Raw genomic sequence first — 60,948 nt, 5'->3', positions numbered from 1 at the left:
TCCCGGAGGTGGGGCTGGGAGGTGGGATGGGGCTGTGCTCGCTTGGGCTACACAGGGACAATCGGTGTATCTTCTACAAGAAGGGTTTTTTCTCATTTCTTCCCTTTTTTTTTGGCTTGGAAAGAAAGTCACGTGCGGACCAAGGAGGTGTCAGAGGTGCCAAAAGGCGACGGCAGACCCTAAAAACCCAACCATGGGCGACCTGCTCCAAAACACAGCATTTTCTCAAAACGAGATGGTTGAGGTCTCGCTTCATTTACTCCCTTATCTTAAAACTTTCCTTTGCAACCACACAATCTTCTAGCTTCAGGGCACCAAGACTGCAAATAAAGCACTAATCCCCTCCAAAACGGGTGTGAAAATGCCGGGATGGGGGGCACGGCAGGTCCCACGGGGCTGTGGGCAGGACAGGAGCGGAGCAGAGATGGGGCAGTGTTTGCAGCCTCACTGGTGTCACTGGGTGTCCTGCTGAGGACCACAAGTTCAGGTCTGGAGCCTTTTAGGGGGTATTTTAAGAAATTACTCACTTTTTTTTTCCTGCAGGTGACTGTCAAATGGAAAAGCCTCTCGCTTCCCAAAGTGCAAGCTCTTTCTCTCCTTTTTTTTTTTTTTATTTTTTGGGTATTTCATTTCTCCCGCGCAGCTGGAGGAAGAGGCTCTTGCACCGCTCGCCAAAGGGTTTTGAGCCAAGGGCAAGGAGTTGCCCATCCAGCTCCGTGCTGCTCAGACACAGGAGATGCTCCTTTTGCAGCAACACCTGGTGCAAGCAAATGCTGTGTGCGCAGCATCGCCCCGGCACCATTTCCCCCACCGTGGTCTGGATGATCCAGCAGATAACAGCAGCTGTTGAGGAGCAAAAGCGTAGCCATATGTTGCTGCTAACAAGCATTTACTGAAGCTGGTTTCTTTCTGTGATTCCCCTGTGTCTGATTAGCGCACAGCTCCTCCGAGCAATTTTCAGATTTTTCACCCTCCCCTTGCAAATCTTTTTTTTTTTGGCATCATTAGCAAACCAGAATATGAGCATAAAATGGGGTTAAAAGCCACAAGATTTAAAAAAAAAAAATGTCTTTAAAGAGCTAAAAAGTAATTCACTTAATTTTCATTTTGTATTTTTTTGTGCTCAGAAACACACTGTTTATGTGCTGACCCTGCCGTGGTCCTGCAGGCTCTGAGCACAGACAAGACGCTCAACGACCGACCGCCTGCCCTGGGAGGGGGATTGATATTTCCACCTTCTCAAGCCACGTTTTTGCACTGTGCCCGCAGGTCCAGACCCCTGCCCGAGCACCTGGTGCTGCGCAGTGCTTCCCGGGAGGGTGAGGGAAGGAAAATAACCGGTGGCTGTGAGAGCTCGGGGTGTTTTGCTGGGGTTGCAGTGGGGTGTACAACCAGCGAGCCCGAGTCCCTGGTTCCCCAGGCTTGGGAGGATGGACTTGGACCCTTATTTCCCATTGCATTCCCAGTGAAAACAGACTGGGAAGAAGTCAAGCCGACTGAGCTGGGAACGGTCCCTGGGCTGTGCCAGCATCCCATTCTCCTGGGAAAGGTTTTGCCAGGGACTGCCCCATCAGCTGAGCAGAGAGGAGGGAGCTGCGGTGATGGGAACATCCCTCCCCGTGGTTAACTTTATCTCACTGTAGCTATGGGAAAGGAAAGCAGTTTAGACCAAGCTAGTTTTTCCAAACCACGCTGGTAGGTAGTAGATAGACAGGTGCCGTCGAAGGTGATTCATCCCACCCTTGGGAGGTCCAGCGTAGGTGGGGTGAATCACCCTCCAGCAGTACCTGCCTCCCTCCAGAGCCAGGACGGCTTCAGAGGAAGGCTGGAAATCACGTTGCAGGTTAGGACACCCAAAATTAAAGTGTCAACATGTAGGTGTCTCAATGTGCACAGGGTGTCTGTTACTTCACTTCCAAATGGTTGAACGATGTGGGATGAGTCCCACCATTCATACCTGGGACCTATTTTCCAGGGTTTTGCACCTCTTTCACAAATAACAAGGAAATTCTGCAACTCCGTCGCGGTAACATGAATTGCAGGGCTCACGTTCACGTCAGCTGTGTTCATAGAATCATAGAATCACAGAATTGGATTTGAAGGGACCTTTGGGTTGGAAGGGACCTCTAAAGGCCATCTAGTCCAACCCCCCCTGCCGTGGGCAGGGACATCTTCAACTAGATCAGGTCGCTCAGAGCCCCGTCCAACCTGACCTGGAATGTTTCCAGGGATGGGGCATCCACCCCCTCTCTGGGCAACCTGGGCCAGTGTTTCACCACCCTCAGCGTAAAACATTTCTTCCTTCTATCTAGTCTGAATCTCCCCTCTTTTAGTTTAAAGCCATTCCCCCTTGTCCTGTCGCTACAGACCCTGCTAAAAAGTCTGTCCCCGTCTTTCTTATAAGCCCCCTTTAAGTACTGAAAGGCCACAATAAGGTCTCCCCGGAGCCTTCTCTTCTCCAGGCTGGACAACCCCAACTCTCTCAACCTGTCCTCATAGCAGAGGTGTTCCATCCCCCTGATCATTTTCATGACCCTCCTCTGGACCCACTCCAACAGGTCCGTGTCTTTCTTATGCTGAGGGCTCCAGAGCTGGAGGCAGCGCTCCAGGGGGGTCTCACCAGAGCAGAGCAGAGGGGCGGAATCCCCTCCCTCGACCTGCTGGCCACGCTGCTTTGGATGCAGCCCAGTGCTCATCGGTACCTGCTGCAGCTGGGCCCTAGGAGCTGTGGTGAGAAGGTGAACAAGAAGCCACCGCACTGTGAGCTGGGAGAGAGCCCTGCGTCCTTCCAGCCCGAGGCTCGGTGCTCATCACACCCGTCCCAGCTGGGGAAGGGGAGCAGAGCCCTGGGAGGGCACCTCCACACTTAGCCGGGCTCGCACGTGGATACCTGTGGCCTGGAGGCACTGCACAACATTGAAATGGGAAGAAATGGGAAGAAATAGGGTTTTCTATTTCCCTCCCCACCCCAAAACGTGATCGCCACCAGCACCCGGCTCCATCCAACCCAACCCAACCCAGCGCAACGCGGGAAAATCAACCTTAACTTGTTAATCATCATCAGCATCGCAACGCCAACGGCTGCCTCGGGCCAGAGCCCGTACCAGCTAGATGCTTAATGAATGTGTGATTATTTTGGCTTTCCAAAAGGTGCCTCTGGAAAGCACCAAATTTGTGTGTCCAGCAAACATCTGTAGACCTGAGGCCACGGGGATGGCCATGCCGGCCCGAGGAGGGAGGCAGCTCAGCATCTGCAGTGGCTTAGCCATCTCAGCGTGGCCACAGGCAAGAGAACCAAGTCCTGCTAATAATTTAAGAGCATCAATTAATACAGTTTAATAAATACGTAAAAGGATCTAGTCTCTTTTTTTTCCATCCACTTTCTAGCGTCAATGAAAGTTAAGGGTGATTGTCCCGTGAGTAACTAAGGCAAATTTGTTTGTCTGTGTGTGTGTTTCTCTCCTTTTTTGTTTTCATTTTTTTTTTTCCATTGTTTTGTACATAAAGGAATCACATAAAAATAGTTATAAATAGAAAAATTGCAAAGGTTTTTCCCCCCTAGACAAATAGGAAAAACAACCCAACCAACCCAACAAACAAATCGAGACAGAAAAACCACCTTGCTTCAAGTCCTTGTAGATTATACAGTACTCGGCATCTTTGGATACTTTACAATGACTCCAAATCGTAGACAAAAAAACACCTGAAGTAACCAGTCATCTGCAAAACGTCGCTTGTGTAAGAAGTTGATATGGATTTAAAAAAAAAAAAAAAAGTTTGATGCAGTTTTAAGAAGTTTTCTTTTTTTTTTTCCTTCTTTTTTTTTTTTTCCCCCCCTCCATTGACTTGTTGCCCGCGGAGTCTTTGTGGATTTCTTTTTGGAGGAGGAAGCGAGCGTTGGGCAGTTCCTTGGGATCGTTCTGCTATGGATGGTCTCAGAGCAGAAGTCCTTCATGCCCTCGTGGTGGGCTGTGGATCCTGGACCCCTTGTGTCCCCTCCATGCTCCGGTGGGGAGACCCTCATCCAGCTACCGCTTCGGAGCGGCACCATCGATGGGCAAACCAAAAAATAAATGAACCCGCGGTCCTCTCGTTCCCTTTGATTCTGCTGACGTTGAAAGGTAACAGTAAAAAGAGAAAGAAAAAGCCCTAATTTGTAACATTTACATTTTTGAGAGCTGGTTTCATGTAAAACCAGCTTCCCAGGGCACCCACCGCAAGCCATCTCAGCCGGTGGTGAAACTGGGGTCCCACCACATCCAAGAGGAGCCGTCGGAGGCAGGTGGCCATCAAAAGCCTTTATTCTCGAGAGCAGCTCATGTTTTCAGGGGCTGAAGGAGGCTGACGAGGCGATTCCAGCCAATTTGCCAATTTTTTCGCCTCAAAAGAAATATTAGATAGGGGTGGCCAGGCCAGGGTCTGCAGGGGTGCTGGGGAGGACCCCAGACCTGGTGGCCACCGTGGGCAACCTTCAGCGTGGAGCACCCCATCATATGTTACCGCCTCATCTTTTGAACCAACAAATGGTGAAAAAATAGTATTTCTACTTGCTTGCAAGTAGACAATCTCATCTTTAGTGGACTTCTTTTCCACAAAGATCCCTTGAGACAAGCAGCAGGGATATTGGCACACCCAGTTTTTTCCCATCGACATTGCAGATTCGGGGACACTCAAGTGTTTTGTAAATTTTTGTCATCAAAATATATATAGGAATTAGGGGGAATTAAAGACGCAAAACCAGACATTTCAGAATGGTCAGCGGTGGTGAATTCTGACTCTTTGGTTTGAAATGAATTTTTCATTTCAAAATTCCCACATGGTTTATTTTTGCAAAGCAAAGGTTTAATAAAAGCTCAAGATCGAAACATTTCTGATCCTTCCAAAAAATTTCCTTCACCTTTTCAAGCAACTGAAGTTAAAATACTCCAAAGAGGCTTTGGTTCTCCTTCTGAAATTTTGGAATGGCCAAAGAACCAAAATAAGTAAAAACCCCCTTTTCCACCCAGGTTTGCTCCTGGGTGATTTTCTATCTCTTTTTTTTTGGATGTTTTTAGGGTCCCAACTCATCCTGCACAGCAGGGCTTTCACCAGCCCTGCAAATCTGATATACCGCTGAGAAAGACAACGGCCGGGATCCTCTTCCTCCCAGTGTGGCTGCTTGACCCTCCCCTTTATCCCTTGTAGAATAAATTTTGTTGCCAGACGTGGGAATTAATTAAAAAAAAAAAAAAAAAAAGTCCTGCTGACCAAAAGGGCCAAGGAATGTAAAATATCAAAACCAAGTCTGGACGGCTTGTTGGTGTCCAGCAGGCCTCGCGGGTGGAAAGTAGGGAACATCTCCCCCAGAAGAGCCATCTCATGGTGATGGCCATGCCCTGGACTAAGGCAAGTGACATTTTTGGGAGCGTTGAAGAGAGCAGCAGTCCTGGCCTGGCCTTCCCGGACGGAGCCACGAGCGGTGGGCGGCTGGATGGGGCAGCGAGTGCCCCACGGCCCCAAAGCCAAGTGCATCGCAGAGTCTAAAGTGCCGGTGGCCATGGGGCGCAGCACCTGCCCACCCACCCGCTCGCCCTGGGGATGGCCCCGTGCCCCAAGCCCTGCGGCAGGCCATGGCGGCGAGGGGACGAAGAGCTTCTTGGGAGCCAGACAATGCGAAAGGGCAGGCGGGGACCCCGAGGGAGCCAGTCGCCCTGTTGGGAAGGGAGCGGACCCATGGTGGGACCGGGCACGGGTTTAGTTGCTCGCCTCCGAGATGGGAGCCACATGGCCGAGCCCTGCCAAGCCGCTGAAGCCCGTGCTCCAAGGATCGGGAAGGGGGAAGAAGGGCTGGGCAGCAAGGTTTTCGTTATGGCCCAGGGCGAAGGCGAAGATGCCCGCATTCCTCTCCATGTCCAGCTGGGCTCGCCTGAAGAGCTTCATCTGGGTTTCTTCAAACTGGCTCTCCAGCTCCTGCAGGCTGAAGGCGGTCTTGGCCCCGCTCAAAAAGTGCTTGGGGCTGGGGCCGGGAAGGCACATGGCCGCGCCGCCAAGGTGGCCGCTCATCTCCTCCAACGTCGGTGGCATCACGAAGCTCTTCTCCACCGGCGGGCCACCGGGAGCGAAGAGCAAGCCGGCCGCCCTCCACGCCGCCGGTTTGCGTCCTCGCCGGGGTCGCGCGATCCGGCAGCTCTGGCGTTTGATGTGGCGATGGAGGTGGTCGGAGCGGGTGAAGCTCTTGTAGCAGAACTCGCATTGGTAGGGCCGGACGCCCGTATGGATGCGCATGTGATTCTTCAGGTCGTAGTTGTGCACGAATTTGGCGTTGCAGTGGATGCACAGGTACGGCCGCTCCCCCGTGTGCTTCCGCATGTGGATTTTGAGCTTGTCCTGCCTGCAAAAGAAAAGGCACTCGGTCAGGCAGCGTGAGCTGGAAGGGATGCGGTTGGGATTGCCCCTTGGGTCAGGAGAGGGAAAGGTGACGGGAAGGTGGGGAGCTCATCCCGGGGCTTCCAGCCGTGGCACCACCCCAACGTGTGGATGCTTTTGTAGGCTGGCGTTTGCATCCACCTTCTCCTTCCCGGGGCGACAGCGCCTAAACACCGCACAGACGCAGCCCTCCATGTCAGGAGTTTGCAACCCATCCCAGAGAGTTCAAACCAGCCTAAATTGGAGGAAAAAAAAAAAACAAACCCTGGAATAAACCCAAAAACCATATGGGAATATCTAAATAAGTACAGCTATATTCCTGCCTGCAGATAAGGAAATTAGCTGAGCTTGTGGGTCAATGCTGCTTAAACAAATTCCCTCTTGGAGCTGATTTTTCCTTTCCTTTTATCCTTGCACTGACCGCTTGGTGTCTCAGGAGCTTTCGTTTGAAGCGGGAGCATGGCACAGGGTGAGGCAGGCAGAGGTGCAGGCAGCCCCCCGGGGCGCTCTGCACCCGCTGTCCTTCCCGGCCATCTTCTCCAAGGCCAAGACACGCACATCCAGCCTCACACACGTTTTGGAGAAGGTTTTTAAATACAGCCATGGGACAGCACAATACCCATCCCAATAGCAGTTATGTACAAATATAGGTTTGTTTTTTTTTAAGGGGAATATCTAAAAGCTGCAAGAATATTTTCCCAAACTGGCAGTCCAATCACTATTTTTTTTTCCCAATAAATAAGAAGCGTTTCCTTCTGCAGTCTACAAAAATCACAGCTAAGGCATACGATTATAAAAAGCGAAGCTGATTGTAGCTGAACCGAGCCAAGCGCGCTGCCTAGGTTGCACCAGCGGAGTTCAACTAAATAAACAGCAAGGTGGGAGAATTCATATTGTTTTCCAAAATGCTTTCCGTATGACCCCTCCAAGACGTTAGCAATGTGACTACGGATATGCAGAATACATGGAGTCATGTCATCATTATATATAAAATATGTGAGCGTGAAAAAAAAGCAAAAACCACCCCGAAAATCAGCTTATGCTGGCAGGTCAAGCCCTCAAAACTTGCAAGGTGCTGCCTTTGCACTAATTTCTGCCACCCTGCCCACGTGAAGTAGTTTTCAGCGACGTGACTGGCAGCACGCCCGTGTCGGCCACGCCGCGGGGAGCGCAGCCCTGGGATGGGCATCCCTGCAAACCAGTCCCTCAGGATCAAGGATGCAGAGAAGTATCCCTAGCAGGAGAGTCACTTCTTCACCAGACGATGCTTTATTGCCTTCGGGCAACCGGTCCCAGCCTGGTCCTGCATCGACAGCGCAGGCAGTGGAAAAGCTCCCTGCCTGTACGCAGGTTGCAACGAGCTCACGTGAGGTTTACAACTCAGGCAGATTTTGAGGGAGACAGGAAAAAAAAGCATCTCTCGGCCCGCATGCCAAGCCCAGGGCCAGATCCCAACTTCCCATTCTGAAATTGTCAAAGATGCTGTTATCCCAAGACTTTAACAAGGGCGCATTTCCCCCGAAAGGGCTGAAATCTCAGCTCTCAGCAGCAGACAAAGCAGCGTGGAAAATTTCATCCCAAACGGATAATGCGCGGCGAAGTCGTAAGCAGACGAACGCAGGGGCTCGTAATGCGAAGTGTTGGGAAATGTTAATAAAAAGCAGAGCTACCAGCCCCACCTATAATATAATTTAAACCTGTACATGTAATGTTTAACCTAGCAGGATCGCTTTGCCTAATAAACATGCAGCGTGCCAGGACTGTATAATGTAAATACAGGCAAAGCTTTTTTCAGGCTATTACCAATCCCCGGCAGCAGACGGGGAGAAACTCAATCCTCCCTGCCCCGGCAGCATCTCCGTGGGATGGAAGAGAGGTTTTATGGTTCTACCTGGAGAAGTTCAGAGGCTGGGGGGGGGGGGGGGACGACGGGGGGCGAGATGCTCCGGCTACGGTGAAGCACCCAGGGGAGGAAACACAGGTTTTGCGAGATGGGAGCTCAGCTCGCAGGCTCTCCGAAGGAGAACCGCGCTCCGTGTGTGTGAATAACCTTAATGCAATTGCATTAGGAGAGCGATTAGGGCTCTGCGAGCTGTCACAACACAAATAATAGGAACAAATAATGTTAACCTTTCTGGCTGGAACAGTTTCTCCTTGAGCACTCCGGGGTTGTCTTGGTGGAAAAGCTGAAATATTTGCAGTTTTCTCCAGTGTTTTAGCAGGGTAATACAGCAGACTAGAAGCTGAGCAGCCTTTGTTTAAGGAAAAAATTAATGAGCTATTAAATGAAGTCCTGCTTCCTGCGATCAGATGTCCCTGGGAGTCGGCAGTGGCAGATCCAGGTGCATGCGGGGTCCCTGCCCTGGGATGCGAAGGGGAAGGGATCTGATGGGGAGGTTGGGGGACTCCCCACCAGGAAAATATATTTTTTCCATTTCCCCCAGTAAATTTACTCCTCCACCGTTCCTTCAGCGCAGAAATAACGCAAAGGACTGACTCATTCAGAAATCCCATTTGGGAACCTCTGCTTCCCTGCACCCTCACTCCCAGGGGAGCCCAAGGGGGACTGTCTGGGCTTGCATCTCCGTGGCGAAGGCACCGCTCACTGCCGTGGGTGCAAGTCCGATGCTTTTGGGAAGCATGAGATTCCCCCCCCTGAGAGCAAAACACGTAACGCAAGTGGCAGCGTTCAGGAAATCCCGGCAGAAATCTCTTTCTACATCTCAACCACTCCACTTTGCTTAAATACACTTTCCCCTAAAGGAGAGCTCTCACATTAGGGTAATGCTGAAAATGGCTAAAAAAACCCCCAAACAAAAACAAACGGCTGCGTGCTATCCAAAATACTTCCAAATACATTTAAAAATCAACCCATGTTTTGAAATTTCCACTTTGCTCAGGGTGCTAAAGAGGGAAAAATCCCTCCAGCCTTCAGCTCTGCGTGGGGTGACCCAAACGAACGGCTTCGTTTTCGTGAGTGCTGATGGGAGACTGCACCGTTGGGTTCGTCCCAATTCTCTCTGTGATTATTTTCCTGGGCTAAAGTCCTCCCACCCCTCTGCTTTGTATTTAGAAGCTGTTGAGCTCTGGGGGGATGTAGAAGCTGTCGGGTTCAACCCTGCGTTAGTAACGGGCCACACTAGACCATCTCTGCTTGGAGCTTTTAACCTCCAAGATGCTGATTTCACCTGTCTGGATTAGGGGTGAGGATACCTGAATTCCCACCTGAACCCTCCTACCAACCTTCGCAGTGACTGCGAGTCGATGCCAACATCTCTCCGTGCCTCAGTTTCCCCAAGCGAAGCCGACGATGCTGCCCGTGCTTGCAAAGGACTTTGGGAGCCCTCTGGGAGGGCTCAGCTCTATTATTCCCGTCACGGGGAAGGTGTCGGTGATGGGTCAAGCCAAGCTATTTCCTTGTCAGCAATTAGCACCCGCAGCATCACACCCAGGAGAGCGACGGGGACCGCAGGATGGGGCTGGCCAGGTGGTGCCTCCAGCCCGGGACGCAGCCACACTCACCGGGCTGAACCCATCCCGCTCCTCCCAGCAGAGCCCCCCTGTCCGGAGGTGACGACCCAGCGCTAACCTGAGGATGCAGCACCAGCGGGAGCCGGATCCAAATTCCTGCAGGCAAATTCCTGCAGGCAGGAATTAGCACCAGGCAGTGGCCTTTCCCCTGCAAATACCAGGGTGAGCCGGCTCACGTTGCGTACGCCCGCCCGAGGCACGATGCTCCCCGCATTATAATACGGTGTCTGCTGCGTTAATGGAGCGGAGCATGGAAATTTATTTTCAGGTCAAATCCTCATCATCTGCATAACTTCCACTCGAATATTATCACAGGGACGGGAGAAGAAAAGACAGGCTGAATGCGGGAGCACCCCAGGTGTCCGGCCATTGTCAGGAGCTCGCCTTTGCCTACTGTGCATATTATTTTCCTCTGGTGTGCTCACCCCAGCCTAATAGGGCTCGCTCTCTCACACGCAGCCAGGAGCTGAAATACCATGCTCTTGTCAGAAAGCTTTATTATTATGGTAAAGATTGTACTCATTAGATATTAATTATACCCAGCAAGAGCAGGTCCAGGAATCTATTTGTCTCTGCTCACCGACTAAATTTGCCCAGCTTTTCAGAGCAGGATTGCAAGCTGTAGCATTAGATTTGTGTAGCCTGCTCCGATGGGGTCCACTGAGGTGAAGAGAGGTGCAAAGGCTGGGAATTGGTACCAGGGATGGACCTGGCCGGTCACGCCTGCCTTGGAGCAGCCCGTGTTGGGGCTGGTCTGACCTAACTTGAGATACCTAAAAGTTAGGTGCCCCAATCTAAGCCCCGCAGGTTGTCTTTGTGGTCAGGGATGACCCCTGCTCATCCCCTTTCCTCATCTACCTCTCTGAGGGTGCTGATCACTTTCCACTGACCATGGAGGGAGTCGAGGTGCCAGGCTCTTGGACGGCCAACGTTCGGGGTGATAAGTCATAGAATCACAGAATCATTTAGGTTGGAAAAGACCTTTAAGATCACCGAGTCCAACCATTAACCTAACACTACCAAGTCCACCACTACGCCGTGTCCCTAAGCGCCACGTCTACACGTCTTTTAAACACCTCCAGGGATGGTGACTCAACCACTTCCCTGGGCAGCCTGGTCCAATGCCTGACAACCCTTTTGGTGAAGAAGTTTTTCCTCATGTCCAATCTAAACCTCCCCTGGCACAACGTGAGGCTGTTTCCTCCCGTCCTATCGCTCGTTACTTGGGAAAAGAGACCGACACCCACCTGCCTGCTAACGTATAATAATTAGGACGGCTCCAGCCTCAGAAAACCCAGACACTGTCATGTCTAAACATGTGCAACTTGGTTGTGGTCTACACTGATGCCAAAATGTGCAAACCCAAACTAATTACATCCCGCAGCTAAATGACCCTCCCAACTCAACGCATCTCCCAGCACATTAGAGATGAAGCCTCCTTGGCTGTTTCACCATCTGTTTTCCAGCTCCCTCTGGTCTAACTGTGGTGAACTATGGTGGGGTTGAAAATATCCTGTTACTTATTTAAGCTTTTGTCCAGCGAGCAGATGGATCCAGTGAGCTGTGGATGTGATCCACAACCCACCAAAATCAGTAGGTTCATTTTCTTCCTCCACCCTCCCTCCCTTCCTTTTTTTTCTGAAGGGATAGAGATCATGCCCTGCTTGCTTTGCTACTTTTTTGGGGGAAAAAGAGATGCGTAGCTTAGGAATCAGCCACGGGTCATGACGTGGCCCCTTCAACCACCACCACCCCCCCCCGCGCACGGCTACGCACGGCGGCGGTAACCAACGCACACCTGGTAAAGCGGACTTCACAGATATTGCACATATACGGCTTCTCTCCCGTGTGGGTCCTCATGTGCCTGGGCAGCTTCCCGGCCCCCATGATGACTTTGTTACAGATGGGACATTGCTGGGACGCCTTGGGCTTTATCTTCCTCTCTTCCTCCAGGGGCCACGGGGGAAAAACTCCTCCGAACTGGGTAGCGCTTAGGAAATTGAGATAAGCGCTATAGTCAGTCTCTGCCTTAATATGCCCTAAGGGAGCTGCTGGGGTGTTGGTAAACATGTCCTTGAAGAAGTCATTAGGGAAAGGAGGCGGAGGCAGGTCTTCCTTCTCCTCCTCTTCCTTGATCTTCCTCTTTTTGATCACCAGATCCAAGGGGCCATTGTCGACTTGTGGCTCCTCGAGCTGGGAGAAGGAGCTAAAATCACCGTTCCATAGATGGGGGAAGAAGCTAGGGGCGAAAGGAGAGAGAGCTGGCCTCCTTTCTGGGATGTTCGCCTTAGGGTACAAGTTTTCCCTTAGCAAGGACTCGATGGAGAAGTCTCGTATCACGCCCAAGTGTCCAGAGGAGTTATTGGCTGGGTAGTGATTTGGAAAGTCTTTAGGTGCTTCTGTATATGCTTCTTCGGTAAGATCAGACTTAGAAGGGCTTTGGTGACAGCTTACTTCTTGGACATCGGTTAGGTTCTCCTGATTGACAAAATCTTCCACTTCCTCCTCCTCCTCCTCTTCCTCATCTTCATCTTCATCTTCATCATCGTCTTCGTCCTCTTTGTCATCTTCCTCTTCTGCCTCTCTGTCGGGCTCCATGATTTCAAGGCATACATTGATAATGCACTGGATCTCCAGCATCTTGGCAGCGCTGAGGATGTGCTTGACATTTGAGGTGGTGATGGTGAGGGTTGAGGTGTAGGCAAACTCGAGGATGGCAGAAAGTGCTTCAGGCTTGACAAAGTCAATCTCGTAAACATAGGGCTGGTCTGTTAAAGTGCCGGTAGTGAAGAGTTTTTTGAAGTATTTGCTGCAGGCAGCAAGGACGGACCGATGGGTCCGGTACTCCTGGTCCTGTACAATGAGGATGACATCGCAGAGGAGGCCGTCATGCCGCTGCTCATTTAAACCACATAAGACTTCACTGCTGTGGTTCGGGAATGGGATCCCGATAAGATCTTCAATGCCATTGGCCATATTCTCATTTAGTGCCCTAGGACAAAACACAGACGGTAGAGCATTAGCAGGGGATTCCCAACCAATAATGCCAAAACGACCCTGCCTTCTCTCAGTGTCTTCCTCTCCCTTGCCTCACTCGGACCTCTGTAATCACCTCCTGCTTGCACTGCCCCAGTGCATCTCCATGTCACCTTTAGCTCCTTCCAGGTCCTCTGTGATTTAACCTCTGCTTCCCTCTACAGCTCTTCATCTCCTTCTTTGTCTCCATCCTTCTCTTCTTGGTTCCCACCCTCTTCACCTTTTCATAACCACCACAAGCTCGCTCTTCTCTTTCACATCCCGCCCCCAGGAACCTTGTGCAATGACTCCCTCCCCATCACGTTTCTTCCACATCCTCCCCGAGCCAACATCTTTCCAGGCACATGTTGGCTTTGCCCTGCCAGGAGCTATCTGGGGAAAAGGTGATGCTGTATTGCTTCACACTGCCAAGTGCCAGCACCTACACCGCTTAAACAAGCTGGAGCGCCCAGCTCATCTACGCAATTGTTTTTGGGACTGGTACAACTGGACGTCCCAAGTAGGAGGGACTGCTGGTCATGGCTGTTTGCTGCAGCAGGAGAGCAGTCCTTACGGGGCAGCAGGTCTCCAGTTCTGTGTCCTCCTGCTACTTCATGCCTGGAAGCTATCCCATGTCACCTCAGCGTGTGGACAACCCGCAGAGGGATGTCTTCCCAAGGGATCTGGGAATGGGGGAGGCAAGCAAGGAGTTGTGTGTCACAGTGTACCTAAATGCTCCGAGAAAGACAACCAGGGAGCAAGGGCCTGGCCAGAGGCAGATGGCTGTCTGCTATCTTCACCCATGAGCTGAGCTTGCTCCATTCCCGATCCTGTTTGGACTTGTTAGCATGGTATCAAATGCCCTGTGCATCTGGCAGACACCTTCCCCTGCTAGAGCAGCTCCAGCTTCAAAGGGAAATTTGGAAGCAAAAAGCCCACACCCAAAAGGAAAACCTGATTTTTTTGCCATTTTTTAATCTGTAAGATGTTTCCTCTTTCACATGGCTCCAGCAGCCCTTCCACATGAGAAATCCCAGGAAAGGAGAGCGACTTCCTCCAGCAGGCGACGCATACATTAATCCCATCACACACAAAATACATCAAACAGCCAGAATAACTTTGAATACACTAACTCTTTGGAAACCCCCAGGACACAGAGCATGTGTTCACGCAGTATCAACTCTATGAGCCCTGCCTCGTGGCCCCGCTGCAGGTAGACAGTTCACAGCCGAGCGGTTTATCTCCGAGAGAGCCCAGGGTACACGTAAGCAAAACTACAGCCCCACTCCGGCCCCTTTCACAAGGCTGAGACCACCAGGCAGGTTCCCAATCCCACCCTCTGCATCTCTGGCAGGTTCCCAATCCCACCCCGTGCCCTCTCCGCATCTCTCCTGGGATCCATCGCCACGTCCTGGGTGTCCTTCCCTGCTCGGTTTCTGGCCGCTCTGACTCCAAACCTCCTTCCCACCAGCTATGGGGACCTGGTCTACCCCATGGTGTGGGGCTGGCTCCCACCCTACCACCTGCCTCCAGCCCTCAGGGCTGCAAAGAGCCTGGTCTGATGGAGGTAGTCCAGGGAAACCCTTGCTTCACCTTGGTCGGCAAGCCAGTGACCCTTGGGGGAGGCTGGGGAGCTGTAGAGGGGATCAGACTCGGCAGCAAACATTCCCGTGGGAAGAGGAACGCCATCTCCCTTCTCCTCCCTCCGTAGGGTCAATCTCCAGCCGAGACCTTGCAGCTATCTCCCCCACACCTAATCAGCGCTGCCGAACACTCGCCGTGTGGGAGCCGGCGAGCGAAGGCCTTGGGAAGACGGTGCGACCTAGACGGAGCACACCCCGGGGGGAGGGTTGCGGGTCACCAGCCTGGTGGGAGCAACGCCGGGATGGGGGACAAGCTGTCCCTGAGCTAGTGAGGCCTCACGGGGCGGGGGCTGGAGGGCAGCCCCCACCATGGGAAGCCCTCTCCAGCCACCTCCCCGTGCCCAGAGATGGAGAGAGGAACCGGGAATTACACCCCTCCGAGCCGCCCTCAGCTCCAGCCACCGACATTTTCGGCTGAGGGAGGATGCTCCAGTCCCTCATCCCCTGGTGTGCCCATTAGCTCCACGCTAATTACATCTGTTGTCTGAAACAAATTGATTCATTACAGTGTGCTGTGCTTAACCATGTTAACTAGCTACGCTCTCTACCAGCCCGACCCGCTCCGTATCAAATCTTCCTTGAAAATCGCCGACAAATGAAAGTAAATCCAATGTGTTATTCAAGTGGAGTGTAAGATAATAAATAACCCCTGAGCCGGGGAGGAAAAGACAACTTCCTTTTTAGGGCTTTGGATCCTTAATAATAAGCATGAGCAATTAAATTTCTATTGCTGTATTTATCTTCTACTCATTTATTTTTGTTTGGAAGGAGCATTCGTGTTAAAGGAGCTCCTTACGTGAAGGAACGTGTCTTCCTACGAATCTATTTTGATCTTTTATTGCCAGATCACCCTAAGGGCAAAAGATGAGAAAAGCAGAATATTAGACTACCCTGACAATTGTTTTTACAGAGGTTTTTTCCCGACACTAAACTCTATCCTCCCTAATTTGTGGAGGATAAGCAAGAAAGCAAGAAAAAATGGAATTAGAAGATCAGGGGGTATGTGATTATAAACTAAAATGATGTGCAGCTCCCTTCGGTGGGAATGGACTCCTTTTCCTTTCTTTTCCCCTCCTGGTCCTCTTCGAGATGCGGTTCTGTTAACCGAAGCACTTAGGCAAGCCGGTAACTTTACAGGATGCTGGCAAAATTGAAGGTGATTCATGTCATTTAAATGGGGGGGGGGGGGGAGAGGAAGAGAAGCAGCCCGTTCATTTGCATACATTTGCATTTTTTTAACTCGCAGGGTGGTTTGACAGCTCCGGAGCTCAGCCAGCCTGAGAAATGACCTTATGGTTCCCATGCCCCCAGGGAGGTTGATGGCCACAGGCTGGAAGTGTGCTGAGGCTGATGTTTTCCTTCCTCCCCTCCCTTCTCTCCCTCCTCCTGCGCTCCCCCCTTCCCCTTCCCAAGCCAAGGGTGGGGTCCTCAATAACAGGCCTAAAAATAGCATCTGATGGTGACAAATGTCACCAGTGCATGCACACAGACATGCAAATGCTGAACGGACTACATGGAGTTAAACAGAAAAATCCCATTTTATAATAGAAAAGCACAGCATTGTTAAAATAAACCGGGGCGGGGGGAGGAGGGAAGGGCGGAGGGCACCTAAAATAAATGTACTCTGCAGATGACGTCTCGAAAGATTGCATTTATGGGCATGCTCAAAACTCATTCATTACTTTCTTGCCATGAAAAGCCCCATTTATAAAAGGATGAGCCTGGGAGATGCTATTCGGGCACAGGACCGCTTCCCCCCGCGCTGCCCGCGGGCGCGTGGCGAGCTCTGCCAGCGTGTTTAGGCACCTGAGGCTGCCACAGGGGAAAAGGGGGATTGTGGGGAGCTGAGCTTTGTCCCCTTTTTGGGCAAAAACCCTTCCTTTTTTGGGCAGGATGGTGCTTTGCCGGCTCAGGCCGGCGACCGCCGCACCAGCGCGATGGAGATACGTAGGCAGATGTAGGCAGATGCAGGCAGGAGTCTCAGCTGTGATGCCGAGGTCTAACCTCACTGCCTGCCCGAACGTGGGTGATACAACCCAGACACAAGCCAGGGACCGCAGCAATATTATAAACCGTCTGCTATGCGCGCTCCCTGGGTGACCCAAAGCTCATCCAGGGCACTCTGCTCCTCGAAAGCCCCTTCGATTTTTTATTTTTATTTTTTTGGTTGCTTTATTCTCACGTCTGCTTTTAACTTCAAGCCTCCTTCCGCATAATACAGCCTCTGAAAACCAATAATATCCCAGCATAAAACTGAAATACCAGAGAGGGAGAGGCAAAATGCTCATTTAGCATTGTGATACGTAAAAAAAAGACGTATACTCAACAGATTAGAGAGCTATATCTATAGAAAATAAATAAAGTAAACTAATATTGCCTCTATTCATTTGTATGAGTGGAAACGGAGGACGGCCACAGCTTGGAGGAGCCCTGGGAAAGATGTGCCAGCCACGCGGTGGGACAGGATCCTGCCCCCGGGTCTCAGTATTGCTCAAAGCCAGGCACAGGAGACCTGTGAGGGCTGCTCATCAGCACTTCCCTCTCCCACCTCCTTCCTCATCTCCCGCGACAACGCCCTGCGAAGCCGGGCCCTTGGAGGAGATAAAGGCTGCCAGGAAGAGCCCAGGCTTGCGCAACGCGTGGCTCCTGGTTCAGGGCTACGGCAGGGCTGGGGATGTCCCCTTCCCATCTGCTCCGTCCGTGGGGGCAACGCTTCACAACCCGAGTCTTAGCTGGGAGATGGCAATTTTGGCCTTTAATTGTATGCTGGCATGTAGCATCATTACTATAACATGCAACATTTTAATATTTGTATATTTCTATATATTTATATTTTTACATATTTATGTATTAATATTTTTATATTTTTATATTTGTATAGAGATTCTCGGAGCATTTCATCTTAAAATGTGCATTGCTTGGCCTTCTCTTTGCTATGATTTTCCCCAGGGAAGGAGCTGGCTCCTGACCACATTTCTTTTTGGTGTGCAAAGCGCTGGGCTCTCCCTGGGAGTGCCACCCTGAAGATATGGGAGTGCCCCGGGGAAAGCCGGGGAGCGCAAGGCGGCTGCCCCCCCATGTCGTGCTCATTCTGCATTCAGTGCAACGGAGGAAGAAGCCTGAGGCTCTGGCTGATCTCTGCCTGCTACCGGCGTCAAAATGACATTTTTCCAGGCAAAACAAATGCTGTCTCCAATTCTTCCCTTCACCCACCCTGCGCACGGAGCAGGGTTTGGGGTGCAAGCCCAGGGGTGAGGCTTGGGGTTGAGCATCCCGACCACCACTCCCCCCACCCTGGCCGGATCCTGCCACCCCAACACAACATCCCTCATGCTCGGTCCCTGCGGGCACAAAACCCCAGGAGGGATTTGAGCTCTACATCTGAATCATGAGACCATCCAGCAAAGCATCCCTGTGGTGGCTGGACCTGGATTTGGGGCGCTGAGCATCCCTGGCCACTCCAGCCTGCTGCCCACGGGAGGTGAGGGAGTCATAGAATCACAGAATGGTTTGGGTCGGAAGGGACCTCTAAAGGCCATCTAGTCCAACCCCCCTGCAACGAGCAGGGACATCTTCAACTAGATCAGGTCGCTCAGAGCCCCGTCCAACCTGACCTGGAATGTTTCCAGGGACGGGGCATCCACCCCCTCTCTGGGCAACCTGGGCCAGTGCTTCACCACCCTCAGCGTAACAAATTTCTTCCTTCTATCTAGTCTGAATCTCCCCTCTTTTAGTTTAAAGCCATTCCCCCTTGTCCTGTCGCTACAGGCCCTGCTAAAAAGTCTGTCCCCATCTTTCTTATAAGCCCCCTTCAAATACTGAAAGGCCAGTATTGAATCAGCAGGAGGTCTCAACGGCTTTCCCCATCCCGATTTATTTTCTACCACCAACTCCTTCCCTCCCCTGCCCAGGGCACTCAGCACCCCGAGGGACAGACGCTTTGGCTCTGCTGCTTTGCTACCTGCTCCTCTTTCCCAATCCCCGCTCCAGGCTGCGGGAGCAGAGGCAGCACCCAGGGTGAGCTGGCTGCTCTCCCTCTGCATCTACCCGTGGTCCCATGCCACACGGCCACTATGTAGACCTGCCTGCTACATCCATCAGCCCATAAATATATGTTGGGTTTTTTTTTTCCAGGTTTATTTGTGCCTCGTCGTAATGAGGCAATTAAGATGTGCATGTGAGATTACCCTAATCTGTCAAAATATTACAGCTGCTTTCTATGGGATACGCTGACCGGTGATTGATAGCTCCTGCTCCTTAGCTGTGTTGTTATTTTGGGGGTATAGGGATGCTGGGGCTCTGTTCCCGCATCCACCGATTGCTCCGTGACCTTGAGCAAGTCCCTTGTGCAAGTGTCCCTGAGCGGAGCCGCCCACGTTGACACCCCACCCGAAGCCAGCCCCATGGGGATGACACCGTTGCCTTGGCCAAGCGCTTGACTCCGATTTGGAAGACGCCTCTTCTTTCCTACCAAGAAGGAGCTGGGATCCCTAAAAGCCTATTTGAAAGGCAGGCAGAGAGGTGGGTTTTGTTTTTTTTTCTTTTATTAAAAAAAAAAAAGGTGCAAACCCCAAAAAAGGCGAATATTTCCTTAAGCACAGTTCCCCTCTGAACATCTTGTCTCCAGAAGAACATGTTATTAAACCACCCACCCCAGTACCTAGCGTTTCTCCCCTCCGGCGGGAAGGTGGGGCAGAGCGCGCTCCTCGCCTTTCAATCACTTCCCTGAGAGATGCCTGAAACCGATGAGGAAAACGCGGTGACACCAACCACTGCCTCCCTCGCAAGGAAATCATTGGGTTTTTAAAGGAGATGAGCCACTTTGCAGACCCACAGATGATGCTGTGGGAGGGAACCGGCTCGCTAGCAATAGCACCGGGGGTTTACTGCCTGCCCCAGCCTCTAATAACTGAGACCAGCCTTCCCCTTGGGACCAGTCTTGCCTGGGGAGTGTGGGGTTGAGCCGGGAAAGGTGGGGGTGTTTGGTTTTTAAGTGGTACGTAATAAGCTCATCCACCCAAAACCGAGGATCCCTCCTCAAAAAAATCATGGATTTTTGCTTAGATCTGGACAAAGTAGGCAAGGGCAGAGATGCCCTGTCAAGGAAGGATGCAAAGAGGGTCACATTGGCCATGGAAGATGCTCGCTTGCAGCATGGATGGGGAGAAAGCCCTGTAGGTGGCTGCAGAGGTGACATCACCCCACGTTGCTGCTGGCAAGGGAGTAGCTCCATAAACGGAGCAGGTCAGTACAATTTAAGAAGATGCTCCATAGGACGCCGGTGCCAAGGCTGCCTACAGCGGCCAGCCAGAGCCCCAGCGACGTTGACGCAGATGGAGACCTCCCACTGATGCTGGGAGGAGAGGGACGGCCAAGAAGTCCCGGGGGGACAGCCCAACCCTTTTTGGCCAGCCTCCACAGAGCCGAGGATGCATGAGACAGCTCCTACCTGAGGGAAGAGCCCCGGAAGCCGAGCATGGTTTGATCGCATAATTAAAGTGGTTACGCTTCAGGGATTGAGATCACACGAGTGACCTTCAGCCTGGTGTTTCTCCATTACCTACTGGACTTTTCAATATTGATACTAATCTCCGAACAAAATCCTTGGGCATACAAGGATTCATCCTTATCAACACCTGGCTGGCAAGTTGAGCCCATGTGAACCATATATATTTACACACACTATATAAAACTGACTTTTTTGGGCTGGAACTGTTAGTTTCCTATAAGCAGGCCATCAGAAAGCCATCTTCACCTGAAGCCCCATCAGGAAATCCAAAATAAAAGGTGTTGGAGAACCACCTCCAGAGTATCCAACAATCCCGACAGCGACATATTTAACCCCGTCTTCATTTTAGTGACAGCCACTCTTCCCAGTTTCCGAAATTCATACAGAAGTTTAGCCGGCCAAGCAGATCTGGGGCACATCAATACTGGAGATCTGCTGTATTCCTCTGGTATGACATCACTTGGGAAGTACCACGAGGACTATTTGCTTAAGAAGATAAATAGTGATTACAGGTGCCACTCATTCGCTCGCTGAGGTGTGGAGGCACAAGCGTCTCCTGTGCCCTTTGTGAATCCATCCTTGGGAATTTTTAAAGGCTAGTTATACATTGCAGAAAATATTATGCATCTCTCAACAAATCTATCCCTGCAGTTAGCTCCAGCTACCGAGAGCCTACACTGGGCACCCTGCACTTCAGCAACTTGTTTATGTACAGATACAACCTGGTGAAATTGCAAATTATGAATCAAACCCTCCCCCAGTGAGCTGAACGGTCGGGTGCTACTGGTTGTAATGGGAATTTGCCGCTGCTCCCTGACCACCAGGACCCAACCCCAGTCCATGGGGTATTTAAGTTAAGGCCATTGTTCCTGGCCTCAGCTCCTCTATGGGCTTGTTGCTTAAGTTGGCCCCTCCATCGGCACGTGATGATGAACAGGTTGAGCTCCTCTCCGCTCTCCCTCGTCACTCATCATGGCAGGCCCCAGGTATCCGAAAAGCCCCAGCATCCCCTTAGATCTACCCCAAGGTCTCCCACCCTGGCCTGACCTGAACATCATTTTATAACGAGCTCCCAGACTCTGGTATGAAGTTTGGTGGATCAACACCTTGCCTCTAATCAACAACTAGTGGAGCTACATCGAAGGCACAGCCTTGCTCCAGGTGGTGTATTGAGGGCTTCATCTACGCACAAAGCAGGGGCAAATTAATTAACCACAGTGTCTAGGCAGGTACCGCAGGAGGGGGCTTTATGGGGCGGTCACATCTGACCCACCCAAGCAGCTCCTCGGAGGTCTGGAGCTCAAGTGGCTGGTGCTCTGGGCATCAGGTCCCTTCTGCTCCTCTCTGCTGTGGTTTCTGCAAGGCTGGAGGTGCTCAATATCCAGTTAGTTATGGAGCTTTTTCTTGGAAACCCTCAGAGGTCCCTCTCTGCAGGACTCTGCGTTAGCCTTGATGCTCTCCTGGCCATGCTCCAGCGTTTAGGGACTTCTAAATGCAGTGTCATTGGTACAGCAAACGATCCTGGCTGAATATCTCCCCTCCCTATGTATCTATACGCACACACGTACGTATACATTATACATGTGTGTTTGTGTGCGCGTAGAAATCCCGTGGGAGGGGGAATATGTCAAGCGAAACAGAAGAGTTTCCAGTCATCCTGTGCAACCACCCCACTCTCATGGAAACTCACTCACACTTCAAGCGAGGCGTCCCACCTCCCACGCCGTGTTCTGCAAAAAAAAAAAACCAAAAAAACCAAACCCAAAAAAACAAAAAGAGGAAAAAAAGAGAGCTAGAGGAAAATCCCCACCAGAGATGCGCCCACGCTGGAGCTGGCCTGGCTGAACATCAGGTTGCCGGTCCCTCCAGCATCTCTGACATGACCTGGATGAGGCTCCACGCGGTACGTGACATTGTTGGTGGCGTTTCTGTCCATGTGTTTGCAGCCGCTCTCCTCCAACACCACCTTCCCCCTTGTGCAAGCTGCCCAGCCACTGCTATAGGGGGCTATATAGGAGATATATACGTATAGGATACATCCCTACGGGTGCACAACATTACAACCCCGTGAGCCCGGCGGCGGCGGGTACCTCCTTCCAGCGCAGCCTTAAAAATAGCAAAAAAAGTTATTTCCTCCCATTCTGAGCTCTCCTGGGAAAACAGGCAGGCCCCTTCGCTCCCTCTCGTTCTGCTTTTCTCCGGAGCCAGAAAAAGGAAAAGAAATTAAAAAAAGGCTCCTATTGAACAGCGCGCACACACTGGGTGGGTTTGCTTCCTGACAAAAAAAAAAAAAAAAAAAAAAAACCAACAAAACCACGGCGGAAAAATGTGCCCAGCTTAACCATGGAAAACTGGTTTGGCTGGCGTCCCTCCGGAGTGGACAGGATTGTGAGGGACTTGGATGCGGATCCGGGTAAGGCTGTCACCAGCTTGCGCGAAAACACGGCTCCAAAATAAAACAAAACACATTTTTGGGTGCTCCAAAAAAGCAGGGGGCAAAGGATGGGGATCCAGCTCCCCCTTCTGTTCCCTCCCCTCACCCCCAGAGAGAAAGCCACTGAAGGGAGGACTTTGGAAGTAAAAATAAAAGGGTCAGAGCGCTAGCACGTTAAATCAGAAGCAGATGTGTGCCTGCTCGCCAGCCTGAGTCACCGTGGGAGGGTGGGGAAGGGGGGGGGTTATCGCTATTTTGGTGCTGGGTGTGGGGTACAGAAAACAATGCGAGGAGAAGGCGGTGCAGTGTTTGAGCAGGCTTAATATCGGCTTGGGAGCAGGTACAGGCAGGCTCCAGAAGCGGTGGGGTAGGAGGCTCAGCTCGGCGGCGGTGGCATTGGCAGCAGCCGCGCTCCACCCCCCTGCCCGGGCAGGGCTGCTCCTCCGGACCCTCCCCGGGCTCCCCCGCAGCATCGCTGGGCATCCCCAGTCACGCGCATCCCTGTTTGGGGGAGTTTCTTGCTGGTCCCCGTCACGTCTCCCAGGATCGTCCCTCCAGGAGGAGCCCCTATCCCCATGCGTTGGCCAAGACGGGCCCGCCGCCGGACCCACCACATGGCCAAGGCATCTGCAGCCTTGCACCAAGGCAGTGGCAGAAGCCTCGCCCTACCTCTCACAAGGACAACCTCAGGAGCTAGCACGTCTCTAAAACCCATCTTGCTTTGGGCCAAGCCCCATAACGCCAGCTCAGCCTCACCTTTCACCTCCCACCATGCCCTCCGCCGCTTACACCGCATTGGCATTCGTTAGGCTCGCAGTCCCATGGGTATTTACGAGAGCGGTACCTCAGATTGGTCTATTTTCCTCCGGCATAGCCCAAAATATTATTTTTCTGCTTGGCTCTCGTGAAAGCCTTTGCAGCCTCATTCATTTTTAATTGCCATTTAAGTCCTGGAGCTCTAAGCACATGAGCTCCCCTGCTACAGCTGGGCCAGAATAGCTCCCACATGGACATAAAGAGGCTTTTGGAGAGACGTGTTCATGGAAGGTGCCTCTGCAGAGCATCTTGCCCTGTGACGGCGACCCAGCCTGCAAAGACACGGCCCCTCCAGCACCACCACTCCATCATCTGTACCATGGGCTGAAGTCTAGCCCTGGGCTTGGACCGTGCTGCCGCAGTCAACCCCAACACAGGATGAAAATTCAAGTCCCTGCCTTCAGAGAGGGGACCCAATACACCCAGTTTTTACCCATGTGAGCATCTCCTCAGAGTCAGGTACAGCCCCAGCTCCATCGCAGAGGGGTGAATATTGCACCTCCTCATCCTTCACTGACCCGAGAAGGAGCATCATGGATGCTCCACCCCTGGAAACATTCCAGGTCAGGTTGGACGGGGCTCTGAGCGACCTGATCTAGTTGAAGATGTCCCTGCCCACGGCAGGGGGGTTGGACTAGATGGCCTTCAAAGGTCCCTGCCAACCCAAACCTGTGATTCTATGATCATTTTCCTGCAAGCCAACACTCCTCTGAATCACACGTCCCCACCATGCTGAAACCCCAGCGAGGTGCATCACGTCTCTAACCCTTGAGCTGGGTGTTTCTAGAGGAAATACTGCTGGGCTTCAGCAGAGGACACAGGGAAAGGGGATGAGACTTTCATCCAGACTTCTTGTATGTAAACCAACCAACTAATGAGCTCTCTGAAGACCACAGGTAAAATATGAGCATAACCTTACAGTGCGGCCCAAGCACCGAATATCCAGAGGCAACTCCCTATCTTCAGGGGACGATTTAATCCAGCTCTCAAGGTTACAGAGCAATTTAACTGAAGATCAGGGGTCAGATTCAGACCTCATTTGTATCTCAGCTCCTTCTGTGTGCGAAGCCCCCGGTTTCTCTGCCAACCTACTAGAAAGCTAAACAGCAGCTGAGTCGTCAGCTCAGCCCTGATCCTGCAAAGCCTCACCCGCCTGAGCAATCTCTGCGATTCGGTGGGGTCCACCCATGCCCAGCTTGGTAAATATAGTAAAAGCTGGTGAGGATCAACAGAAAAAAACCCCATCTGAACTCTCCCCAGGATGCAACCTGGAAGAAGAAAAAGAAAAATATCTACTGCTTAGATGTTTCAGCTCAAATGCATGGAAAAAAAAATTGGAAATCCAGAGGATTAATTTTTCAACCGATGCTTCTGCAAGCAAGGAGGGGGTTTGTGGGGTCGGGCCCCCGAGCAAGGCAAGTCCTACGTCCCAGCTGACTACGCACGCACGCCAACTCACAGTCTGATTCGATTTAAAACAGCTGAGTTGTAAATGAGGCTTATAATGGAATTGGCAAATGACCCTTCAATACAGTATTGCAAACCGACAGCGTTCAAAAATAACCGGGGCTTGAGTCAGGATTCAGCTCTCGGCTGGGTGTGAGCGCAGGACCAGGGGTGCATCATGCCATCACCTACAAAAACAGCCCAAGCAAGCAGGGAAAAAAACCCCAGCCTCTCCCCTCTTAGGGATTTTAGAGGGGTGACCCTTCAAAAAGAAAAAAAATAGGAAAAAGGAAGAGAAAATGCAGCCCTGCCATGTAAAGAGAGACAGTCTCGCCTGTTTGTTTTGGCCTATCCTGAACTCCAGGCAGTCTCCAACTGGAACCCAGAAATGCTGATGGTGTTTGGAGTCTGTCTGCATCTCTCCCATGACGTGAAGAGGCATTCAGGATGATGGGCTGGGATATTTTTTTTTTTTTTTCCCTAACAACTATATTTACTGTAACATTTTGAACTCCCCATGCTGTCATTACAATGTCAGATGAAATTACATGTGAGATAACCATAACATCAATGCATGCACAAGTTCACAAAGGCTTTACAAGGAAACATTTTCAAGGGAAGCTGCTCACATGTCTGGACTCAAAGGGGATGCCCAAAGGAGTCTTTGAATTACAGGGCAGTGGCTGCAGCCAGAACTTGGCCTTTCTGGAGCTGAACAGATGGATTTTACACTTTCGTTGAGCTTTGCTAGGTAAAGCATATTCTTATTTATCCTGGTGTAACTATGGATTGACTCCAGGGATTTCAATGATGCTACTCTGGATTTGCACCAGTGCAAAAAGGACGAGGATGTTACAGTGGTCTGCAGAACAGTCTTGCAGATGGATCCAAATTGCACCGTCCTACAGTGAGCTTCTGTGCTGGTGCCACTGTGAAGATGTTGGCATGGGATCTGCAGCTCGTTCGTGACTTACAGAAAGAGCTGCATGGGCACAAGAGCTAGAACAGGGACAGCTATACCATTACAAAAGCATCTTTTGTCACAGTGGCTGATTCCCTTTCACACAAAGGACTACGTATGCCCCTATACAGCACTTGAAGACTGAGGACAGATGCTCTCTCCTGGTCCAAGATGTGCTAGAGGCATAAGAAAGGACCCCCAGCTTCTCATCCACTATCAGGCCAGAGGTAACTACTCCTCACAGCTCTGCCTTTGAGGCTGTTCGTATGAAAATCCCCATTTCTGCTAGGAAAAAGCAGCAACCAGGTTTCTTCCAACTGCTGTGGGCAGCTGGGTGAAGGGAACTTGGCTGGTGCTCCTGGAGGACGGTTCCAGCAGCACAGTGATAGAGGCAGGAACCTCCAGGAGAGAGGCGTCATCTCCCATTGGCACAGCCTCCCATAAGGCAACATCTGCACAGCTCTGATTGCATCTGCTTAGGGGGAAACGGTACGAGTGTAACTAGGCCAGCCTAGTTAAAAGTGCTACAGCTTCCAGGCAGACCTATGGGATGTTACAGATCAACCTCGTGGTGCAGTGCGACGTATCCGTACCTACGGAGGTTTTGGCTCGCAGCTCCTAGACAGAGGGTATCTTACGGAGCAGCTGCTTTGCTATCTTACACAAAAAAAGAAATGCAGGCACCTAACACACCAGCAACCCCAAGCACCTGTGTGTGGGAGAAGGGCGTCGCACGTGCATGGGGAGCACGAGGCCGCCTCTGCGTAGTCTCACCAAGGTGCGGGTTTGATCCACCTCCTGAGCAAAGGACCGGAGGATGCTCTGGGGGGGGGGTGTTTGGGAAACGTCCTGAAGAGCACCAGCAGAAATGTGGAATCACTCACACTGTTTCAGGACATACCTTTTGTCCTGGGTGGGAAAACATCAGCATTTTACCCCCCTTTCCCCATCATTTCACTGTCTGTATTTTGCATCTCCTTTCACAGAACAGATACGTCAGTCTCTGGTTGAATGTATTATGGTGAATTTTATCTAGTAGAGGAAAAATTAAGCTAAGGGATGATTTAAGTTAAAATAAAAAGTTAAGGGGCCACAATAAAAGCAGACATTTGGAAACATCTACCTCTCCGTCCACCTACCTCACCTCCCACCTCCGGCATTTCTAATCCACATTATGTTGTTTCACATATGCATCACATTAGCAAAATACCCCTTGGAGCATTTTAATTTCTTCTCCCCGTTTGACCGTGAAGACACTCACCAAAAAGCAGCCTAAACGCTGTGTCTTGCGTTTTACGTGCTTTTTTATATACATATATATCTCTCCATTCAGCCCTTCCCAGGAATGGGCAGGAACCCAGCAGCTTGCCAACGCTGCACTTCAAAGCCGCGCACCAGCGCTCGATGAAACACCAGCGCCGCAGCACGCCGGGGACTTTCCTTATCCAAGCTGGTACTTCAAAATATTTATAAATGCACTTAAGCCCCATTTTGACCACTGCCTCTATTTGCAAACCCTACCCTGAGATTCATGTCAGGTCGAGGGGAGTTACGCTCGCATTGTTGGCATACCTGAGGATAGGCAGAGGGACTCGCTCCCTGCACACAGAACAAAGCCCTGAGTTATTGCAGAGCTTTGCCCTCCGCCGAGCGCAATTATGGTTAGAGAAAACCCTTGTTTATAGCAGAATCCTTGCAGTTGGGGAAAAAGGGATTTAATTATAAGGTAATGGTGCTGTGGGTGTGTGTGTGAGCAGGGCGCAGATGTGGGTGCGGGAGGCTACGCTGCTCCCCTTGCCCAGGTGGATGCTGGTGGCTCCAGCCTTTGTGGATGGTGAAAGTGGGGATTTAAGTCTCCCTCCACGGCTCTTGAAGGCTGAGCACTGAATTGGGCGCTTGCATAGGGAATGCAAAGCATGGAGCAGAAAAAGCCGGGAGGGATGGCTGCCTAGGAGCAACAGGAGGGGTTTTAAGGGGAGATAGATGGCCAAAACGCCCACACCTTTCCCCTTTCCCTTCCTCTGAGTCATGGCCTCAGAGACAGGCTCACTCAGGTAGGTCATGAGCTAGGTTTGGTTTCCACTCCCTCTTCCAAATGGTATTGCAGAGTCAGAGCTCAATGCGAGCTGCTGGCATTTCACACGTAGAGATGGGCTATAGGGTTTCATAAGCCCAAGAGCTCGACCAGGCCTTATAAAAAGCACCTTACAGAGGAAAAGATATGATGCAGTTAAACATCCAGAGCTCCTCAATGCTGCGTATGCCAAGGTACATGCTCACGAAGTACGTGCATCAGAGAATATTTTTCTAGCCCTGTCTTTTCTTCCATTTATTTTAAGGAACAGAGTGTGGTTTCCTCTCCTGCGTTTCTCATATTTTGCTTAAAAATAAAATTTGAACCTCTATCAAACCAAACAGCTTCTTGCCCAAGGTGGTAAAAAAACAACAACCCTCTTCTATGGTGAACCCATCAGGAAAGGGGAATATAAGTCCCCCTGTGGCTGTATTCCCCCAGCACCATTTTGCAGTGGATCCTTTCTACCATCGCGCGTGACTTCTTGGAAATGCATAAGGCATCTAAGAGAGCACGGTCTGATTTATACTTAGAGCAGGGCAACTTTAAGGGCAGCAGGAGTGCGGGTGTAAATCTCCAGGCACAGAAAAAGCAGCCACATAGCCCTGATCCTCTGAATTGGCTCTGCTTTGAATGCCATTGCATGAGAATGAGGCGTTATGGTAAAAAAGAGGGACACGTCCTTCTGCCGGATAGGAGGGATTTCTAAGGGCACAGTACTATAAATAATCATTCAAGCCATTTTGCACATGCCTCACGTAACCCGTGATAAGCCACAGAACAGGTATTGAGAAGACAACAAAAATGATCAGGGGGATGGAACACCTCTCCTGTGAGGACAGGCTGAGAGAGTTGGGGTTGTCCAGCCTGGAGAAGAGAAGGCTTCGGGGAGACCTTATTGCAGCCTGTCAGTACTTAAAGAGGGGGCTTAGAAGAAAGATGGGGACAGACATTTTAGCAGGGCCTGTTGCGACAGGACAAGGGGGAATGGCTTTAAACTAAAGGGGGGTAGATTTAGACTAGATAGAAGGAAGAAATGTTTTACGCTGAGGGTGGTGAAACCCTGGCCCAGGTTGCCCAGAGAGGGGGTGGATGCCCCATCCCTGGAAACATTCCAGGTCAGGTTGGACGGGGCTCTGAGCGACCTGATCTAGTTGAAGATGTCCCTGCCCACGGCAGGGGGGTTGGACTAGATGGCCTTTAGAGGTCCCTTCCAGCCCAAAGCATTCTGTGATTCTACGAAGACCCAGTGGGTTGAACTGGGAGCAGTGGAGGCTGTCGTACACTCCCATTCATCACTGCTTTCCAAAAGATGTAAGCCTTCCCCGTTCACATGCACAACCAGAGTCAGCACAGGTCCCCCTGGATGTATACACTCCCATCTTGCCATCTGACCCTACACACCGAGGGACGATGCACGCAAATGCATCCTCCTTGCCATGCCCTTCGCACGGGTGAGTCGTGGGGACAGTTGCTGTATGGCAGGGGACGATGCCACGCTTACTCCTGCACCATGCAGACAACCCATTCCTAAGATCTCATGCCCATCTGGAATCCAGACCAACACCAAATAAATACAAATACCCTTGGAGGCAAGCAGGGATGGATGGCAGTGAAGCACATGGGTGCCTCCACAATCCAGTTTACTAATTTCTCATTATTGCCAACTCTTGCTGTTCAGACAGTGTCTGTCCTGTCCGCAGAGCAGAAATCCATGCATCCCTGCTGAGGTCCTAAATGACCTTCATCTCTCTTTGACCTTCATCAAGGGCAGGTTGCACCTCTGCTCTTTAGGAGCATTTGAGTTTGAAGGCATTGGAGAAAGCCCTGTGTGAGAATAAAGAGGAGGCTGCTTGTGAAAATGCACGCTGAAATGAGAAAATGAAATGAGTGGCTAGTCCTAAAAGAGAAAATTCCTGCCATAAAGCAGATTTTGAGGGAAAAAAAAAAAGGAACAGTCGTGCACTACCCTGCTTTGCTAAACAGGCAGATGGGATCTGTATTTCTCTTCTGAAACTTTAATGGGAAGAATATGATTCTGCTGCAAGCGTATTTTATATGCCTGGTGATTAAAGAGGAAGGGAAGGGCATAATTTATAGAATTGTGAAACACAGAGGATAGCTTTCTGGCTGCAATGTTTCTTTATTTTCTTGTTATTCCTTTTATTCTTCCTTTTGCTTCTAGGCTTGTGAAAGGTGATGGATGGGCAGCGGTGGAGGCAGAAATCTTCCTTTTATATTCACAGGGCAGGTACCGCATCAGCAACTGCAGCGGCTACACAAGCTGCACCTCCTCTGAACAAGAGCAATCCTGAGACCAAAAGAAAGTGCTTCAGTGTATCCTCAGGCTTTCTACAGCGCTTTCCTGCTCCTACAGCCATCTCACCTCTCAGTCGTTAACAGGCTTCGTGCTTTCAAACAGGAAGGCTGAGCCAAGTCTTGCTGTAGCCAGCAGCACACAACATGGCCAAGCTCATACCCCGTCTGATCCTCCAGACCCTGCATCTCCAGGGACAGTCTGCTCCTCGCCCTTTGAGCTCTGCCAAGCCCCTGGCACTTCCCATCCATGCCACCTCGGTAGGAAGCAAGCACCACCTCTGTTTGGCTAGAAAGCCACCTTGTAGAAAAAGACCTGCTGGTCCTGGTGGCCAACAAGGTGCCCAGGAGTCAGCAGCATGTCCTTGCAGTGAAGATGGCCAGACGCATCCTGAGTTGCATTAGCAAACATGTTGCCTGGAGGTCAAGGGAATGATCCTTCCCCTCTACTCGGGAGTTGCGAGACCACAGCTGAAGCGCTGTGTCCAATTTGGGCTCTCCACATAGACGTTGTCACTGTGGAGGTACACCAAGGTGATTAGGGGGCTGGGGCACGCAAGGTAAGAAGAGAGGTTTGTTCAGCCCAGAGAAGAGGGGGTGAAGGGGGAATCTCATTTTTTCATATACCTACCTAATGCGTAACTATAGAGAAGATGGAGTCAGACTCTTCTCAGAGCACAAGAAGCAGCTATGGACAGAAGTTGCAGCAAAAGAAGTTTAGATCAGATGTAAGAAAAACATTTTTTAGTAAGAGGCTGGTCAAGCCTTGAACCACGACACCAGAGAGATGTTGGGATTTGTATCTTTGGAGATACTCAAAACTCGCCCACACAAAGGCATGAGCCTGCCCTAGAGTGGGAATTTGAATCAGGAGCCTCCAAAGGTCCCTGCCACCAAAACCATTCTCTGACTCCATGCTCCGGTTTTGCAGATAGGGAGCCGAGGCACAAAGGAGATGAAATAATACAACCACAGGCATGCAGGGGACCTGCACCTGAGGCCACATCTCCAGAGAGCAACCTAAAGCCTTCCCCTCATTGCTTTTGGGTAAATTAAACACGTCACCATAGTCGTATGTGTGCGCGCCAGGCTTTCTGGGGTCATCTGCTCTTCTTGCTTCCCTGGTAGAAGGTAGCGCTTCTCTAGCTGCAAAATTCTTCGGATAGGTTTTTTTTTTTTTTCTCGTCATCAGGGCCAATTCAGCAACTCATCTTTCTGCTAAGACTGTCAGCAAAAGCGTCAACTGTACGGCTGGTTTCTGTGATGTGGAATCATGCCCACCAAGACTTGGACCAAGACCATGCAGCCCATTTCACATAAGCCACCAACCAGCCCACACTTGGCAAAAACTGAAGACCGTATCAGCCATGCCTGCATGACTTCTGGCTTTGGGCCATTTTTCTCCAACCCTCTGAGCAGCCACGATATAAATCTTGCTCTTCTTTCACTAGTCTTTGCCATGACAACACAATCACTTGGCTCCCCATGCCACGCTCTCGTTGGGTGTTTGTCAGAGATGTGTCAGTGGAAAAATGAACTCTGTACCCTGGCAAGAAAGGAGAGCAGTTCTTCATAAAACCAACCACTGCTGCTCTTTCTCAGCTCACACATTTGCTGCAGGAGGAATTCAAGTCCTCGTGAAATCACTATGAATATTTACTTGCACCAGGAGCAAATCCATATTCCTCCCTACTGGGGAATAAGCAAGAAAACCTTGCACAGATAAAAGCAGGGCGAGAGTTTTGCTTCCCTTCCAATTCCAGCACTCTCATGCTTAAATATGAAACATGCGTGTGCATGTGTACGCATCCTTTATTCAGAGCGAAATTTACTCTTTAGAAAGAAGACTGCTTGTCCCATTGAAGTCAGAAAGAAGGAAGAAATGTTTTATGCTGAGGGTGGTGAAGCACTGACACAGGTTGCCCAGAGAGGTGGTGGATGCCCCATCCCTGGAGACATTCCAGGTCAGGTTGGACGGGGCTCTGAGCGACCTGATTTAGTTGAAGATGTCCCTGCTCATTGCAGAGGGGTTGGACTAGATGGCCTTTAGAGGTCCCTTCCAACCCAAACCATTCTGTGATTCTGTAAGTCAGCTGAGTCCTCCGATTCACCCCAGCGAAGCTACGACTCCCGGTAAACAGAGAAAACCATTCCCTGAATTGGTAAAATTGAAGCTCTGTAGCAATTTTTATATACTACCTAAATGATCTTTTTCACCGGCTGAAACCTCTTTTGTTGAATTATTCCAAACTCTGACTTTAGAGCATTGTTAGAGCCTGCTGATGGGATGCTGGGACCCCACTGCGTGCTGGATGGTGTAGGAACGTACATCCCCAACGACCACCCACGGGGAGACCATGAGGCCAACAGAGAAGACAGTGGGGTTGGACATGATGTGGATTCAGCTCAAGAAGGTCACACAGTTATTACACTATTAGCACGGGAGGGTGGAGTCCTACTTCTGTCTGGAGAGAGGGAAGAGAGCCCATCCCCTGCTGAAAGCTGTGGGTGGACGTATTGCACTTGGCCAGCCAGAAGATTAAGGCAGGTCCCCTAATTTAACATTTCCCAATGGAAGGGAGGAAAAAAGCAATTCAGGGGGTGGAAAGAGCCCAGGTAAAACGCCAGCAGGAGAAAACAGGGTGGGTAGGAGAGGCTTCTAGCGGAGAGGAGCTGGGAGGAAGGCTTGTGGGGGGAGAGGAGGCTGCTGGCTGCACGAGCCACCGAGCGCTTCAAACACGGGGCAGAGATAAGTGGAGTCGCGGAGCAGGGTGGGAGGAGATGAAGGAAGCAGGCAGGAGAGAAGATTACAGGAGTGCAAGGAACAACAAAGAGGAGGAGAGAGGAGAAGGAAAAATTATGCAGGGCCTCGAAGGTCAAAAGAGTCAACTTCAAAAGGATTCCTTAAAAGACATAAAGCCAATGCCTTCATGTTCAATTATTTAGTTTTCACACAATTCTAAGTAATATATGGGGGCGGGGAGCGGGGGGGGGGAGGTTGCCTCCCAACACTCAATTTGGCACAAAGGGACGATGAGAGAAGTCTGGGACTCTCCGCTTTCCTAATGGACCTGGACGGGGCCGGAGTCGGCGCTCCCCCCTTGCAAAGGATGCGGAGCAAAGGAGAGGAGGCTTTTCTGGTTCACGGGAGTGGGAGGGTGAGAGTGAGCAGGGCTTCTCCTTTGTGGAACTGAAAAACGTTAAAAAATTACGTGCTCAGCCCGAAATACGTTTCCCCTAAATTCTGGGCATCTGTTTAATTAAAAACACAGGAAATGTTGAGGCAAACAAATCACGCTGCCTGTGAAAGTCAGGACTTTCGCTTTGAAGATGCTGAAATGAAATGCTTCCATTCTTCACAATTCCTCTATTAATCTGACAAAACTGACCCACACGCAGGGTAGGCTTTTTGTCATCAAAAACTTCACTTTGTACTAAAACATATTTGGCTGAATTATCTCTCCCAACTGTACTTAAGGAAGCTAAAGCTAAGTACAAAGCTGAAAGAGCCGGCTCCTGTATCCTGGGGCGTTCAACCCATCAGCACAGTTAAAATCACTGACAAGCTATGGCAGGCTAATGCCAGTAAAATGGTACCCAACAGGAGGTTTGAAGCCAGCACAGTGAGCTCTACAATAAGTTCCAGTCCATTAAACACCAGGCTTAAGTAAAATATTACAGCGGGTCACGTTTTAAAGTGGACAGAATAGGTTAGGGAATCACTGAGGACCCATGAGGATGCTCTTGGAGGAGAATGGAAATTCTGCCGTACCCTTTTTCAGCTCCCTGCCCTAAACACCATCGTTTTCCTCCTGACTGTAGACGCTTCCTTCCACTCAACACAATTTTTTTCCACGTGCCTCTGCAGCAGCGGCGAGGGGGCTTGTGCCACCGAGACAAAGCCACGGTGATGTTACATCAAGCGTCTGCAGGGCTACCACGGTGCCCACCCGAGGAGGTGACCAGCCACATCGGAAAGAAACCAGAAACAAAGCGACTTGGTGAAGGCCACGTAACGGGTCAGTAGCGGAGCAAAGAGCAGAAACCGTGTCCTCCAGTTTCTGCCCACTCAGATCCCAAGCGTTTCGTACTTTTCTCTGTTCAGCTTTGACCTTACGAGTTCCCTTAACCTTCTCCTGGCAGCTTCCTAATGGGCAAATAAATCTCTGGAGAGTATCTTAAATTCTTTTTTATCACAGACTGTATCAGTGTGATAATAAGATCAGCCTTCAGACTCCCCATTAAGTCACAGAAGGTGTGGTCATCAGTCATGCTTTTCCCAGCCTTAATTGCCAGACAGACACTTTAAGAGGAAAGTCCATCTAATGAGCCCAATCATTAAAACATCCCTGGTTCCTATTTGAGATGGAAAATTATATTACTCTAATAAGGGGGTTGCATCTTTGCCCCCCTATTCAATCATGTGGCATGGGGAAAGGTGAGACTTCTCTGCGAGTTTGCCTTGGATGTGTTTCATTTAAATACAGCCCTCTACTTCAGGCAAGAAAAACCCTTCACAGAAGGAGAAGTGGGTGGCTGGAGAAGATGGCGGCGACGCAGAGGTGAGCAAAGGGGTCACCATGGATGGGGGGGTCACCACTGACACCACAGATGCTCCTGAGGGCTGGCCAGGTGGAGATGGTGGAAGAGCCACCATCGTGGCCGTGCCAGGATGGAGAAGATGTGACATCTGGTGTGCTAAGGGCAAAGGCCATTATGGGAGGTATGAAGTGGGCTCTTCAATGGGACATCTCTTTCCTAAACAGTTTGCAAGAAAAGGCTTCATTTGGAGAAAGAATTGGCTATATTGGCCACCATCAGGAGCCTGCACCACTGGAAGAAGCAGTTGGGTAGTTGTCATGATCCTCGTCCCACAGAGAGGTGGGAAACTGAGGCGGGACAGCACACAAATTCAAAAGCCCTTGCATGGGTCAAGTCCAACTGAAGTCCCTAAAACAGGGCTCAGGCTAGAAGTCCTCTGCAGAGGGGTAATTCTCTCCTGCCTTGTCCAGTCCCAACAGAAATACCCACATTTCCCACTTCTCCATCTCCTACCGCTACTCATCATGGAAAGCTCCATCTAAGTTAAGCTCTGTCTAGGAGCTCAGCCTAGGTAAGATCAGCCCAAGTCCCTGGTGGTCTCCAACCATGATGGATGCCTTTGGCTACATGCCTACGTGCCCATCACTCCCGTAGGGAGGAGATGCCCCAATTGACCTGCTCCCACCACAAAGCATCAGCGGTGAGAGCTCCTCCGCAGGGAATCCCAGCGGGAAGCCCAGGCAAGCCTGAGTTACGAGCTCCACATCCAACGGCGGCTTTGCCAGGTGCTTGGAGCGCTGGTTCAGAGCGATCCCTAATAAAAACAACGAAGCACGGAAGGGTGTGTTACTTTTGGGTAATAATACATCTGAAAACTGCACGGTGAGGCAAAGACAACGCCACACCCTAAGCCACCCGAAGGGTGTGGGCATTATACAATGATTCGCCCACACCCAGAGCCTCCGACGACTATTAACATCCAGCCCCACGTAGGAATCGGTAAATACCATATCTCAAACCAGGAAACATTGACATTTTCCGTGCGCACGAAAAAAAAAACCCTGAAGATGTGTCTTAACATGAACGTCATTCTGGGCAGACCTGCACCATCGCAGCGCACGGTGATTGTTTTCTGCTGTTCTTCTGGAAGAAGCCAGGGCAAAGGCAATAGCAGTTATATTCTGAGTTTTATTAAGCATGGAGTTCTTAGTTTTCATCATTTCCCTCTTAAAAAAAAAAACCCAAACAAAAAACAAACAGAGATGGTGGAAAAATCTAAATGTATAATTACATTTTGATAACTACAAAGTGATGCACGGTTCTTTATAGATAATAAAACGACAAGATCTCATCACACCCAGGTTTATTTTCGCAGCCGTAAATCTACTTCTGGTAAAGTCGCCGGGAAAAGATTTTACTATTGAGTAATAATGGAAACAACACTTATTAAAGGGAAATGGCAGCAAGAACTCATCCGATGTTGAAAGACAACACAGAAAATCAGTTTGTTATTACCAAATAGCAGAAATAACTCTTTTTTGCCAGCCCGAGATACCGGCAGCGAGACCAGTTGGTTATTAACAGAGATCCCACTTTTTTTTCCTAAACCACAGTGCAGTTGCCATGATGCTCATGAAAACAGCAATTAAAGATGCAGGTCTGGGGTTGCGCCTCCAGCCGCCAGCGTATCTCAGAGGAAAAACAAAAAAGCACCAAAATAATCATTTCTGAAGCCAGGAAATTCAAGTTGCTTTTCCAACCTAAATTCACCGGTTCATTAAAAAAAAAACAGATGAAGACTATGATAAATCTACCTTCCGGGTGATCCCAGGAAAAAGGCAGAGCTGATGCTACCGGCTTTGTGTCTGCGTGAAGGATGGAGCTAGTAGAGTTGCCATATACCTGCCTAAAACAGGGAGGCTGAAAGCCTTCCCGAGGGACAGGCGGTGCTACCGAGGAGGAATGCTTGTTGCAATATTAACGAGGGAGGAGACAGGACCGCCAGGGAGAAATGAAATATATCTTCCTGGCTGACACAGCGGGGACAGTTTGGATAGCTCAAGAACAAGGGGGTGACGCTGGACGTTGCTATTTGCCTTCAGGGCAGTCAATTGGGGCAGAACAGATGTTTGTGTGGATAAGAAAGTCCTGCTTGAATCCTGATTGTAGGCAGGAGAAAAGATGGATTTTAATTCTCCAGCTGTAGATCCAAGTAACAGGAGCAAAGCACAGCCCTACCAGCATACGTACAGGCAAGGAAATAAAAATACCCACTACTGTTTGCTGATGTTAGCTCGGAGCATCTTCAAATGAGACTAAGTTTCTACTGTGCAAGGTGCAGGGTTTATTATTATTTTTATTATTATTATTATTACTACTATTACTAATTGCAGTGACCATTCATACTGCACCCGTGTCTTATAGCTACAAGTGGGATGCTCATCCCCTTATAGGCACTGTATAAGCAAGACCAAAGAAGGAGCAATCCATCCCTAGATGCCTGTGCTCCAAATAAACAGCGGGAGAAAAAAAAAGATTACCTCGTTTGTACAGATGAGGAACAGATACTCGGTGATGTGCCGAAGGCCATGGAGGAAGCCCACGGTAGAGCCAAAATTTGGAGTTAGCTCTTCCAAATCCCAACTCACCACCTTATCTAGACGATCAGCTGGCTCCCACTAAGGCTCGGGTTTATCCTAAGACTAGAGGCAGCCTAAAGCTCGGAGGGGCTCCAGGTCGGGGCCACCACGTGGGCTTCCCATGCCAGGTGGTTGCCATGTGCTGAACCTCCTGCCCACATCCCGCGGTCGGTGGCACCAGCCCGGCAGCCGGCTGGCTCAGCCCATTGCCGGCAGCGTTTTGGCAGCTGGCAAAGCCAGAGGATTTTGGTTTGCACCGGGACAGCGTAAATCATCCAAAGGAGCTGGGATGGCAGGGTTTGGGCCGGTGGCATTGCTGGGAGCTCGGCATTCCCACAGCTCACCGGGGATTTTCACTGAACAAAAGCAAAATGATTCGGGCACGAAGGAAAAGTGGGTTTCCAGGGAGGGCTGGAGGAGAGCTCCCAAGGGAAAAACAGGGATAGTCAGAGAAACTGGGAATGACAGCTCGTTGCATCCAATACCCAGCCTGGCAGGGCGCTGGGAGAAGGAGAGGGCAGGGAGGGCTTTGCAGGCAACCAGGGCTGCTCAAAAAAGGTACCATCAGCAGCAAAGCAGGGCTTTTCAAAACATAAACAGTTTTGGGGAAGAAATGAGAACGGCGCGCGAGCTAAAAATAAGCAGCAGCAAGTGAAAAAAAGGATTAAAGGAGCCCGAAAGAAATAGCGAACAGCAAATTGCAGGGAATTGTTCAGCAAACAATAAAAGGCTCCTCGCCATCTCCCTGCAACAGGCAGGTGGCACTGGGAGAAAGCAACCCACGACAAATGATAGCTGCAAAAGGGGAGATGGAGTTTGGGGGGGGGGGGGGAGGCGGGAGAAAATTCAGACCTGGCAGATTTGTTAAGTGGTTATTTTCCTTCTGTCTTTGCAGAAGACAAAGGGGAGGTAAAGCTCCCCAAGACAGGGATTGTATTTCACTCCGCCGTCGAGAAGGCTTTCGAGTGTCTGCAGATAGCGGCAAGAAATGGTCCTAAAAAGATTAGAGCTCTTAAGGTAGGGCAAAATACTATATTCAGACAACACACTCGAGTTTTAATGACAGTGGGGAGAGAATTGAGTGAAGCATTGTCTGCTGCCTTTAGGAAACCGAAAACTTAATTTGAAACAGCACAGACTAGAGCTGGGCTTTTCTCACAAGAAAATCTTTATTCCTGCCCTTTAAGCATCACTTTTTATCCTTGACATATATTTTCCATTCACTGCTTTCCCACAACCAACGCAGGTTTAGGAAGGGTCTTCCATGGTTTTAGAGTGATTTGGGTAGCTTGGCTTTGAGCATCTCCCTGGCTGTAATGTATTTCTTCTCACTGCATCCCTCTGTCAGGCTATTATCCGTGTTTACGGATACCCGGCTGAGGGATAAAGAAGCAAAGTGGCTTCCCACAGACGCACAGGGAATGTGCTGGAAAAGAAACTCACCCTGCGTTCCCCAAATCTCAATCCCCAGACCACCCCCTGCACCTCCTGCCTCCGTGATTCCCACCTTGGCTTGCTAAGCTGGGTGGGCCAATTCCCAGTGGAGGCAAACCAGCAGAGCTTCCATACAACCCATTTTATACTGGGACCGAGACCAAGCATCACGTCCAGTCTTAAATCATAGAATCACAGAATCATTTAGGTTGGAAAAGACCCTTAAGATCATCGAGTCCAGCCCTAAACCTAACACTGCCAAGTCCACCACTAAACCATGTCTTGACTGGATCGGGGATTTTGTGCCCCCCAAAAATGAGGCTGATTGCTATGGACCCCACAGTGCCCGATGTGCCCCATGGGGGTCACCAGGACCCCCCTGCGCCACTTGGCTTGAGACAAGGACAAAACAGGGCACTGCCTTGCTGCCAGCCTCGTGGCTGCATCCTCCGGGGCTGGGGGAACATCGCTCCGATGTTGCCCCCGCCCGATCCCTCCACCGGCAGGTGACACTGAGGTGGCTCCGCCATCCCCACCTCAGCTCCCGCGTCCCCCAGGAGGGGACTTTCGGCTGCAGGGACCCCCCTGACCTTGCCCAGGGCTCTGTTACTAAGAATAAAACGCAGAGGGCTGCGCTGCACCGGCGCGCAGTGGGATAATTGCAGGGAAGCGGCTGCTGTAGCCCAGCGACCGCTGTAATTGGGCACGGGCCATCCTGTAGCCAGGTTTCCCGTGCTATTATCCCCTTATTAATAGAAACCAAATCTACCTTTGCGGAGACAGCACTGCGAGCCTGGAAATTATGTGGTGCAAGGCTGCAGGGAGGCATCTGCGGCATCTTTGCAATAGCCTCAGCCCTTCGCCACCCAAGGGCCAGATCCTGGTGGGGTCCGCGGGATGCTCCTGCCCAAGTCGTGACAAAATCCCAGCAGTCCCGACCCAAAGTCCCCTGTGGTCATTGGAAAGGCGAATGTTAAGACTCAGCCACACGGCGATCGCCCTCACGGAGGCAGGCGAGCGAGATTTGGTCTATTAACTAACTCATCCCAGCAGCATCCCTGCAAGGTACGGCAGGGAGTATTAATTTCATCTCCCAAGGAGGAAAACTGAAGGTCAAAAAGTCTTGAATTTCCCCTCGCCCACACGGATGGGGTAAGGCGGGGGCCACGAGCTGAGCATCCGTGGATTTAGGGCTGGGAAATAATGTGGAGCATCTTGGCTGGGACGCTCCTGCCTGGGCACCGCGGGGTGTCAAATATAAAAGATGAAGGTAAAAGCGACAGCATCATTTTAGGGGGAATCAACCCACGACTCCAGGGCTCTCCTTGCTGGAAGGTGTGAAAGCAAAGTGCTGGTTTCTGAGAAACACAAGGACAAGGTGAAAGTCTCCGTGGGGTCTTCCAGGACAGGACTTCTCGGTCAACACGGAAGCGTGGCTTTCCATGGCCAGGACTAGTATGAGTCCCTCTCCCCATCCCTGTCTTGTTCCAGGCTAACTTCCCCTCTGAAGCTCAACTTGGAAACAGTCCCGGATAAAATGTGCCCCTGACCATGACTTTTTTTGTTGGGTAAGCAGAGATGAAGGCACAAGGTGTGAGCCAGTATTGAAGCTGGAAGGAAGATTAGGTACCTCCATCCAAAATGCAGTCAACAATGCAGAGAATAAGATCTGGTTTGGTACATTTATTTTTTAATGCAGATAAGAAATGCAGGTTTATGACGGTCTTCAGGACCATCTGAATCTCATCTCAAATTTGGGATTTGGTCTGAAACCTCCCCAGCGATGTTCACTTCCACCTCCCCTCCCAATTCATGCTAGGCAAAGCCTAGCAGATGGCCTCCTACAGTAACTATTTTAACCATCAACGTTGTTAATACTCTCAAGAGCGATGGAAAGAATTATCAGCCCATCGTATTTCCAAGCTTCCCCGTTTTTCTTCACCTCTTCTTCGCCCAGCTTTTAACGCTTCCCATTTCAACGGCAATTAATACCAGCCTTTCTGAAGATGAATCCTACAGGCTTGCAACCAAGTCCTCGCAGCCAAATCAGCACAGATGTGCTAGAGAGCGATGCAGATGGTTTCTCCTTCCCCTGAAACTCGAGACTTTGCTTCTGCTCTACGCTGCGGTGTTTTGCAGGCTGGGGATGTCAGGAGCACGTCCCTCCCCATATGGCAAGCGAGAAGTCTTCCCAGGAAGATTAAAGCAGAGAGAGGAGACCTGGGTTGCCTCCCGCATTTTTCAGCCCTTCTCCATCACTTTGTGCAAGCCTGGTGCTGTTAAGCAACTACGTAAGAGATGAAAAGCGTCGGGGAAAATAAATAATACATAAATGCTGAAGTGTGTTGCCAAGGCCACCTCCAGGATGGATCTGTACCCAGGCATGCTCCCCTCCAGACAGCTGCCTGCTCCTGCCCTGGAGAGATGTCACTGGGAGTGAAATGGAGCTCCTGGGCAAGACGTTGTTTCAGAGTGATGCATCGGAGAGCCTTGCAGGTGACAGAAACTGTAATTGCTGTGATTAAACTTCACCGGCCCATTTCACCCCCGTGAAACCCAGCTTTGCTGCTGATTTCAGCAGAAGCAGGATCGATGTCCCTACCAGAGAAGAGGTCGGGAGTGCTAGGGAGACCTCTCCCCAAAGCATGAGCAAAGCCCCACTGCCTGAGCAGAGGGTCTTGTACCCCTGGGGCCTCATGGATGCTCTGGCTTCCATGAGGACCTGAACGATGTTCTCCATCATCCCCAAAAGCAGTCCAGACCAGGTGCAGGGAGCCAGCAGCCTGACAAAAAGGGGTCTGAGACCCAGTGTGAGATGCTACAGATCACTTCTTGGGGTTCAGGGCGGCAGTGTCTTGTGCCCAGAGGCTGCAGAGACCCTGAGGGAGCTACGCTGCACCCCACCAGCTCCATCCCCACGTCCTTATTTCAGCAGCAGCTTGGCCACATCTGCCTCTATTTTTCTCAGCAAACCCCTGAGAGCTCGACGGCTCCGTAGCAGTAAGAGAGAACGTATTGGTCACTTCAAATACATGACAGGAATGTGAAATAAAAGGTACCCAGTGTGGCTGGATGCAGCCACGACCGTGATGGGAGCTGCCCAGTCTCGTGGCGTGGAGAGCCAGCTGTGCCAGCAGCCCACTGGAAGCGGTCCTCTCCCCGCTTTGTCCTTTCCATGGATTAGGAGATGAGGCATCACCCCTGGAGCGGGATGCCTGTCCTCCGGCGATGATACAGGAGCATCCAACCCTGATGCACAAGGACACCGGGAGGTGCCCGGGGTGCTGGGAGGTGATGGTGAAGAGCGTGGTCCTTGGGGTGGCTGCTTCCAACCTTGCTGTGACGGACAAGTCACGACACCCCCCCTGCCTCACTGCCCTTGCCTGGAAAACAGCCGAAACATCCCCCGCAAAGCACTTTGCAACCCACTAACCCCCCTCTCCTCTCCTGTGCCTGCTGCAGAGGGCAGCTGGAGGGGCTCAGGAGACACAGCACACAGCAGAGCACACAGGGATGCTGCAGGGACTCCTAAAATGAAATGCACCCAGATAGTCTAACGCCTCTGCAAAAAACCCCGCGTCTGCTAGGATCAGAACCGGCTACAAAGCTTGAAGATTTTGCTTGAGAAATATTAGTTATAGCTGTGTACATGTATTTGCCTTATTAGTTTTCTCTAGTGGGAGATTACAAAGCGACCGGGAAAAGAGGGGAAAAATACTCTCCTCATTTAGCGCAAAAATATAGGTAACAATTATTAGGCAATAATTGATTCGTCCGATACTTTATTAACTGGAGTTTGGGTGTGCAAGTGACAGGCTCTGCAGCGAGCCTTTCATGTGACACGTTATTAAAGGGTCTTTTTCTGGCTCCGAAAGGCAGTGGCTGGCAGATCAAAGGTCAGACATTTCAAGGAGTAAATTGGTTTAATGTGGCTGCAGATAGCCTCACGAAAACCTAATAAATATGCAGTGAAATGTAAGGAGAGAAAATTGTGGACAAGAGAGACAATTACTTTGAAACCAGGATAAGAGCAGCGCGGGCTCAAATTAATCAGTGTAGGGGCTCCTTCTCTCTGCCTCAGGATTTAGTATTCAGAGCAGGAGCTCGGCTGCTGGTGGGATGTGCTGGGGGGTGGGCACTGGTACCCGACGCCAAAACCTGCCGGGGGAAGATGCTCAACCCAGAGCCGCAGCCGGGATGGTGGTGTGAACCACCACAGCTTTCCAGGTACACCGGGAAGCCACCCGTGACCCACAGCAAAGGATGTTCATGAGCACCACGGGATTTTGTGGTGGCTGGTGAAGAGATTATCCCTCCACGGCTGAATCCCGCGGGGAGCCCTTGGTGTGACCGAGCGGGCTCACGGCGGCACTGTGACACCAGCAGACAGCGACTCACGGCCCAAACCCCATGAACAGAGAGGGGTTTAATTGTAAGAATTGATGCTTTTAGCTCATCTCCTTCTTTTTCACTTGATTTCGTGACTTTTTTTAGAAGCGTACCTCACTTGTTTTTAAACTCCAGGCAACGATGTCTGGATACTTTCGGGGTTTTGTTTGCATTTCTTGAAATGCATTAACTCAAACGACCTCCAAACGCTTGCAAGGCAGGATTTCTTTGCTAAAAAGTCACAGCTTCACTCCTTTTAATTAAAGGTGAGAAAACACCCACTCCAGTTCTGTAATCTGGAAAGGGACTTCCTGCACGAAAACAAAGCGCGATATTCCCAGTATGGCTGGAAACGGGAGCGGAGGAAACAAAACTATAAAACAAAACAGCCGGTCCCACTTGGAGAAGCAGATAAGGCCACAACCTCTTTGTATTCCCTTTGCAGGTCACTTTTCCCAGCTGAGTCACCGTGCTCCGGCGCGATTTATCATGGCCCCACCAGATAGCCCGAGAAGGATCAGGCGGCACAATCTGCCTGCGATTCAGCCAAGCCAAGCCTTGCTGCTCACCCACATGGGGACTTTCTGCAAACATGAAAAAGTTGGGACCCAAGGGCTAAACTGCTCCATCAGCCGTGTTGTCCCATAGGCTGGACCACCAGGGATGAATGAGATCCCTCTGCCCACCATGTCCCCGTTGGTGGCTTGTCGCCGGCTGTGTCCCTCTGCCCATGATGGAGTTGCAGCATCATGGAGCACTGCCACCTCCCTGGCGAGGAAACCTCGGGAGAAGCTTTGGGGATGGGGCAGAGGGGGACAGCTGGTGCCACCCGTGCCCTGCTGGCCACGGGACACTTCAAGGAGAACCCACGCTTCAAGGAGAACCACACACTTCATGGGTCACCCACAAGGAGAACTGATGGGGCATGGACCTCCGCACTGGCAAACCCACGCAGGCAGCTCTTGCCCTGAGTTATTTGTGCATATATTGTTCTGCCATAAATCAGGAGCCCTGACAGTGTAATTTGTATCTGGGGAACTTGGAGCAATTACAAAATCAGCCCAAACGCTATTTGTTTCACAAGATTTTGCCCTTAGTTAGCACTGTCGTTCTGCTTTAATTACACTGTAATTAATTGCAGCAAAACTGTTTGGAAAGTGCATGCGCACGGTGGAAAGGCTGGGATATTGCAACCTGCTTACTCCTCTGCAGCCACCGCTGTAAAATCTCTGACTCTCTTTTGCTGTAACACTTGGCATTCATTTTTCCACCCTATATCCAGAGCATCTCCAAGTCCTCTCAAAAAAAGACCAAGGCCCATGGAAGGTGACTACTGACTTATTTTACATCAGGGAAATTAAGGCGCAGAGGAGCCAGTCTCTTTAATTTCTCTTCAGACAGGACTAAGAGGGCAGAAGTTGCCAGAAGTGAACCAAGCTTGGGCCTGGATGTAAATCACCACCTTTTTCTCTGCCCTGGGCTGCTCAGATGTTCTCACGTTCCCTTGCAGCTCCCAAAGCCACCTAGCACCTTGAAGGGGCTGGGACCTGTCCATGGAGAAGGCTGTCTCATCCAACACCTCCCTAAAGACAGAGGCAGCGAGACCTGCCCACGGCACAGGGACCTGATGATAAAGGAAAGCAAATCTGACCCATTTCTTTTGCAATCTGTCCCCTTCTAGTATTTCCAGCGTCTAGCCGTGGCACGGAGGCATTAATCCCGGCTGAGGTGGACTTGCAGAGTCCCCTTTCAGCTGGCGTTCAGTCTCTCGGCGCAGGCTATAAAAGCAGCCGTAACGCAATCGCTGGGCAGCCGCTAGGAAACGAGAAGCCGCCAAATGCATCTGAGGCTGCCTCGAGTTTCATCCCCTTGACCGATTATTCCTATGCAAGAAAGGCAGCTGCACCAGAAGTCTGCAGCCCTGCAAGGCCGGGGAGAAGGTCTGGAGGGGACACGGCAGTCAGGAGACAGGGATTAGCTGGTGTGACTCATCTCCTCTCGCACACCACCAGCAAGCAGCCAGGGCAACGACTTGCTGGTAGGGCAGGAGAGGAAATTTCCCATTTCGAAATTGCTCAACATTGATAATAAATATGTTCCCAGCTAAATACCTTGCAGAAAAAATATGCTGCTTACTTTTCTTTCCTCTTTGCTGTTTTCTTTTTTCACCCTCTCCTCTCCTCTCCTCTCCTCTCCTCTCCTCTCCTCTCCTCTCCTCTCCTCTCCTCTCCTCTCCTCTCCTCTCCTCTCCTCTCCTCTCCTCTCCCTCTCCCTCTCCTCTCCCTCTCCCTCTCCTCTCCCTCTCCCTCTCCTCTCCCTCTCCTCTCCCTCTCCTCTCCTCTCCCTCTCCTCTCTTCTCCCTCTCCTCTCCCCTCTCCTCTCCCCTCCCCTCTCCTCTCCCCTCCCCTCCTCTCCCTCTCCCTCTCCCTCTCCTCCAATTTCCTCCTGGGAGGCCATCAAACCTTCTCACCTCCATTTTGCTGGTAGCAGACGGAACAACTTGCCCCAAACCACAGGAGAACAGTGATAGAGAACAGGAACAGTGAGGAGAACACGACAGATCACCGGCTGGTCACCCAATGATGCGCCCAGACCCCATATGTTCCTGGAGGCACCACCAGCCGCTGGATCACTCCCCAGCAGCGCAGAGCCACAGCCACGGGGGGGAGAAGGACCCAAATTCTGCATCAAGGCAGCAGTCCCAGCACAGGGGGCTGTGAAGCCACCTCTCCGGCTGCCCGCCTGACACCGTGGTGCGACACGGCGTAAGGAAAGCCCATGGCAGAGGTGAGGATGCATCTGCTTTGAGGAGCTCATGAGCTCATGGAAGACAGAAGCCAGCCAGGGATGGGGCAGGCAGCGGCGGGGGGGGGGGGTCCAAAGGCAGCAGCAAAACGATTGGGATTATCCCAGCAGCAGTAACCCCGGAAGATCCAGCTGATCTAAGAGACCTCCCAGACACATGCCTAGAGAGCCAGGGGTTTGGCAGAGGATCTGCTCCATCAGCTTCAACTCACCTTGGCAAAAGGTGCCCAGATACCATGGTGACGGGCTCAGCGGGGATAAACACCGAACATGGGTGTGGGTTGTTTGCATACTTAGGAAGCTGGCTGGTCTCCATCCCTCCACCCTGCCTCCTCCCAGCGGTGCCAGGATCTCTCTCCAAAGTGGTCTCCTACCTCCTCCTGGGCTGGCTCATCCGCGGGCAACACGGAGGCACTTCCCAAACTGGTTCCCTGTTAGGCAGGGCAGGGTGGGGGACGGCGACGCCGGGGTTGCTGCCTCTCCCCGCACCCTGGGAGGTGGAAGTCATTTGACGGTCCCAACATCCACGTGCCTGCCCGGACCCACACGGAGACGGCGCAGAGCCTTCATGGTGTGGGACATCCCCTCTTCCTCCTCCTCTTCTGCAGCTGCCAAGCACATCGAGCCCCTCGCAAAACCACCGTCACGGATGTGGCATCCTTCCCCCTCCCCCCAAAAAGTACTCACGACCACCACGCACCCATTCCTTAGGGGCAAGGACATCTTTCTGAGGGACAAGGAACAAAGCGATCCAACAGCAGCGAGAAATAAATCTATAATTAAGGCAAGCTGCTCACATGAGCGATACTTGAAAATTATGCAGACCTGTGAGCAACGTTGCCATCGGGCGCGCGGCTTCTCTCAGGCTTCCAGTAAGGAATAAAAAAGCTCTGACTAATATAAAGAGGCCTCCAAATCATTCTTGGCAGAAGCATCCCAGCCCCGGATCCCCTCCCTCTATTCATTGCTAAAGCTCTCAGCCAAAGGAAAATAAACCGTGCAGCTACCTCGCTGACCCGACCCGCAGCGTGGTGTTGCTGGGTGCCAAAGCGCACAGCTGCCCCTTCTGCACCATTATATACTAATACAATAGCGTATAATATATATACATTATACATTATAGAAATTTATATACTATACCCGGCGTGATGCTGCCTTCCATCCCCATCCTGCCGGGAGGGCAGGGGCATGAGCAGCGGCAGGGATGAGCCCTCCCATCGCTGCCCCCTTTGCTAGGATCATCCGCACACACCTGGTAATACCGCGTTTTGGTGCGGTCTGAGATCCTTCACCTTTCCTAATTGCTTCCAAATTTATAAAACCATTCCACCGGTGACAATTAATGGGAATCTGACCAGGACTACGAACTGGGGAGGGAAGACTTCAGTGTTTTGAAACTATTTTAATAGCTTGCTATTTAATTAAAAGCAATAGCTCTGAAATTATGTCAGTGAAACTTGCCACTTACTTATTAATTAGAGGAGGAATTTCAAAGGAGGCTAAGGGAGTTAGGGGCCGGACAGCCCCAGGCTCGCCGGAAAATCCCAGGTTCGTACGGCTAATGCTTGCTCAGCGCTCAAACATGCCGGGTCTGACTCCGTATTGCCTGGCACCTGAAGTAAACAGCGTCAAGCACAAGTGTAAAGTGGGTGTTAAATCCTGCCTGCTCCAGAGCATGGGTTTGAAATGTCCTTTTTGCGGTGGTGGGAGTGATGGAAGGCATTGGAAGACCGGGGAAAGACGGCAAAGCATCTCATCCACCTTTCCAAGAGTTATTTGCTGGGCTGTCCCGGGGTGGATACACCAGGATACACGTTGAGAAGCCCGCAAAAGGTTTGCTCTCCAGTGTGGGGTGTTGGAGGCATTGAAGGCAGCAAGGGCTGGCCGTGCCCACGGCATCCGCTCCCTGCGACCGGGATACGGATAGACCCAGCTGCCTTTGCTGCTCCCAACCTCCAGTTCATCCCAGGAGGAGAAACCTCTATCCGATCCCACTTCCACCAAGCAGAAAGGAGGGCAAAGTCCCACTCGGTCTCATTCCTCCAAATATTGTACCTGGGTGAACCGGAAGATGGCTGCCACATCCCCTTTTCAAGGGCAGAACAAGCTGCAGGTCCCCGCATGACCGTGCCAAGTCTTTCCATCCACCCGACACGCTCCGGAAAGCAACGCCGGGATGGCCAAGCTCCGGTTCCTCCTCTGCTGAGCACATTCCTCCCCTCCTGTTTTCATTCAGCCCAACCTTAAACAAAACCATGGCTGTTGTTTTTATCGGCGACGCAGCTCTGGGAATTACCTGCGCAGGATCAGGGGAGCTGGAGAGGGGGTTTGTGCTGCTGAAATAGCACTGAATCTCAAGGAGCTGTTAAAAATATTAAAGCTTAACTGCGTATAACACACCGTCCTGCTGCGTCCCATTTGCTAGTAAAGAAGCAAAAAGTTCCAGAGAGAGACTGAGATTTAAACCCAAACTCCCGGTAGGGGGTCTCCAGATAAAGCACCTCCGTTTTCCCCGTGCGATCCCCGCTTACGGCACGGGCAGTGCCGAGCAGGTCGGCTTGAGCCGGGCTTAACCCTGCACCGAGCAGCAGCCTCATCCCAACCACGCTTCCCAGCCTGTCTTTAATCGCGATTTCTCTGCCAGCATTAAATCTGCTGAGCCGCTTTAACTATTTAAGAGGAGAGCGGGGTTTTTTCCACAAGTTTTCTGCAAAGAACAACCGAAACAAAAATTACTTTAAAACAAATATTAGTAAGTATTAAAAATACAGAACGGAGCATATATTTTATTCTACTCTATTATATTATAAATATGAATCATCTGCCTCATCAGAGCCCTTCTGCCTACCCAGCAGGAGATGTTACCAGGTGTGTTTTTGCACTGATATTTCCTATCTCAAACAAACAAGCAAACAACTAAGCCGGACTTACAGAAAAACCCCAGCAACTTGAGAAGTTGTATCGTACAGGTGTTGATACACAGCCAAAATCTCCGGGCTTGGTAAAGATTCAAGATACCAAGCAAGGAAATCAGAAAGAGAATCACAGGTTCGAGTTCAACCAGCAATTAAAAACGCATGTAAATAGCAATAGATTAGTACAGAGGATCGCTACGACGCACTGAAGATTTCTAACACGAACACGATTAGCCTCCGAGCATGAAATTCAAGCGCCTTCCCCTCCCCTCAATAAACCGCAAAAGCCCTGAAAGGGGAAAAAAAAATTAAAGATCTCGTATTTTGGAAGTTGAAAGTACAGCATCCGACCCACCTTCCCCGCTCCAGGTGCCGACCCTCGTCCTCCCCTTGCCTGCCTTGGCTGCACGGGGAATCCGGCAGCGTCGCTCCCGGGGTGTCTGCAGCCGAGCGGAGATTGTCATTGATTTGTGTGCGGAAAGTTAAGCCTTTCTAGGAGCGGTTAGGAGATTTCACTCCCACCACTCCCTCTAAACCAAAAGTATTTGGCACGGAGCCCTCCTCGTCCACCTGTACTATTAAGGTCTAAACAACACGCGGGACACGGACCGATTTTACCGGGATCTTTTCATGTTTCCTTTTTAAATAATCACACAAAGTTCTTTGGAAAGAAAAACTTGGGGTTTTGTGGTGGTTTTTTTTTTAAAATCTCTTCTTTTTAAAAGCAGATTTATCGCATCCTTTTTGTTTTCTACTCGGTGGGCCAAACCTTTCCCTGGTGTAACCGGTGACCCCTGACCATGTGCTGATTTGCCCCCGCAGAGGTGACCCTGTGGGTGACTTTCCTACCGATCTGCTCTGCTTCCCCTGCAAACCGTGCACCCGTTTGGCTGAGACAAGGTAAATCTGGGGGGGATGAAAACCTCTTTTGGAAAAGCACTGGATATAATTCAACTAAAAAAAATCAGGTTTTGCGCATGAACGACCCAAGCGAGCAAGAAGATGGAGGCAAGGCATCTTCAAAGGGGGGTTTGCTTACCCAAGTCTCCAGTCGCTGTGTTGTCCAGGTGACAAGACCCCAAATTGGGTACCCGATCCAAGGAACGAGTGACTTTGAAAACCCTTCCCAAGTGCCCAGCGTGGGGGTTCAAAGCCCCCCTGGCACCCAGATTTGAAAGCCACCTCCTGGCCACCTCAGCTGCACCCATGCAGCCAACGACCCCATCCCACGGGGATGTCCCCGGCAGAGGAGTCACCCCGCCGGAGCCCAGCTCAGCAGAGTGTGCCGCCTCCGCGAGCAGCCTAACCTGGCTAAGCCTGGCTCGCTGGCATGCGCGCAACCCCAAAGGGTTGGCCATCGTGTTGAGTGATAAATAACAGGTCCCTCCTCTTCTCCTCGTTGGGTGCCCTAGGGATCAGCTCATTCTTGAGATTCTGCCCCAAATTAAGCAGCCACATCTCGGAGCATTAAGTTAAACACTGCATTTAATAAAATACTAGTTCCTTTCTGGCACAGGTATTATGACAACGAGGAAATACAGATTTTTTTTGTTAATACAATAAATCCGTTGAGAGCAACTAGACACTGAGTTCCATGTTACATGCCTTTCTGCTGGTTTTCCTTTAAAGAAGCAGATTAAAAAAACCCCAAATGACAACCAAAATTGTTTATACAATGGAAATCTTTCTGAAGCACGAGGCAAAATCAAGTGTAAGATAGCCTGGGGCAACCTGGCACTCCCAGACATGGCTTGGAAGAGCTCTGTGCTCAGAGCACGGTTACTTTTGAAACTTTTATTACACGCTTTCTTGGTCTGTAGGGGAAAAAAAAAAAAAAGCTGCTTCCATCCCCACACCCAAACCACTATCTGCAACTCCTCTGACTACTGGGTTTCTAAGGAGTGTCTGGGTAAATCAGTAAATGAAGTCGGTGCGAATAATATGTCTGGCCCCAGATAAGGGTAAAGTAAAACTTGGGCAGCATCCAGCGACTGCCAAGCTGGCGTGGAGAGAAACACCAATTGCCACCCACTGCTTTTCCTGGTAGTCCCACAGCCTGCATCCAACTTGGGATGGGAGCACCCATCCAACCACCCACCCGCACCCTAAGCACAAAGCCAAGCGACTCTTCATTTCCTGCAAAAACTGCTTTGTTTTTCCATCAAAATGCCTTGCTCCCGTCAATCCACCAAAACCAACCTGTGGAAGAAACAATTACTTCCATCCCATGCTAACGAAGTGCATTGTTCGTGGTCTTGTTTCCCAAGATGGTTTTATGGAAAGGTCCCCAGCACCACTGGGGTGCTGGAGCGTGTCCAGAGAAGGGCAACGAAGCTCTAGAGCACAAGTCTCATGAGGAGCGGCTGAGGGAACTGGGGTTGTTTAGCCTGGAGAAAAGGAGGCTGAGGGGAGACCTCATCGCTCTCTACAACTCCCTGAAAGGAGGTTGTAGCGAGGTGGGGGTCGGTCTCTTCTCCCAAGTAACAAGCGATAGGACAAGAAGAGGAAACGGCCTCAGGCTGCTCCAGGGGAGGTTTAGATTGGATATTAGGAAAAATTTCTTCACTGAAAGGGTTGTCAAGCATTGGAACAGGCTGCCCAGGGAAGTGGTGGAGTCACCATCCCTGGAGGTGTTTAAAAGACGTGTAGACGTGGCGCTTAGGGACATGGTTTAGTGGTGGACTTGGCAGTGCTGGGTTAACGGTTGGACTCGATGATCTTAAAGGTCTTTTCCAACCGAAATGATTCTATGATTGAAAATGTCCCCAAATTCCTGCAAGCCAAACCCAACATTTTCATACGGAACAATACTTGGGGGGTGGACAGTGACAACTAAAACATCTCAGCGATGACTCTGAGTCCAAAATAGGACTGCAGACCAACAGGTCCCCACTGAACCCTGGAAATTATTTCCCATTTTCCATGTGAAATTGGTTCCCGGTTTTTGATCACTGTTAACGGAGGGATGAACTGGTGTCCTAGACTATAAAGGAAGAGAGACTAAGCTACTTCTAACAGGGTGTGAAATCAGAATAGCAGGAGAAAGAAGAGAAGAAAGGGTTGTGCTGGACCCCACCTCGGTTCACAAGCACAACGGGAAACACCTAGTAAAAAAAAAAAATAGGAAAGGTTGTAATGATTGCTTATCCCAGGTCAGGAAAGCTCTAATTAAAAGTATATTGAATTGAAAGCTCTCCAGAATAAAAAGTACTTTAAGGATGCCTGTCCAATCAGAAAAATAAATGATCATCAAATTTAAAGATTTTCATGGGCAAAATAAATTTTGACACAGTTTTGCTTTCTACAGTTGTTTGCTGGGGGTTTTTTAACAATAAACTGGGTTTTGTGAACTTTTGCAATTTTTCCTTTTGAACTTGAGTTTTTCAGGCCGGTTTTAAACTTTTGCTAGTTGGAGCACAATAATCAACCTCAGTCAATCCAGCTCTCTGAGAGCCAGAGGAAGATATTTTCCACAATAAGATTTGCTGCACCAGTCACATTTTTCAAAGGAAAATAATTTTCTTCCTCAAACATCCCTATTTCATTGCCAAAACCTGTTGGTAAAAAAAAATGATTATTTTTTTACAGGTTAATTTTGGTAAGAAATAAAATCCAGCAACATATTTCCCCCCAGATCTCACAAGAAACTGCTTGCAAACGGGAAACTTGGAAAAGCCTGGCGAGGTTTTCTCCATGGTGTCTATCCCACACACCCACACGTGTTTCCGTTTGCTATGGTACGTATCCCCATTAACTTTAACACCGCTCTCCAGGCAATAAAGTTAAGCCTTGCCTAAGTGCTTCCAAATGTTGGCCTTATTTTAAAGGTGACAGAGTAAATGGAAGGAAGAGATGTGAGCCCACAACCTTGACGCACACCCTCATCGCTGGGGTACCACCAGGTCAGGAAGGAGGAGGATGGGGAATACGACCCATCTGGTTTAAGAAGGTCTCTGGGCTCATGGCTCAGGTAAGAGCTGCTGGTTTTTTATCTTTAAAAGGTAATTGTGGACATTGGGAAAGGCTGAATGGGTGACTGGTGAAAAGGATTTCCTTGCTAGTAGCCCCACGTTCTGCAGACGAGGAGTGGTTTCCAGCGAGAGGCTGAATTACCAGTTACCCCATGCCACGGACCGGGCAGATTCGCTGGTCCAGGCTATGTGTACATGCAAAGCTGCTGTCACAATATTCCCAGCCAAAAAAACCCCAACTCTAAAGCAAATCAGTGAAAACCAATGTCGATTAAGTGCTTTGCTAAAACAATCTAGCCAGAGTCTCAGTGATTTCGTATTTGAAACCTTAATGGTCATAATCCAGATCGATCCTAAGGGATCTCCAGTGCTTTGCCTAACGTGGATGGTGGAACTCAATGAGGCTCCAGTGCCTTCAATGGAAATAGGGTCATTTATGCTACCCAGAGATTTCCTTGAGAGAGAAATGAATACACAGTTTGATTTCTATGGAGGAACAGGGCTGGATGTAGCCAAGATGATGTTGTATACGTGTACAGGGTGTACGTGTACATATACACACTGTATGTGTAGCTCTATGATGGGATTTTGCTACATCATATAGCTTCACTGGGAAGCTCTCAGAGGAAGAGCTGCACTCTGACCTCCCCTCTTCCCCCAGTATATCTGCTCCAGCAGGGACCGGTACCAGCTCTGGAAACGCAGCCACCTCCGGGTGAAGCTGGCCCCACAGCTCCCAGTCCTTCTTGATCCACAGCTCCCAGTCCTTCTTGATCCACAGCTCCCAGTCCTTCTTGCCCCCCTGCAGCTTCATGGTGCCACAAGGAAACAAGAATGAACCCACGTTAGCAAGAACGTGGCAAAACTTCTACACAAACTTTGAATTAAACCTGTATTTTGCTTGGAAAACATTTACCTTTCCCCACTGGGTCTTATTCTCAGCCTAATGAACAAAGATGAAGCCGGGCAGAGCTGCTGCCTGTGCAATCTCTTGCTTGGTGGGAGAGAAGGATCATCTCCAAGGGCGACAGATTAGGACGCGGAAGGCTTGGTGGCATGGCATCAGAGAGGTGCTGTAAAGCTAAACGCATTAAAGCCTCCGCCATCTCCCAAAATGAAGCCGTAGCCAGCTCATCTGAGACAACGGCCATTCCCAGTGCTGAAGATCACGGGCCGGGAACCTCGCCTCATCCCTGAAGCCAGCAGCGAGGAGGGAATGACACCAGCTCCTGCTCCCCAGGGCACGCGCTGCAAATGGAGTGCACGCACATCCTCCTCCTTGAACCCACACCTATATAAATACTTGATGTATCGCTTGATTACTCGGTTAGATGACACATGCCTGAAGGCAGTTGCCAGGTCACTTTGCTTGGTTTTACTGCTTCAGACCTCCCTTTGTCTTTATCGGGAAAGATTTTCAAGTCCGCTTCAGCTTGTGTTTGTGCAGGGCTGGGACTGGGGGAGGGCCCCTAAAAAAAAATGATGGTAGGATGAATCCTAAACACAAATGGACGTTAATAATAAAAGGCACAATGTGGATCGAAGAGCCACTTTGCACAGCTTGATGGGTTGGTGCAGAGTTTTACCGGAGGTACCTCTCCCGCCCCAGAGCAGCTGAAGCTGGGTGAGGTGAAGACCTCCAGGGAGGTCCAGACCACGTGAGGCTTCTGAACATCTACCTTACACGTGTTGCCAGCCCCGATGCCAAAAAACCTTCCCAGCGCCCCAGAACAAACTTGAGATGGGTCGTAAAAAAACCTAAGTGACACAAATACAATCTGCTGGGGGATAAAAGGGAGGAGGGGGAGAGCATCCGCAAAGACCCAGACCCTAGCGATGGCTGCAGACTTCAGCCTGACTTCCACTGCAACCACTTTTGCACAACTCACAGCCCCGGTGCAATTGCTACATGCAGCTTTTGAAACGCTTTCCCTGCCTCATAATTTCTCGACGGGTTATTTTTGCTTTGCTCTCGCACAAAATGAGCCACGACTCCTTGCTGGGTCTGCTCGCACCATCCCACCCGTGGATGGGCTAAGGACAACCAAGCAAATTGCCCATCGTAACCAGAGTGCCAGCCTGTGGGCGTTGATAACCTTCTGCCCAGACCACTTGCTTTAATTTCTACAATCCAGAAAGTTATCCTTATCCAGGAATAAGAAATTTAGCAGAAGCTCCCTGATGTAGGTGGAAACAATCTCATTTGCTTTCAAAAGCTGTGGATCAGGCCACAGCTCCTTGCAGAATATCACATTAACAGTAAGAGGCAAACGAACCATTTCACTTCTCCTAGCTGAGAGAAAAAAAAAAAAATGCGGCTGACCTGATTTACCTTCCTGATAACGTATTTAAAAAATGCTCCCAGGTTGAGGACTTCGCCAGCTGAGATTTCATACGAAATGAGACTGTTTATGTCATGACCGCAACCTTCTGAAAAATGCCCCTTTAGATGGGAAAGCTCACAAGACCCTTAGGTATAATGATCTCAGCTATATCAATAACCACGTTTCGGCAGATTCATTATCTGCTCGCCGGCCTGCCCAGCTGCACAGCGAAGCGTTGCAGCGGGATGGAGCGAGAAAGGAAAACACTGAATTCAGCCGTTCTTCCCGCAGAAAAACTGACATTGCGGGTCATTCTTTTCCTTAGCAAAAGCCAAGCTTTTATTTCCTCTGCTTTCACGCCGTGCTCGGGAGGGAGGACCTGAGCTACACACAATATTGAACACAACCGATCAATCTCCCTTTAGTGGGTGCAAGAGTATTTTCCTTCACAGCTTGCATCTTTGCTCCCCAAGCATCCCCATCCCTTGCTGTCCTAAACTTTACAGGAGAACATTTTTCCTCCTTTCCCTATTCCTCCTAATATTCGCTCTGTTAGTCAAGATTTTAACATCCATGCTAACTCTATGCATGGATTTCAGACCACACTTCATAGGAAATCTAGGCTACAAAACAAAGGTTTATTTCATACCGGTATTTTCAAGCAACAGGGACCATTATGATCATGTATTATGCCCTCCAGCTTCATACAAAATAAAATACTTTGCCCAGTAATTTCTGCAGCAAGGCCCTTGTTCCTGCCTGCCCTCCAGCATTTAGAAGGAGAGGCAATCTTGGCTGAAAGATTTCAAATCAAGGGAGTCTTGCCCTGAACCTTGGCACGTGTTTCTAGCATTTTATTAGTCTCGGTACTAAAAAAATTTGCATCTTTTTCTTGTTTTTTGCCTGAATGTGCCTAGCTCTAGTTTCTGAGCATCTCATCACACTGTCCTCAGTACAGGAAAGACACGGACCTGTTGGAGCGGGTCCAGAGGAGGGTCACAAAAATGATCAGAGGGATGGAACACCTCTCCTGTGAGGACGAGCTCAGAGAGTTGGGGTTGTCCAGCCTGGAGAAGAGAAGGCTTTGGGGAAACCTTATTGCGGCCTTTCAGTACTTAAAGGGGGCTTAGAAGAAAGATGGGGACAGACTTTTTAGCAGGACCTGTTGTGACAAGACAAGGGGGAATGGTTTTAAACTAAAAGAGGGGAGATTCAGACTAGATAGAAGGAAGAAATGTTTTACGCTGAGGGTGGTGAAACACTGGCCCAGGTTGCCCAGAGAGGGGGTGGATGCCCCATCCCTGGAAACATTCCAGGTCAGGTTGGACGGGGCTCTGAGCGACCTGATCTAGTTGAAGATGTCCCTGCTCGTTGCAGGGGGGTTGACTAGATGGCCTTTAGAGGTCCCTTCCGACCCAAACCATTCTGTGATTCTATGATAAGCCTTTTTCTGCTAGACTAAAGAAAACAGTTCGGCTCTCTTCCCAAAGTGGGGACTTGAAGGCTACGATCCCATGAGCAAGGAGGAGAGCTGTGAGCATCTCCCTTCCATAGCATCTCACTGCTAGGCTAGACACCTCTGCTGGCAACGGATGTGGCTGCGGAGAGCTGGACCAGGGATGGAGATTGCTCAGGACAAAAGCCATGGATAGGTGGGTTGAGGCCTGCACTGATTAAAAGCTGGACCCTGTGGTCTCTCTGCACTGCTGGGTCCCCTCGGCCCTGAGTTTTCCTTCTCCCCATGCTGGGGAAAACCGGAGGAGGAAATGCCAGCGGTGAGCGATGCCCAGGAGGAGCTGGCACAGCCCCACCTTCACCTAAGGAGGAGAGAGAAAGAGGCCATCTGCCCACCTCCTCCCAGCCTGAATGGGCTAGAGCCTGCCATGAGGACAACATGAGACAACAAAACACGCATGCTGTCCATGCCCACCCTCCCATATCCCCAGACTTCACCACCAGACCCCATTTTTCTCCACTCAACCAAGAAAAAAGCAGACCCAGGAAAAAAACCCCACCAAACCCAAAACATGATCCTCCTGTCTCCTAGCTTGAGCCCGCCATGTGTACCTGGGTTGCCCTTTCAAGAACATGACGTTAGACTCATAGTGGGAGAAAAGGCATTTATACGATAACCTCTTTAGTACAGATGAAATAAAAACAGATACACGTGGTCCTGCAGCACGCTCGCTAAGGGGAGCAGCATGAACAGGGACAGCACAAGAAGAAATTCATATCAGCCAAAAATATTAACAACCCCAAATGATGTAGCCACGCCGTGGATGGGCTGTCCCATCACCCGGGCATCCTTGGGTGCTGCCCCAGAGCACGTGTAGTAATTGCAGGTCAGAGCCCCCTCACTGCCTCCCACCTTGCTGAATCAGCAGCAATGAAGGGGATAAGAGTATCGCTGCAGAAAAACTCAATTTCTGGCTCGGCTAGCGCAACCGGTGCACGGGAAACTCATGTTGGCCTCGTCTCGCAGAGCTGCTCGAAGGTGCAAGCGAAACGGCAAACAGAGGGGAATCGGTGAACGTGGGTCGTGGATGGAAATAAGGCTGCCCTTTCTCTAGGGCACCCCCCACCCCTATCTCACCCCTACTGGTAACACCAGTCCCAGGGCTGTGCTACCTGCAGGAGGAACCCCTGGAAGAGCTCTGCCCCAGCAGCAAGTGTATTTGCCCTCCCTGCCCCGAGCCCTGGGTTTTATTATTTAAGAAACACTGAGCAGGAGGGAGCTGGGGAAAGGGAGGAAAGGAAAAGGGCAAAGATAAGATGGGAGAAAGAAATAGCAGCTCTCTTCTAGGTCAGGGGAGAGAGCAAGCAGTCACAAACTGCTAAGGAGAGATGAGGGCTTGTCCTTCCATGGATGACTAACCTAAAATTAGCATGGTAACATGGAGGCGGGGGGGGGTTAACAGAGATGTTAAGATGTAGAATGTCACGACTTAAAAAAAATCTGAAGGTTTTGGGGGCAAATTTCATCCTTTGTGGAAGGGCTGGGGGGTCCGATGGTTTTGGAGCTCTTGGAGGTGGCCCAACTGCGCAGCAACCCAAATGGATGGGCAACAGCACAGCAAATGAATAACTCCTCCTTAATAAATGCAAAGCGATGCACAGCAGGGAGAGGAATTTCTGCTCCTCGGGCACCTTCCAGGGTCCTAAACTGTGTCAAACCAAGGAAGGGACCTCCCAGCAATGGAGACAGCACAGCGGAGACCTCTGCTCCGCGCACAGCCGCAGCCGCAAAGCTAACAAGATGTTCGGCTGCATATGGAAAGGGACAGCGAATAATCCTGGAAATATTATAATGCCTTTGTATAAATCAGTAGCGCAGCCTCAGATGGGGAGAAAAGTAATGATGCAGAAAAGGCAAGAAGTGTTCAATCAATATTTCTGCTCCGCATTTGGAAAGAAGCAGGATGAGATGCTTGTATCACATGAGGAGGATGAAGTACTTTCCAGTCCATTAGTAACCAAGGAGGTTGTTAAACAGCATCTACTAGCGATAAACAATTTTAAATCAGCAGGCCTGGATAACTTGCTCCCAAGAGCCCTCCAACAGCTGGCTGAGAAGCTCTCTGGCCCGCTGATGTTAATTTTTAATAAATCTTGGAATACCAGGGAAGATCCAGACGGCTGGAAGCATGCAAATGCTGCACTGATCTGCAAAAGGGGCAAGCGGGATGGCCTGATGAACAGGTTGGCTTGTCTGCCATCAATCACGGGTAAAATAATAGGAGCCCTCCTGAGAGTCAACCAGAAGAGGAATTAAAGGACGGGAATATGGTTAATGCTCGTCAGAGAGGTTCTGTGGCAAACACTTCATGTCAAACAAAGCTGATTTTGTTCTTTGAGGAGATTACAAGTTTGGTTAATAAAGATAATTGCCTAGAGATAATATACATAGGCTTTTGTACGGCGTTTGATTCACTACGACGTGACATGCTGATTAAAAAATGAGCGCTGTATTATAAGAATAAAGCACATGTGCTTTAATTCATATACATGTTCGGAGCTGATCTCAACAAAGAGCTGTCAGAGGGGAATCGGACTGTTACCAGGGGAATTTCAGAAGGCTCAATCTCAGCCCCAATATTCAGCATTTTCTTATCTGGAAGCAAATATAACATCGCTGCTGATAAATCAGCTATGTGCTACACAAATAGGAGAGGCCAAGCCATCTGAGCAGAGCGGAGATGATGGCAGCCAAGCATCTGGCTGGGGTCATCACTCCACCTCACAGGATGAGAAGAAGGGGACAGTTAGTGAAAAAACAGAGGTGGGATGCTCAGAATCGATGCAGAAACTGGGAGGTGACACCATGGCAGGTGGTGGCGGGGACCACGTTCCCTCAGAGAGATGCGGATGCCTGGCCCGGCAGGAGGGCAAAGGGTTGGATGTTACGCACACCCCAACATCTCCGAGGAAGAATCCTTGGAATGGGTATCAGGAGGTAAATCGGAGCCTGGGATGAGAGCGGTCGGGATCAGTGGACTCCATACTGCAGGATTTTGCAGCACCTGGGGTTGGCCATTGCCTAGGAGAGGACGCATGACCCAGACCAGCCCTTTCTGTGCTCCTCACGGGGCTTAATTCTAACGCCAACCTTTGTGACCCCGAGGAAATCAATTAAAGCTTGATCCAGCTTTTTTGTAACAGGAATACTTCCATTTGGCCACTCCTATCCCTGAGCCTTAGCTGCCCCTTGGGAAAACACAACGCTCAATGCATGGGCGAACACCTCAGAGACACCTCGAAGGCAAGTGCAGGGGTGCCAGGCACAGCAGTGAGCATCCCTGCGGGCAGCCCTGCAGACTGGGACATCTACGTCTTCTTCGCTGCTCCAAAACTAGAAACCCAGCAGCTGAAAGAAAAGGTTTTTAGAAACCTTTAGCAAGAGAAAATGGAAATGCTTAAACAACACTACACGAGGCAGCTTCTCTGCACCCCAGTATCACTTACACTATCCCTAACATCCTATCAGCATCACCACTTCTCCCTCAACAGGTGCCACCTTTTTTCTGAGGCATCATCCAGCTCCCCCTTGAAGTCACGCGCTACCGTGTCTTCAATTTTATTGTGTTTTATTTCTGCTCTCCCATCTTAGAAAACCAGAAGTTACTCTGCAAAGGCAGCGCTGCCCGAAGGACCAGGTGGCTGATGTGGTACCGAGGAGGAAGGCTGAGTGATGGGCAGCCGGTGCAAAGGTGCCCGCGCAAGGGGGGTGAAGGTGGAGGGCAGGGGGCACATGGTGTGTGGGAAGAGCTGCTCGTCCTGGGCATGGCCAGCCAATGTCCATCCCTTGCTTGGGTGAACCCTGGAGATGAGATGTGGGGCTCAGCAAATTCATGGGAGACCGCTTTTCTCCAGGTTCAGAGCAGAAGAGGGCCCTGCAGGGGAGAGGGGGGTGCACGTCCATCGGCTGATGTGTGCTCCTCACTCTCAAATCTCAAGGGTAGGTCTGTGTCTTTGGTCTTCAGGGCACCGCAGGGGCAAGGAACAGGTCCCTTAGTGATTTGGACACACCAAGCCAGGTCACAGGAGCAGGGCTCCCTGCCCAACCTTCATTTGTGTCTTCTCCTGGGTCTGGAAGGGCAGTTTGGTATCTGCCCTTCTTTCTGCTGCTTCTGCAGTTGCCTTGGAAGGGACCAAACTTGCTCAATCATGCAAAAGATGAGGGGAAACCTCTCTATCTCCAGAGCCAAGAAAGCCCTGAGCAATCTCATGACCACACCAGGCACATGAAGGTTAGGCAACCTCATGGGACCTTGAGGAGGTC

At 50.5% G+C, this 60,948-nt stretch overlaps 1 protein-coding gene across 1 annotated transcript; it reads right to left on the bottom strand.

The window, feature by feature from the left end:
- Positions 1-3,070: 3,070 nt before the first annotated feature.
- Positions 3,071-49,971, bottom strand: LOC143172960 (zinc finger and BTB domain-containing protein 7C-like). Its single transcript, XM_076362878.1, has 3 exons — positions 49,914-49,971; positions 11,735-12,928; positions 3,071-6,370 (listed from the first exon to the last, which is right to left on the bottom strand). Exons 2-3 carry the CDS (start codon positions 12,910-12,912, stop codon positions 5,734-5,736), a joined length of 1,815 nt encoding a protein of 604 aa, XP_076218993.1. The 5' UTR covers positions 12,913-12,928; positions 49,914-49,971; the 3' UTR covers positions 3,071-5,733.
- Positions 49,972-60,948: the final 10,977 nt, after the last annotated feature.

This window comes from Aptenodytes patagonicus, chromosome Z (assembly GCF_965638725.1).
Source record: "Aptenodytes patagonicus chromosome Z, bAptPat1.pri.cur, whole genome shotgun sequence".
NCBI classification, from domain to species: Eukaryota; Metazoa; Chordata; class Aves; order Sphenisciformes; family Spheniscidae; genus Aptenodytes; species Aptenodytes patagonicus.
The sequence above is the reverse complement of the archived record's forward strand: the minus strand, read 5'-3'. Positions and strand labels throughout refer to the sequence as shown.

What these genes read in the sequence shown, in the direction of transcription:
- LOC143172960 (XM_076362878.1), bottom strand. Translation starts at nt 12,912, where the DNA reads ATGGCCAATGGCATTGAAGATCTTATCGGGATCCCATTCCCGAACCAC. An exon ending in TGTGAAGTCCGCTTTACCAG is followed by an intron (nt 6,371 to 11,734) that starts GTGTGCGTTGGT and finishes TTTCTTTTGCAG; the next exon opens with GCAGGACAAGCTCAAAATCC.